Source organism: Mustelus asterias, unplaced genomic scaffold (assembly GCF_964213995.1).
Source record: "Mustelus asterias unplaced genomic scaffold, sMusAst1.hap1.1 HAP1_SCAFFOLD_528, whole genome shotgun sequence".
Classification (NCBI taxonomy): domain Eukaryota; kingdom Metazoa; phylum Chordata; class Chondrichthyes; order Carcharhiniformes; family Triakidae; genus Mustelus; species Mustelus asterias.
This window is the reverse complement of record NW_027590479.1, coordinates 185,268-257,356: the sequence shown is the minus strand read 5'-3', so window position 1 is coordinate 257,356 and position 72,089 is coordinate 185,268. Positions and strand designations below refer to the sequence as shown.

The 72,089-nt window shown below is 46.8% G+C and overlaps 2 protein-coding genes across 2 annotated transcripts; one reads left to right on the top strand and one right to left on the bottom strand.

Moving 5' to 3' along the window:
- The first annotated feature begins 14,951 nt into the window (after positions 1-14,951).
- On the top strand, positions 14,952-58,070 carry LOC144486948 (uncharacterized). Its single transcript, XM_078204961.1, has 8 exons — positions 14,952-14,962; positions 15,004-15,277; positions 22,900-23,099; positions 44,764-45,450; positions 46,800-46,827; positions 50,899-51,711; positions 57,060-57,798; positions 57,883-58,070. Exons 1-8 carry the CDS (start codon positions 14,952-14,954, stop codon positions 58,068-58,070), a joined length of 2,940 nt encoding a protein of 979 aa, XP_078061087.1.
- On the bottom strand, positions 29,274-30,584 carry LOC144486942 (uncharacterized). Its single transcript, XM_078204955.1, has one exon. The coding sequence runs from the start codon at positions 30,507-30,509 to the stop codon at positions 29,274-29,276; it is 1,236 nt and encodes a 411-aa protein (XP_078061081.1). The 5' UTR covers positions 30,510-30,584.
- Positions 58,071-72,089: the final 14,019 nt, after the last annotated feature.

The window sequence follows — 72,089 nt, the reverse complement described above, 5'->3', positions numbered from 1 at the left end:
GTGCTGCACAGATCCATCTTATGGGTGAAACAGCGCCCATACACCATGCAGCCTGGCACACTGGAGTCATGGGACAATCCATTGAAATATGAGCTGGTTGGTCAGTGTGGGAGTTGGTTGCAGGACAGGGAGGAGGGAAAGTGTTCAGGATGAGGATTTACTGCTGCACAGGAACAAGTGAGGAAACGATGTTCCACAGAACATAGTTTCAAATTCCAGCATCCGCAGTAATTTGCTTTGATTCCAAATAAACTTATTGGACTTTAACCTGGTGTTCTGAGACTTCTTACTGTGCAAACTCCACAGAGACAGTCACCCACCGCTGGAATCGAACCCAGACTCAGTGAGGCAGCAGTGCTAACCACTGTGCCACAGTGAAGGGAGTTTGCCGCAAATTTCGGGTGATAACAATGGGCTGGATGTTGCTCAGAATGTGGAGCACTGCAGCAAAGTACAGAGAGACAGAGACAGAGCAGCAAACTGGACTGAGAAATGGAGTCTGCAGACTGGAACTGGCAGCATGAGGAGAGGTTATTTAGTCTAACACTCACAGCAATCTACAACCCACCCCCATTACCGAGACAGTGAGACAGAGATTACAAACACTCACCAACACAGCTCCAATGAAACGTCCCAGGAAAAAGGGGGAATCTGTGGCAGTTCCTGTCTTGATATAGCCCCAGGGATGTCACTCAAACCCCCAACCCGGCCCAGTTCACAGCTCAGCCTCTCAGCTTGCAGCTTCCTGCACCTTGAGCCAACCCTGTCCAGGTGTGGGAGGGATGTGGAACCACAGAATGGGGGGAGGGGTGACCTCCTGCTGTGTCCCAAATAGTTTCTCCTTCCCCTCCCCCTTGGCGCTCGAAGGTCTCAATGTGGATGTGTTGATGGACATTGCAGAGCCTAACTGAGCTGCGCCTGTCCCTTATCCTGGGTCAACCCCTCCCCTTGGGTTCAGTGTGTTCAGTTCGCTGCTTCTTTCCCTGCTGAACCTTCAGTTAATCAAAAACAGAAAGTGCTGGAAAACCTCAGCAGGTCTGATCGCATCTGTGATCATCCAGACTGGAAGCATTAACTCCATTCTCTCTCCACAGATGCTGTCAGACCTGCTTTGATTTTCCAGCATTTTCTGTTTAAGATTCCAGCATCCGCAGTGTTTTGCTTTTATCTTCATTTAAACAAGCATTCTTTGATGGCCTTTACCCTCCGTGCTCCTTTCCAGAGCTTCCCACCTTCTGCTATTGTCCCTGACTCCCACATTAACTGTCATTCCTTCCCTTTATCCTGCTCACATCCCGCTCGAAACTCAGGCTCAGAGTTTTCCCGCCATCTCCCCCTCCCCCAGCTCCCACATCCCAACACCCGGAATCTCTAACCCAGCGGTTCCAGTTTGTCTGGTTTGAGTTCAGATTTGCCGCAGCACCGACAGGATTTCACTTCAAACCAGCCGGAACTGACTGCTCACAAATCCCTAAATGTTTCTCCAGCAGCCCGGGCTTGTTAGTGTTGTTTAAAGTCAGCGCCCAAATGCAGTTACTCTCCTCAGTTTAAAAAACTTCTCCGTTTAATCCAAAGTATTATTCGCACCAGACATAAACACAAAATTGTGAACGTTACCCCCCGCCCCCCCTCCCCCCGCCCCCCCAACGAGACCCGAGCTGGGGTGTCCTGAGTAAGAGACATCTGTTTCGGGTGTGACAATTCTTACACATTCTCTGGTTGACATAAAACGGAAAACGCTGGAAATTGCCCCCATTACCGAGACAGTGAGACAGAGATTACAAACACTCTTTTTTTTATTTCAAAAATATACTTTATTCACAAAAAAAACTCTCCAATAAAACATTGCAAAATGACAGATCCAAAAGTCATAAACAGTGCAAAAAAGAATCATTTTTACAGTACAATACAGTGCTTATTGACAAAACATTACATTCATTACATTTCATTACTTAAAACTATGTACATACATCAGAGTTTACTGTGTGCCGTTATTTATCAGGTTGGCACACAGTTACGCAGGCCGAGGGTATTCTGCAGTTACCCGGCCCTCGGTCTGCCTCGGTTGAGACGCTTTACACGGTGGCCTTTCCCCATTGTGCCTTGGCGGCGGCTGCCCCAAGCTTGAGCGCGTCCCTGAGCACAGAGTCCTGGACCTTGGAATGTGCCAGTCTGCAACACTCGGTCGAGGACAATTCTTTCAGCTGGAAGATCAGCAGGTTTCGGGCGGACCAAAGCACGTCCTTCACCGAGTTGATGACCCTCCAGCAGCAGTTGATATTTGTCTCGGTGTGCGTTCCCGGAAACGGCCCGTAGAGCACAGAGTCCTGCGTCACCGAGCTGCCCGGGACGAACCGCGACAAATACCACTGCATCTCACTCCAGACCTTCTTCGCAAAGGCACATTCCACAAGGAGGTGTGCGACCGTCTCATCAGCCCCGCAGCCGCTTCGAGGACAGCGTGCGGTGAGGTTGAGACCCCGGGCGTGCATAAAGGATCTGACGGGGAGTGCCCTTCTCACCACCAGCCAGGCCAGGTCTTGGTGCTTGTTTGTGAGTTCTGGTGATGAGGCATTCTGCCAAATGACATTGACAGTCCGCTCAGGGAACCATCCGACAGGATCTGCCGTCTCCTTTTCTCTCAGGGCCTCAAGGACATTACGTGCTGACCACTGCTTGATAGCCATGTGGTCAAAGGTGTGTTTCCGGAAGAATTTCTCCACGAAGGACAGGTGCTGCGGTACGGTCCAACTACTTGGAGCGTTCCGCGGCAATGTGGCCAGACCCATCTCCGCAACACTTGGGACAGGTAGAACCTCAAAAAATAGTAGCACTTGCTGTTACTGTACCGAGGATCTACACACAGCTTGATGCAGCCGCACACAAAGGTGGCCATCAGGATGAGGGCGGCGTTGGGAACGTTTTTCCCTTCATTCTCTGGAGATTTGTGCATCGCCTCCCTCCGGACACGATCCATCTTTGATCTCCAGATGAACTTAAAGATGGCCCGGGTCACTGCTGTTGCGCAGGACTTGGGGAGAGGCCACACCTGCGCCACGTACAACAACACGGACAGAACCTCGCATTGGATCACAAGGTTCTTCCCAGTGATGGAGAGGGAGCGTTGCTCCCACAATCCCAATTTTTGTCTGGCTTTGGCGATGCGCTCCTCCCAGTTTTTGGCGCATGCCCCTGCCGCTCCGAACCATATCCCCAGCACCTTGAGGTAGTCTGCCCTAATGGTGAAGGGGATAAAGGATGTGTCAGGCCAGTTCCCAAAGAACATGGCCTCACTCTTACCCTGGTTGACTTTGGCTCCCGAGGCCAGCTCGAACTGCTCACAGACTCGGAGGAGCCTACAAACAGACGAGGGGTCCGAGCAGAAAACAGCCACGTCATCCATGTAGAGGGAGGCTTTAACTTGCGTCCCTCCGCTGCCTGGGATTGTAACCCCTTTGATGCCTGGGTCGCTTCTGAGGGCCTCGGCAAAGGGTTCAATGCAACACACAAAAAGGACGGAGGAGAGAGGGCAGCCCTGCCTGACTCCAGACCTGATTTGAAACATATCTGATTCCCACCCATTGATTGAAACTGCGCTACTGATGTCTGTGTAGAGCAGTTGGATCCAATTGCAGATTCCCTCCCCAAAGCCCATTTTGGAGAGCACATCCATCATGTAGCTGTGCGATATTCTGTGAAACGCCTTCTCCTGGTCTAGACTGATGAGGCAGGTGTCCACCTGCCTGTCCTGCACGTAGGCGATCGTATCCCTGAGTAGCGCGAGGCTATCAGAGATCTTCCTGCCGGGTACAGCACAGGTTTGATCAGGATGGATCACTGACCCCAGAGCAGACTTGACCCGGTTGGCGATGACCTTGGCCAGAATCTTGTAATCCACATTCAATAGTGAAATAGGTCTCCAATTTCTAATTTCTTCCCTTTCCCCCTTCTGCTTGTAGATGAGGGTAATGATGCCTTTCCTCATGGATTCTGACATGCTGCCTTCCAGAAGCATACTCTCGTATACTTCCAGGAGGTCCGGGCCCGTCAAGTCCCACAACGCCGAGTAAAACTCAGCCGGTAAGCCGTCGCTACCGGGAGTTTTACCCTTCTGAAGGGACTCGACGGCCTTTGTCAGCTCATCCAGAGCTACCGGTCTGTCCAGGCTCTCCCGCTCGCCGTCGTCCATGACTTGCGTGATGGACGACAGGAAAGACTGGGAGGCCGTGCTGTCTGTTGGCTTCAGGTCATACAGTCCGGCATAGAAGGATTTGCAGATCCTCAGAATGTCAGACTGCGATGACCCTACAGAGCCATCTTCTTCCTTCAGGCTTGTGATCACAGAGGATTCTCTGTGCACCTTCTGGAAGAAGAAGCGCGAGCACGTTTCGTCCTGCTCCACGGAGCGGACCCTGGACCGGAAGATAACCTTGGAGGCCTCCGAGGCAAAGAGCGAGGCTTGCTGGCTCTTCACCTCCCGGAGGTCCTCCTTGACATCAACCCCCACCGACTGCAGTTGGAGTAGCTCCTGCATGCTTTTCTGGAGTCGGGACATTTCCCCCCGTCTCTCCCTGGCCTTCTGAACCCCTTTTCGGATGAAGAACCTCTTGATGTTGCCCTTGATGGTTTCCCACCAGAGCGATGGAGACTCAAAGAAGGGTTTCACGGTTCTCCAACCGTGGTAAACCCTCTTGAGTTCCTCGAGGTTCTCTGGGGTCAACAGTTCGACATTAAGCTTCCAGGACCCCCTGCCCACTTTCTGGTTTTCCTCCAGCTGACAGTCTGCCAGCAGGAGGCAGTGGTCAGAGAAGAACACCGGCTTGACGTCGGTGGACCTGACCGTGAGCGTGCGGGATGCAAACATGAAGTCGATCCTGGAGCGGACAGACCCGTCTGGCCGCGACCACGTGTATCTACGCTGCCCTCCGTCTGCTGGATTGCTGAAGACGTCGAGCAGCTTGGCATCTTTGACTGTTTCCAGCAGGGCTCTGGACGTAGCGTCCAGTTTACTTTCGGTCCTGTTGGATCGGCCGGCCTTGTCAATGATGCAGTTAAAGTCCCCACCCAGTATGATTGGCCTGGAGGTGGTGAGTAGCAGTGGCAGCTGTTCGAAGAGTGCCAGCCGCTCGGTCTTGACGGCAGGGGCATACACATTTATCAGCCTGAGAGGGCAGTTTTTGTACGTGACATCTGCTACGAGGAGGCGTCCTCCCACCACCTCCTTAACTTCGGAGACGGTGAAGTTGCCCCCCCGCAGCAGAATGCCTAGGCCGGATGAATGGCAGTCGTTCCCACCTGACCAGATGGACGGTCCGTGGGACCACACACTCGACCAGCGCCTGTAGTTGCTGAGGTGTGGTATTCCACACTCCTGCAGGAACAGCAGGTCGGCCTTGACCTTGGCCAGGTAGGACAAGCTGGCCGCACATCTCAGGCTGTCTTTAACACTGCGAACATTTAAAGATGCAAACTTTAAAGACATTTTAATGTTTAAGAGGTTTGTCAGTTCTTACGTGTCCTTCAGTCAGCCTCCTCCAGGTGCTGCATTCCTGTGGCGCTGACGAAATTCTGCAGGGCTGCAGGGCTGAGGTAGCAGTCCGACCCTGCGTCAGGGCCCCGACCACGACTGGGTGACATGGTCGGTGTCGTGTAGCCCTCGGTTGGTGCTGGGCTTGCGGGCCGGTCTCCGCCTTGGGCGTTGTCGGTGTCCTCGTTCCTGCTGTCCGGGGCTTCGGGGGCCTCGGCCGCACTGCTGCATCCGTCGGCTGGATGGTCCCCGGCTGCTTTGTGGTCGTTGGTCCGAGTCCATTGTGGTTCCCGTGCCGCTTTCCTAATGCGCCGTTTGAGGCTTTGTCGGTTGCCCGCTTTCTTTTCCTCGTCTGAGGAGACGTCGCCACTGGAGACCCTAGCTGCGCAGGATTTCCTTTTCTGGGTTCTTTTCTTTTTCTTTACCACCTGCCAGGGGCCCTCGGGATCTCCGATCTCGTGCTCCGTGTCCTCTGCGCCCTCTGCTGGTGGTGGTGTGGATGTGTCATCATCCTGCTGCACTCGGGGGTCCACCTTTGCTTCAGAAGCTTTCTCCGTGCCAGCTTCTTTTGGGGTGGGCTTCTTGTTCCCTGAGGCGGCAGGAGCACTCGCCTTCCTCGCTCCGCCTCCGGTGATCTGGGCGTACGTGACCTTCCGCTTGGGGCAGACTCTGTATACATGGCCAGTCTCCCCACACAGGTTGCAACTTTTGCTTTCTTTGCACTCGTCGGTCGAGTGCCCCTCCTTCAGGCAGTTTCTGCATACCGTGACGGTGCAGCTCGCGGCAAAATGGCCGGTTTTGCCACAGTTGCGGCACAGTCGTGGCTGGCCCCTGTAGTACAGGAAGCCTCGATTCCCTCCGATGGTAAAATTGGAGGGCGGGTGCAGAAGGCCTCCCTTGGGGTCAGTCTTCAGGGTGACTCTCACTTGCCTATTACAGGTCCATATTCCGCACTGGTCCATGACGTCCACGCTCTCTCCCTTCACCTCCACGTACCTGGAGAGGAACGTCAGCACATCAGCCGCAGGGACGAAGTGGTTATACATATGAAATGTGATAACCCGGTTCCGCTGGGACGGCATGGTGAACAGGGGCTCCGCCGTCAGGATAGAGAGGGGCCCCTCTTTGCCTTTCTCCTTCACCGCTGTCAGGAGCTTGAGGCATCCTGACAGGCTCCTGAAGCTGACATCCACGTGCGGCGGCTTGCTGTACTCAGCCACACCGTAGACGTCTGCTGCTTGGAATCCGCAGCACTCGAACAATACCTTCTTCACGAGGTAGTCGCGGCCCACAGGCGAGCCTCCTCCCGAAGCCTTCACCCGGATGGTGTTGGGCTGCCTTTGGCCTGTAGCTTTCAGAGCAGCTGCAGCCATAGCTCGATAACACTGAGTCTTGCTGTACCGGCGTTAGGTCCAAGCCAGAGGCTTGAAACCAGCATAAAGATCCACCAGTAGCAGCAGAGCTCAAGTGTTGTAGACGGTCGTCTGCCGGTCGTCTGACGCCTGCTTCTTCAATCCACAATCCCCATCGAAACTCGATAGCTCCTTGCGAAATCCGAGCCCTTGGCACTTGATCTTAGCCAAAAGGCCGAGAAGCATGTGCATTCAATTTTGATTTGATTTGTTGTCAAATGTATTGGGATCCACTGAAAAGTATTGTTTCTTGCACGCTATACAGACAAAGCATACCTTTCATGGAGTACATGGGGAGAAGGAAAGGATAGGGTGCAGGTACAGGTAGGGTGAAGAGAAAGATCAGCTTAATATATGATAGGACCATTCAATCATGACAGTAAGGAAGAAGTTGTTCTTGAGTCGTTTGGTACATGTTTTCAGACTTTTGCATAAATTTACTGAGAAGGTGGTGGTGAGCTGCCTTCCTTCAGTCCATGTGTTATAGGTACACCCATAGTGCTGTTAGGGAGGGAATTACAGGATTTTGATCCAGTGACAATGAAGGAACGGTGATGTATTTCCAAGTTAGGAAGGTGTGTGGCTAGGAGGGGAATTTCCAGCAGGTGGTGTTCCCATGTGTCTGCTGTCCTTGTCCTTCTAGATGATGGTGGTTGTGTGTGTGGGAAGAGATTGACTCAGTCTTTTATCAGCTTTGTTTGTGGGAATACATTTGTTGACAACGGATCCACTGCTTTTCGGTATTTTCCTAATCCACCACAATCCAGTTGCGTCCTCATAACTTCACGGTTACTTCTGTTAGGATTTAAGACTCCTGTTTCAGATTGAGTAACATTGTTTTCAAACTTAGTGTAAAATTCTATTATAAATTTATTATATATTTCGCTCTCAGCCAACCTCACTAAAAACAGATCACCTCTGATCAGCATCACATTTCTGTCTGCGCATCGAGGTACCCTGAGGTTGTGAAAGGCACTATATCAATGAAAATTCTTCCAACTGTAGCCCAGTTGCTGTGGTTATCAGCAACAGCATCAAGACTCCCCTGTTTTATAATGAACAAGGTTCACCCCCGAATCTGATTAACAGCAGTAATAACTGCAGAATCAGAACAGTGCAGTTGCTTGTGAACCCGCTGGTGTCTCACAAGGTTGGATGATTGAGTGAATCCCTTCCCACACACTGAGCAGCTGAATGGCCTCTCCCCGGTGTGAACTTGCTGGTGTCGCAGCAGGATTGATGATTCAGCAAATCCCTTCCCACACACACAGCAGGGGAATGGTCTCTCCCCGGTGTGAACTCGCTTGTGTCTCAGCAGGGCCGATGACTCAGTGAATCTCTTTCCACACACCCAGCAGGTGAACGGTCTCTCCCCAGTGTGAACTCGCTGGTGTGTCAGCAGGTGGGATGACTGAGTGAATCCCTTTCCGCATTGGGAGCAGGTGAAGGGTTTCTCCCCGGTGTGAACCTGCTGGTGTCGCAACATGTTTGAAAATCGAGTGAATCGCTTTTCACACAAGGGGCAGGTGAATGGACTCTCCCCAGTGTGACTGCATCGATGAATTTCCTGATCAGAGGGATAACAGAATCCCTTCCTGGTATCCCCACATTGTCCACATGGACTCTCCCCAGTGTGACCAAATCGATTCGTTTCCTGATCAGACGGATAATGGAATCTGTTCCCAGTATTCCCACATTGTCCACATGGACTCTCCCTGTTTCGGTTACACTTGTGCCTTCCCATATCAGTCGATTGGTTGAATCCAGATCCACATGTGGAACACGTGTACAGTTTGTCTTCGCTGTGACTGCTGCTCTCACCTTCCATGATGCCAATGATATTCAGTCCTGATGAATCGAGCGACTCGGTGAGATTGATGTGATGCCTGGTCTGAGCTTCCTGTTCATTTCACTATTTATATTAGTAATTACTGTAAAGAAAAAAGGACCATTTCAGGGTGGACCGTTTTATAACTTTACATTATTTTTATTCCCCTGAATCCCACTCTCCCTCCTCTTTGTTGAAATGAGCCTCTCTCACAATACTTTTGTCCTGCTCAAATGACAACAGCACAGAGGGACAGTGTCCCTTTAAATATGCAGATCACCTGCCAGCACCACACATGCTCAGTTGGCTCAGGCCAATGGGACCAGCACAGTGCCTCCACAGTGGGCTGCTGGGTAAGGAGCTACAGCAGATGAGCTGGGGTGGGGTGGGGTGGGGTCAGGTGATGTTACGGGGATTGAAATATCTGGTATTAGTGATGGTGTGGATATGTGGTCAGAAACTCATCTTGGGGTCAAATCTGACATGGAGATTGTGAAGAGTGTGATTCAGCTTCAGACAGCTCCCAGGGAGAGGGATGGACTTGGCAGTTCGGGAACAGAATTTGTAACGGTGACTGAAGACAATGACTTTGGTCTTCCCAATTTTTAATTGGAGGAAATTTCTGTTGATCCAGTACTGAATGTGGGATAAGCAGTTTGATAATTTAGTAACAGTGGAGGAATGGAGAGGGATGGGTAGAGCTGGGTGTTGTCAGTGTAGATGGGAAAACTAACACGGTGCTTTTGGATGATGTCATTCAGTGGCAGCATGTGGATGAGAAATAGGAGGGGCCAAGGATAGATCCTTGGGGCTCACCGAGTTCAGGGGGTTTGGAGAGGAAAGGGAGATTGGAGATGGGGCAATAGTTGGCAAAGACTGGGATTGAGTGTTTTTTTCAGGGTGGGTGATTTCAGAGGATTCAAAAGTGAGGGGGACAGTACCAGGGAAAAGAGAGAACCATTAACAATATCACCAAATGTGGGGAAGTTGGATGATCAGCAATTTAGTGAGAATAGGGTCGATGGAGCACGGGGTGGGTCTCATGGACAAGATAAACATGGAGCGGGCACGAGGGGAGATAGGAGAGAAACTGGAGAAAGATGTCTGTTCTGGGCTTGGTCAAGAGGGAACTTGAGACATGGTTTGTCCCAGTAGGCGCGTGGAAGGGAGGGATACAGCAGCGGCAGCTGATCGAATTATCTCAATCTTAGTAACAAAGAAGCTTCATGAACTCCTCACACTTGTTGGAGGTGAGAATGGAGGAGATGGGCGAGAAAGAGACCTTCAGAAGGAACTAACTAATGTTTGAGGTGTTAAAGATTCAACATAATGTGCGAACACAATGTTGACTTATTTAACTTTTATCCAGAGTATTAGCCCATGTAACTGGGTTGAAGTTTACCAACTAAGCTTTGACAAAGGGTCATCTGGACTTGAAACGTCAGCTCTTTTCTCTCTTTAAAGATGCTGCCAGACCTGCTGAGATTTTCCAGCATTTTCTCTTTTGGTTTGAAGTTTACCAACATGAACAGAAACAGACCCCAATGAACATGGATCAGTCCTGATCTTATTAACAGTAAAATCTAATCACCTTAGTTACCTATGAACTCGCTGGTGTGTCAGCAGAGGGGATGACTGAGTGAATCCCTTCCCACACTGGGAGCAGGTGAATGGTCGCTCCCCAGTGTGAACTCGCTGATGTACAGTGAGGTTCAGATGATGTCTTGAACCCAGTGTCACAGTGAGAGCACCTGAACGGTTTCTCATCGGTGTGAACACGTTGATGGCGCATCAGTTCCCCAGAACTTTTAAAACACTTCTCACAGTCTGGGCATTTAAAAGGTCTCTCCTCAGTGTGAACTTGTTGATGGTGGAGCAGTTGCCGGGAACTTTTGTAGCACTTCCTGCAGTCTGGACATTGAAATGGTCTCTTCTCATTGTGAACACTCTGGTGATTCAGCAGAGTGGATAACTGAGTGAATCCCTTCCCACACTCAGAACAGGTGAAAGGTCTCTCCCCAGTGTGAATTCGCTGGTGTGTCCGCAGGTTAGATGACCGACTGAACCCATTCCCACACACTGAGCAGGTGAATGGCCTCTCCCCGGTGTGACTATGCTGGTACTCAGTGGGTTGAGATGATTGTTTGAACCCAGTCTCACAATGACAGCATCTGAATGGCCTCTCGTCACTGTGAGCACGTTGATGGAGTATCAGGTCCCGGGAACTTTTATAGCACTTCCCACAGTCTGGACATTTGAATGGTCTCTCGTCAGTGTGAACTCGCTGGTGCGCCATCAAGTCAGAGGACCGAGCGAATCCTTTCCCACACTCCGAGCAAGTGAATGGTCTCTTCCCAGTGTGAACTCGCTGGTGTCTCAGCAGGTTGTTTGACTGAGCGAATCCCTTCCCACAGTTGGAGCAAGTGAAAGGTCTCTCTCCAGTGTGAACTCGCTGGTGTTGCAGCAGGCTGGATGAGCGAGAGAATCCCTTCCCACACTTGGAGCAAGTGAATGACCTCTCCCCGGTGTGTCTGGGCCAATGTTCACATGGAGATCTGAATCCCTCCCCACATTCCCATCGTTTCTCCCCACTGTGAATGACGCTTTATCCTTCTATTTTCACGATTCACAAATATTCAGGTTACGATAAATTAGGTGACTTCATTTGAATCTGATGGGATGTTTGGTTTGAGTTTTCTGACTGCAAATCCTCCCCTTCTGATACCCCGTGGAATTGATCTCAGACAGTAAAATGGGAGTGAGAGAGAACTCACAAAAACAGGTTGTGAAATTGAGGTGAATGAATTTGGTGTTATATGGGGCTGACAGGAGGGAAAGGTGACCATGAAAGCTGTTGGATCTTTTGTGAAAAGTGATCAGGTTCAATCAGCTCCTTCAGGGAAGGGAGCCTGCCACTCGGTCTGAGTCTACACATAGATCTGCACGAACACAAGCAATAGGAGCAGGAGTAGACCATTTGGCCTGTTGAGCCGGCTCCAGCCATTCAACATGATCATGGCTGGTGTTGGTCTTCAATTCCACTTTCCCGCCAGCTCCCCATATCTTTCACCTCCACCTCCACCCCCCCCTCCCCTCTCCCCACCCCGCCCCGCCCAAGAAACCAAAAATCTCTCCATCCCATCCTTAAACTTAACCAACGATGGAACATCTACCACCCTGGGCTAGAGAATTCAATGTGACAAGAGAGACAGAAAGAGTAAGAATGAGAGAAGTGGGTGGGAGAGACATGGGCAATGGAGAGGCATTTTATAGACCTAGAACAGAGCCACAATTTGATAGAATCTCCGAAACCCTCAACCTCCACCACCTGGATGGACCAGGGCAGCAGGAGTATGTGGACACCATCACCTGCAAGCTCCCCTCTGAGCCACGCACCATCCAAATTCGTCTGACATTCTGAGAAGAGTGGACCCATTGCACTCAGTTCCTCACCAGCAGCTCTATCCCTGTCCCTGCCAAATGAATGAGGCTGAACCAGACTTTTTGTTTTAAAGGTTATGTGCTCACTCGCATCAAATCTTGTTCGGCCATCACCGTAGAGCTTACCAGTCTACAAACACTTCCTTTTAAGAAGCACCAAATTTTTAAATTTCTCATTCCTGTTTACCTACATAGTTGCAATCATCCAAATTTATGTAATATTTCTCAGCCACACAGGCTCTTAAGCATTTCCGATTTTAATCACTCTCCCAGTAATGACCTTTTTCATTTGTCCAAGTCACAAGCTCTGGAATTTCCTCCTTAAGCCGCTCTGATTCTCTACCTCACTCTCCTTCGTTAAGACTACTCAAAACTGATGGCACAGTGGTTAGCACTGCTGTCTCATAGCGCCAGGGACTCAGGTTCAATTCCAGCCTCTGTGCAGAGTTTGCACATTTCCCCGATGTCTGCATGAGTTTCCTCCGGGTGCTCCAGTTTCCTCCCTCACTCCAAAGATGTGCAGGTTAGGTTGATTGGCTATGCTGCATTGCCCCTTCATGTCAGCAAGGTAAATACGTGGGGTTACGGGGATAGGGTCAGGGTGGGATTGTTGTTGATGCAGTCTCGATGGGCCCAATGGTTTGCACGACAGGGATTCTGTGATCTCGTCATTTGGCTCAGTGTCAATTGTTATTTTGTAACATTTCTCCGAATTGCCTTAAAACTTTTATTTTGTTGAAGACACAACATAAATAGAAATGATTGTCACTGCCCTGGCCATTTATCATTGTTCTGCCTCAATAATAAGAAACTGGAAGTGGAAGCGTGAAGCAGGTTGATTTCTCGTGGAAAAAATAATCAAAATTATTGCCCCCAACAAAGATGGCGGTTGCGCATGCGCTCTACCTGGTACCCGAATAAAACTGGCGGCTGCGCATGCGCTCTATCTACTGCGAGTGCCCGGATAAGGATGGCGGCCGCTAACCCAGCTCTGTGAGAAAAGCACTCCAGGGCGGGGGAACGGTCCCCGGGAACCGGTGGGTTATTCTTTCTCATTTGCAATCTATATGACATGCTTACGAAGCGTATCCAGTCACTGACCTGATCCATCGCTCCCGCCATTCTCTCCTGGACGGATTGCAGATCGGAAAAAAAATCTTCCCCATTGCCCTTAATCACACTGCGCATGCCTCACTCAGCCTCGCCTCTCATTCATTCCGATTGGTCCTCCAGCCCCGTCCCCTCCTCCTATTGGTCGGAGCTGCTGTCAATCAGTCCCCAAGCATTGTGAGGTGTCGGGTGAGAGGTCAGTGCCGGGGGGCCGGGGGATTACAATGAACATTCTCCACTCTCACTATCCACCGCTTCCGTTTTCTCCCCACAAACCACCTCCAATAAAGAGAGCAGGGGGGACACACTGACCGAGTGACAATGTCACTGCATTAGTAATCCAGAGAGACAGCACAATGTTCTGGGGACAGGGCTTCAAATCCATTCAATTAATACAATCTGCAATTTAAAGTTAGATTCAGTGATGGTAATCATAGGATCCCTGCAGTACAGAAGACTATTCGGCCCATTGAATCTGCACCGACCTCAATCCCACCCAGGCCCTATTCCCGTAACCCCACACATTTACCCTGCTAATCCCCCCCTGACACTAGGGTCAATTTAGCATAGCCAATCAACCTAACCTGCATACCTTTGGACTGTGAGGAAACTGGAGTACCCGGAGGAAACCCACGCAAACATGGGGAGAAAATGCACTCCACACAGACAGTGATCCAAGCCGGGAATTGAACCCGGGTCCCTGATGCTGTGAGGCAAACCCATTGTAAACCCCTGGTGACTGAGGCTCCTCTGAGAAAATCTCCACACACACAGTTCTGGACGCAAGGTTAGAGTCATAGAGGTTTACAGCATGGAAACAGGCCCTTCGGCCCAACTTGTCCATGCCGCCCTTTTTGTTTAAACCCCTAAACTACTCCCAATCGCTTGCATTTGGTCCATATCCCTCTATACCCATCTTACCCATGTAACTGTTAACGTTAACGTCTGTTATTCTGTCTGGCCAGTCAGAGTGATTCAGATTCATGTTTGTCACAAGTAATGAATGAAATTATGCTCAATTTGTTATTTTTGTTAAAATTGTTTTTTTTTGTTAAATTTGTTAAAAGGATCTCGAAAGTATTATCCAAAACTTAATTTGGATTTCCAGGGAGGAGGGAGAGTGTGTGGGATGGGGATATACAGATTTGAATTGTCTGTTGAGAATTTATATCCTGGACTGACATTGGTTACATTTGTAAACTCCATTGACAACATATTAGAAGCTGAGGATTTGTGGAGAAGATATTCAATTTAGGATCAATTCAGGACCAAATTAATTTGGGGGAATGAAAGTGGAAAATATTCCACCAAATGAGAACTGTCTGTTCAGAATTTCTATCTTGTACTGACAGTGATGACTTTTCAAACTCCTTTATCAGGTTATTAGAAGCAGAGGATTTGGAGGTGGGAAACGCAAACCAAACATCGCATCAATATCTGATACTCAATGAATCGGAGTGTGAGTATTATTGCCCTTTGAATATGGAGGGAAGATTGTTTTAACAGTTGCATAGTGTATAAAACATTGCAATTGAAGCAGAGAGAATCCGTAGACGTGTACTGTGTACGAGGCTTGAGCTGATCATCCAACCTGGAGAGAAATAAGGACACCAGCATCACGGAGAAACTGTAAATGTGGAGATTGCGGAAAGGGATTCAAATACCCATCCTTGCTGGAAATTCAGTCACACTGGAGAGAAGCTGTTCACTTGTTCCGTATGTGGGAAGGGATTCACTCAGTCATCTGAGCTTCTGATACATCAGAGAGTTCATACTGGAGAAAAGCCATTCACCTGTTCTGTTTGTGGGAGGGGATTCATTCAGTTATCCCAGCTGCTGACACACCAGCGAGTTCACACTGGGGAGAGGCCATTCACCTGCTCTGTGTGTGAGAAGAGATTCACTAATTCATCAAACATTCTGACACACCAGCGAGTTCACACTGGCGAGAGACCATTCGTTTGTTCCATGTGTGAGAAAGGATTCAAAACTTCATCAAACCTTCTGACACACCAGCGAGTTGACACCCGGGAGAAACCATTCGCCTGTTCAGTGTGTGCAAGGGGATTCAGTCAGCTAGCCCACCTGATGACACACCAGCAAGTTCACAAGTGACTGAAGGGTTTGGATTCCACTGATGTTGCTGGTGTTCATCATACCCAGGACTGAACCACGTTCATTCTGACAATTCAGGTTTGTTTCTCTGATGTTACCAACCATAATACTGGCTGGAGTTTAAGATTCTAGTTAATTAGCTGATTATGTTCTTGGACCTGCAGTCTCCCTTTAAGAATATGTGACTGTGATCATTCCCCTGAATTCAGAGACTGAACCTGTGGCAATGTCACTGCATTAGTAATCCAGAGAGACAGCACAATGTTCTGGGGACAGGGCTTCAAATCCATTCAATTCAAACAATCTGCAATTTAAAGTTAGTCTCAGTGGTGTTGACCAAGGCTCATCTGAAAATATCTCCACACACCCAGCCCTGAACACAAGATTCAGATCCATGTTTTTCACAAGGCATGAATGAAATTATGTTCTGTTTGTTATTTTTGTTAAAATTGGTTATTCTTTTGTTAAATTTGTTAAAAATTTGGGAGCTTTTGGAACACTGCTCCTTCATCAGGTGAACACGCTCACCTAATGAAGGAGCAGTGCTCTGAAAGCTCGTGATACCAAATAAACCTGTTGGACTTTAACCTGGTGTTGTGAGACTTTGTATTTCTCCCTTATATACTCTACGAATGGTATGTTTTGTCTGTATAGGTTGCCAGAAACATTACTTTTCACATGTCACAATAAATCAAATCAATGTGTCGTCATCCTGGGCGAGAAACCAGGAGGAGGGAATGTTGTGACTTTCTCTGAATTGTTACAGCACAGAAAGAGGCCATTTGGCCCATTGTGTCTGTGCTGGCTCTCAGAATGAGCAATTCACTGAGTGGTATTCCCCTGCCTTTTCCGTCTAACCCGGTTCATTTATCCCCTTCAGATAACCAAATTCAGAGTTTGTATCCTGGACTGACAGTGATGGATTTTGGAAACTCCTTTTCTAAGGGGTTAAAGGGGGAGGATTAATACACAGCAAACTCAAACCAAGAGAAACGTTTGTTCTGAATGTTATCCTGTTCTTACATTGACAGCTTTTCTAAACACTTTTTTCCGCAGGGAGTTACAATCGGGAAACACTCGTCAATATCTGACATTCACTCGATTCATCAGGAGCTGAATATCATCAACCTCTGAATGTGGAAGGAGAAACGTTTGCCTGTTCTGTTTGTGGGAAAAGAATTTCAAACATCAGTGTGACTAGAAAAGCACCGAGACACACACACACCTGAGTGAGAGTGTTCCAGTGAACCGACTGTGGAAAGAGCTTGAACCAGTTACAAAGCCTAAAAAATCATCACACCATTCACAGCGAGGAGAAACTGTACACGTGTTCTGTGTGTGGACGAGGCTTCAACTGATCACCCAACCTGGAGAGACACAAGGACACTGGCACCATGGAGAAACCATGGAAATGTGGGGACTGTGGGAAGGGATTCAGTTGTCCTTCCCATCTGGAGGCTCATCGACGCAGTCACACCGGGGAACGGCCATTCACCTGCTCTGTGTGTGGGAAAGGATTCACTCGGTTATCCTGTCTTCAGACACACCATCTTGTTCATTCTGATAACAAACTTTTCACTTGCTCTGACTGTGAGAAGAGCTTTAAAAGGAAACCGGATTTGCTGACTCACCAGCGCATTCACACCGGGCAGAGACCGTTCACCTGCTCTCAGTGTGGGAAGGGATTCACTCAGTCATCCAACCTGCAGACACACCAGCAAGTTCACACTGGGGAGAGGCCGTTCACCTGCTCCGAGTGTGGGAAGGGGTTCATTCACTCATCAATTCTGCTAAAACACCAGCGAGTTCACACGCGGGAAAGACTGTTCACCTGCTCTGTGTGTAGGAAGGGATTCATTCAGTCATCCCACCTACTGAGACACAAACGAGTTCACACAGGGGAGAGGCCATTCACCTGCTCCCAGTGTGGGAAGAGATTCACTAATTCATCCCACTTACTGAGACACCAGCGGGTTCACAAGTGACAGCAGGGATTGGATTCTGCTGCTATTGCTGCTGTTAATCACATCCTGGACTGAACCATGTTCATTCTAACTTGTGGAGTTTGTTTCTGATGATAATCCCAAGAACTGGGATGGAGTTTAATACTCTGAATACATGTAAAATAAATCAGCTCAGTGTCAAATACCCTTTTGTTAAGTATTTGTTTTCTCCAGGATAAGAGGGGGCGAATTGAAATCCTGTTCTCGACTGTTCCATTTCTGGTCTTTTCTCATTTAAAAAAAGATTTATATTTCTGTCGAGCCTTTCATGACATCAGGTTGTCCCAAAGCTTTTTTCAGCCAATTAATTTCTTTTGAAGTTCAGACGATGTTGAAAATGCAGCAGCTCATGTGCACAGCAAGATCCCATGAACAATACTCCAGATAATGTAGAAACCCTACAGTGCAGAATGAGGCCATTTGGCCCATCGAGTGTGCACCGACAACAATCCGCCCCCCAGGCCCTATTGTCACAATCCCACATATTTACCCCGCTATTCCCTCTAACCTACACATCCCGGGACACTATGGGCAACTTAGCATAGCCAATGCACATAACCCGCACATCTTTGGACTGTGAGAGGAAACCGGAGCACCCGGAGGAAACCCACGCAGACACGGGGTGAATGTGCAAACTCCACACAGACAGTGACCCAAACCAGGAATTGGACCCAGGTCGCTGGAGCTGTGAGGCAGCAGTGCTAACCACTGTGCGCTCGTGTATTTGAGTGATGTTGATTGAGGAATAAAGATTGACCAAGACTCTGGGGGGAAATCCCCAGCTCTTTGAAATAGCATCAATGGATCTCTTGCACCTGTCTGTTCAGTCTCACCTCAAACACGGGACCTCTGACAGTGCGGGGCTCCCTCAGTACTGCAATGGAGTGTCAGTTCGGAATTTCTGTTCAATTGTCTGGATCTGCATTTGAACCTGCAACCTCCTGACTCAGATATGAGAAAGCAACCACTGAGCCAAGACCTCATTACTTGGATTATTTCAGTTCTTAGCCCTCTGGTTACTCTCATGAACCCACTTCCCATCCCTTCCAAAGAGTCTCTCTTAGCCTTGGTATCCCTCCGAGGTATCAGTAACACAGGCATGTACTTCCCTTCGGAGTGTTTGATGGGACAGTATGAACACAAATCCACAGGGACAGTGGGAGTCCCATTCAATGCTTAGCACTGCTGCCTCACAGCGCCAGGGACCTCGGTTCGATTCCCGGCTTAGGTCACTGTCTGTGTGGGATTTGCACGTTATTCCCGTGTCTGCATAGGTTTCCTCTGGTGCTCTGGTTTCCTCCCACAGTCAGAAAGACATGCTGGTTAGGTGCAATAAACATGCTAAATTCTCCCTCATGTTTACCTGAACAGGCGCCGGGATATGGTGACTAGGGGATTTTCACAGTAACTTTATTAGAGTGGCAATGTGAGCCTACTTGTGACACCAATAAATAAACTTTCAATTAATTGTTGCCTGCTCAATATTTCATTCCTGGCTCTGAGACTTTTGTTGATGATTTGAATTTGATGTCCTTTAGTTCCTGACTCACCGACTGGGGGAAATAGTTTTTCTTCATTTACCTGATGAAATTTTAAACCTCTTCCTCAGATATTCAATCAGATTTTGTTCCAATTAAAAGAGCCTCAGTTTCTCTAATCTTTCCTGATAACTAAAGCCTCTGTTCCCTGTGACCACCTCAGTGAATCTCTTCTGCATCCTCATGATTTTGAATACTTCTATCAAACCTCCTCTTAGCCTTCTTTTCTCCAAGTGCAAGAGTCGCAGCTTCTCCAATCTATCTTCATATCTGAAGTTTCTCACCCCTGGAATCATTCTTCTCAACCCCATTTTCCAGCATTTGTTGTTTTTTATTCCCATTTGGAAAGAATTGCTACAAGAACAGAGGACGCCGGAAAAACTCAGCAGGTCGACCAGCATCTATTCGGAGAGAAAACAGAGCTAACATTTCAGGTCCTTTTGACTTTTCGTCACAATTGAAGAATTGCTGCCTGATTTCACTCCAGACTGTCTGAGCTCAAATCTTTCACACAATGCACCCTTGTTCTTGATTCCCTCACCAGAGGAAATAGTTTCTCTCTGTCTACCTAATCGATACATCAGTTCACTTTAATCGAGATCGGCACAAATTTCCCTTTTACATTCCAGAACCAGCAGCTTTTCAGAAATGGTTTATAACAAAAAATTCACAATTTCCTGTCTATCCCATAAATTACAGCTGTTTCCTTTTCTTTAACACAGGAGGTGGATTGATTATTGTTGAATCTGTACATATAAAGCCAGGTGAAATAATGTACCAACTGATGCAAGTACAGCTTCTTCCCTGCTGCCATCAGACCTTTGAATGGACCTACCATATATTAAGCTGTTGCTTCTCCACACCCTCGCTATAACTGTAACATTACATTCTGCACCCTCTCCTTTCCTTCTCCCCCATGTACTCTATGAATGGTATGCTTTGTTTGTATAGCATGCAAGAAATAATGTTTGTCACTGTATCCCAATATATATAAATAATTTCTCAAATCAGAGAATTGTAGCAATGATTAACCAGGGAGAATTGAGGTCACAGAGGATAAGACAAACTTTGAAAGATTGAATATCATACGAGGAGAGAGATATGGGAAAGAATCATTGATGACATGAAAATACAAGCTGGACTGCAGTGAATGAACCTGAGTGAAGTGGTTCTGATCATATTGAGGGTTTGTTGGAATGTTCACTGTCTCTGTTCAAACACGATGTGGAGATGCCGGCGTTGGACTGGGGGTAAACACAGTAAGAAGTCTCACAACACCAGGTTAAAGTCCAACAGGTTAATTTGGTAGCACAAGCCACCAGCTATCGGAGCGCTGCCCCTTCATCAGGTAAGTGGGAGTTCTGTTCACAAACAGGGCATATAAAGACACAAACTCAATTTACAAAATAATGATTGGAATGCGAGTCTTTACAGGTAATCAAGTCTTAAAGGTACAGACAATGTGAGTGGAGAGAGGGTTAAGCACAGGTTAAAGAGGTGTGTATTGTCTCCAGACAGGACAGTTAGTGGGATTTTGCAAGTCCAGACAAGTCGTGGGGGTTACAGATAGTGTGACATGAACCCAAGATCCCGGTTGAAGCCGTCCTCATGTGTGCGGAACTTGGCAATCAGTCTCTGCTCAGCGACTCTGCGTTGTTGTGTCGTGAAGGCCGCCTTGGAGAACGATTACCAAGCGTTGGAGAACGCTTGGTAAGTTTTGCTCCCTGGTTAATCCAGCCCATTGTTATCACCCAAAAATTGCAGCAAACTCCCTTCACTGTGGCACAGTGGTTCGCACTGCTGCCTCACTGCGCCAGGGTTCGATTCCAGCCGTGGGTGTGTGACTGTGTGGAGTTTGCACAGTATGAACTCTCACAATATCAGGTTAAAGTCAAATAAGTTTATTTGAAATCAATGCAAATTACTGCGGATGCTGGAATCTGAAACCAAAAGAGAAAATACTGGAAAATCTCAGCAGGTCTGGCAGCACCTGTAAGGAGAGAAAAGAGCTGACATTTTGAGTCCAGATGAACCTTTTTCAAAGCTACTCCTTCATCAGTGCTCCGAAAGCTCGTGGTTCCAAATAAACCTGTTGGTCTTTAACCTTGTATTTTGAGGCTTCTTACTGTGCTTACCCCAGTTCAGTGCTGGCATCTCCACCTCATGTGTGGAGTTTGCACATTCTCCCTCTGTCTGTGTGCATTTCCTCCAGGTGCTCCGGTTTCCTCTCACTGCCCAAAGATGTGCAGGTTAGGTGGATTGACCGTGCTAAATTTGTCCCTTGGTTTCCCAAGATATGTCTGGTCTAATTTGATTTATTGTCGCATGTTCTGGGATACAGTGAAAATTGTTACTTCTTGCGTGTTATAGAGAAAACAACATAAATTGATAATGTACATGGGGAAAGGAAATGAGTCGGGTCTCTTTTCCTTTCCCCCGTGTACTTTATCAAGTTATGTTTTTTTCTGTATATATTGTTGCAGTTACAGGCAGGGTGAAGAAAAAGGTCAGCAGGGGGATTAGCAGAATGGGGTTACAGGGATAGGAGTACGCCTGAGAAAGAGGCTCTGTCACAGGGTCAGTACACACTGGGTCAAATAGCCTCCTCCTGCACTGTAAGGATTCTATGATTAGTGAATAACATAAGAATTAGGAGCAGGAATAGGCCATCTGGCCCCTCAAGCCATGATTGATCATGGCTGATCTTTTTGTGGACTCAGCTCCATTTACCCGCCCGCTCACCATAACCCTTAATTCCTTTACTGTTCAAAAATCTATCTATCCTTGCCTTAAAAACATTCAGTGAGGTAGCCTCAACTGCTTCACAGGGCAGGGAATTCCACAGATTCACAACCCTTTGTCAACTCAGTCCTAAATCTGCTTCCCCTTATTTTGAGGCTATGCCCCCAAGTTCTAGTTTCACCCACCAGTGGAAACAACCTCCCTGCTTCTTTCTTTATTGGACAAAGCTAATTTATTTGATTTTTATTCAGAATGTTAAACCGTATAACTGGCTGGAGTTCATTAACATCAGCAAAAAACAAACACAATGAACACTTTACAATCATGGATAGGATTAACAGCAGATTCCAATCACTGTGGTTACTTGTGAATTCTCCCCTCATTCTTCTGAAATCCAATGAGTATAGCCCCAGTCTACTCAGTCTCTCCTCATAAGCCAACCTTCTCAACTCCGGAATCAACCTAGTGAATCTCCTCTGCACCCCCTCCAGTGTCAGTATATCCTTTCTCAAGTAAGGATATCCTTTCTCAAGTAAGGTGAACAACTTTTGAATAGATGGGTTTCTGGGGCACAGAGCATTGTGGGAATTGTGACCGCCATTAGTCTGTGCCTGACTCTGAATATTTCATTGTAGACTGAGGGCAAGTCAGCAACCTGAGCCCTTAATTCTGTTTGTCACTCCACAGAGGCTGAATATCTCCAGTATTATTCTCTTTGTCCCAGATGCAGTGTCTACAGAGTTTTGTTTCTGTTTTATTGCTTTATAAGTTTGAGTTTAGAAACACAGTTCAGAGCCGGTTTGAATCAGGCTACGTGTTGGACGCAGAAATCAGTCCCTGGCCTCCTGTGTGAGCTTTTGTTTTATTGTTGCTTCAGTTTGAACTCTATTTATAACCTGTCTCTGGGTTCTCTTTCAATCCCCTTTTTTCTGTTTTAAATCAGTTTCACAGGGACGAGAAGGAGACGATTTGCAGTCCAGGACTGACAGTAAATATCATACCAGGATCTGCCAAAGTTGCCCAATTTGTCATAACTGAGTATCAGTGGACTTTGAACATGGAAGGAAAAAGCACTATTCACAGTGGAGAGAAAGTGTACATGGGTTCTGGGTGTGGACAAGGCTTCAGCCGATCATCTGGTCTGGCAAAACATAAGTGTGGTCATTCCATGAAAAAACTGCAGAAATGTGTGGAATGTGGGAAGAAATTCAATTCCCCATCCCAGCTGGAAATGCATCGGCGCAGTCACACTGGGGAGAGACCGTTCACCTGCTCTGAGTGTGGGAAGGGATTCACTCAGTCATCCCACCTACTTACTCATCAGCGGGTTCACACTGGGGAGAGGCCATTCATCTGCTCTGAGTGCGGGAAGGAATTCACTCAGTCATCCAGCCTGGTGTCACACCAATGTGTTCACACTGACGAGAGACCTTTTAAATGCTCAGATTGTGGGAAATGCTTTAAAAGTTCTAATGAACTGATGTCCCATCAACGTGTTCACACTGATGAGAGACCGTTCAGATGCTCTCACTGTGGGATTGGGTTCAGGCGATCAGAAGACCTAATTCTACACCAGCGCACCCACACTGGGGAAAGGCCATTCATCTGCTCTGAATGTGGGAAGGGATTCATTCATTCACCCAACCTGCTTAGACACCAAAGAATTCACAAGTAACCACAGTGATTGGAATCTGCTGTTAATCCTATCCATGATTGTAAGGTGTTCATTGTGTTTGTTTTTTGTTGATGTTAATGAACTCCAGCCAGTTATACGGTTTAACATTCTGAATAAAAATCAAATAAATTAGCTTTGTGTTTAATACTGTGTTAGATCTTTTCAATATCATCAACACAACTGAATTTCTTTTGAAGTGTTCTCTCTTTTTCCCTCCTCCATCTTCACCTCCCCACAAGTGCTCATGGTGGAGAAACTCATGATCTTCTTTGTTGCTAAGTTTGAGGCAATCCAATCAGCTGCCTCTGCTGCTTCCCTCCCTTCCCCTAACCCACTGGACCAAACCTCCTCGAACGCTCCCCTTTGAACTCTGAACTCATCTTTCTGCAGTTTCACTCCCGCCTCCCCCCGTGTCCTTTTAGAGCTCATCTTGTCCATGAGACCCACTACCTGATCCCTCAATCCTATTCCACTGATCTATTGTAAGAAGGCTCACAACGCCATGTTAAAGTCCAACAGGTTTATTTGGAATCCTGAGCTTTTGGAGCACTGCTCCTTCATCAGGTGAATGGAGAGGTAGGTTCACAAACATGGCATATATTGACAGAGACACAATTGCAAGATAATGGTTGGAATGCGAGTGACCTGATGGAGTAGCGCTCCGAAAGCTTGTGATTCCAAATAAACCTGTTGGACTTTAACCTGGCGTTGTGACTTTTTACTGTGCCCAACCCAGTCCAATGCTGGCATCTCCACATCATTGAACTACTGACATAACTTCTTCATATCAGCTGATATTGTTAATATCTCCCTTTCTCCTTCAAATCCAATGTCACCATCCACTTCTCAAACTAATCCGTGACACATACCCTTTTAAACTACCATCCCATCTCCCTTTCCTCTCTAAAGTCCTTGAATGTTTTACCTTCCACATATGGTAATTTGTTTTACCCTTCTGACCTTGTATAGGAAAGTTTATTTTTATTCAGAATCTGTGGAATCTTGTGCCTTTATTCACTTGTTACGTATCTTGAATTTCCAACTTTATCTATTTTATACAAACTCACTCAGATCTAAAAGCAGTTTATTGGGGGAACAGAACAGAAGGTGGGTCTCCTGGACAAGAAGAGCTGTAAGAAGTTTAACAACACCAGGTTAAAGTCCAACAGGTTTATTTGGTAGCAAAAGCCACACAAGCTTTCGGAGCTGCAAGCCCCTTCTTCAGGTGAGTGGGAATTCTGTTCACAAACAGAGCTTATAAAGACACAAACTCAATTTACATGAATAATGGTTGGAATGCGAATACTTACAACTAATCAAGTCTTTAAGAAACAAAACAACGTTTTGATTTAAAGACTTGATTAGTTGTAAGTATTCGCATTCCAACCATTATTCATGTAAATTGAGTCTGTGTCTTTATAAGCTCTGTTTGTGAACAGAATTCCCACTCACCTGAAGAAGGGGCTTGGAGCTCCGAAAGCATGTGTGCCTTTTGCTACCAAATAAACCTGTTGGACTTTAACCTGGTGTTGTTAAACTTCTTACTGTGTTTACCCCAGTCCAACGCCGGCATCTCCACATCAAGAAGAGCTGCTCAGAGGAAATGGAGAGTGTTACAATCCCAGCTAATGTTCCTACTGGACACGACAGTCCCAAAATGAAACCTTGGCTCAATTGATCGTAACTTTTGCCGTTTTGCTTTAGAAATGTGGATGAACAGAGTCACTGGACGGACAATTAGCTTTTAACAAAAATAACTTTTAAACATGAAAAGATTGACAGTAACACAAGGTTCCTTCATTCCACACATCTCCCGCTGCAGTGAACAATGAGAAGTCTCACAACACCAGGTTAAAGTCGAACAGGTTTATTTGGTAGCAAAAGCCACTAGCTTTCGGAGTGCTGCCCCTTCGTCAGGTGAGTGGGAGTTCTGATCACAAACGGCATATAAAGACACAAACTCAATTTACAAAATAATGGTTGGAATGTGAGTCTTTACAGGTAATCAAGTCTTAAAGGTACAGACAATGTGAGTGGAGAGAGCGTTAAGCACAGGTTAAAGAGGTGTGTATTGTCTCCAGACAGGACAGTTAGTGAGATTTTGCAAGCCCAGGCAAGTCGTGGGGGTTTCAGGTAGTGTGACATGAACCCATGTAAGCGTTCTTCAAGGCGGCCTTCACGACACACGACAACGCAGAGTCGCTGAGCAGAGACTGATAGCCAAGTTCCGCACACATGAGGACGGCCTCAACTGGGATCTTGGGTTCATGTCACACTATCTGTAATCCCCACGACTTGCCTGGGCTTGCAAAATCTCACGAACTATCCTGGCTGGAGACAATACACATCTCTTTAACCAGTGCTTAACCCTCTCTCCACTCACATTGTCTGTACCTTTAAGACTTGATTACCTGTAAAGACTCGCATTCCAACCATTAATTTGTAAATTGAGTTTGTGTCTTTATATGCCCTGTTTATGAATAGAACTCCCACTCACCTGACGAAGTGCTCCGAAAGCTAGTGGCTTTTGCTCCCAGATAAACCTGTTGGACCTTAACCTGGTGTTGTGAGACTTCTTACTGTGTTTACCCCAGTCCAACGCCAGCATCTCCACATCGTGAACACACAATCACAGCGAGAGAGCTCCGTCTAGTGGCGTCTAAATGGCATCTGCCTGGGAAATCACAGAATCCAATAAGAAGTCTCACAACACCAGGTTAAAGTCCAATAGGTTTATTTGGTAGCACAAGCCACAAGCTTTCGGTAGCTTTTTTGTGCTACCAAATAAACCTGTTGGACTTTAACCTGGTGTTGTGAGACTTCTTACTGTGTTTACCCCAGTCCAACGCCGGCATCTCCACATAATCACTGAATCCTCAGGCGACTGAAGGATCTTATTCAAACATAGAAACGTTGGAGGATTGTGCTGCTGTATTTTTCTTGTTCCTATTATTTTTATGCTAATACAGACAAACCTATTCAGAGAATTGAAACCAACCTCAGAACAGCAAGAGGCGAACTCGCAGACAAACACATGAGGACGGCCTCAACCGGGATATTGGGTTCATGTCACGCTATTTGTAATCCCCACAACCTGCCTGGACCTGCAGAGTCTCACTGGCTGTCCTGTCTGGAGACAATACACATCTCTTTAGCCTGTCTTGATGCTCTCTCCACTCACATGTTTGTATCTTAAAGACTTGATTAGTTGTAAGTATTTGCATTCCAACCATTGTTCATGTAAACTGAGTCTGTGTCTTTATAAGCTCTGTTTGTGAACAGAATTCCCACTCACCTGAAGAAGGGGCTTGGGGCTCCGAAAGCTTGTGTGGCTTTTGCTACCAAATAAACCTGTTGGACTTTAACCTGGTGTTGTTAAACTTCTTACCGTATAAATATATCCCCATAGCTCCCGGTGGGAGTGGAATTGATGATTTGTCTGCTGTCTGTAAACTGCCTGAACAAGTATTAAATTGTAAAGATTATAAAGTTTGAATTGTAATATCTAATGGTGTAAAGTATCTGGGAGCAGAGTGGATGTGATAAAGGCTGGAATACACACTGGGGCCATGAGGGAGAAACTGCTGTGCAGAGAGAATGGTTCTGGTTGTAGGGAGGGATGGATGGGGGTGAATGTGAGAAGCTGAAGTTTATATTTGAAGAGGTTCCCAGAATCTCTGAGCAGCTGAACTGCAGAAGCCTTTGGGCAGAGACTGTGCTGCTGCCCCTCCAGTCCAGCAGGGCCCGCGGTAACCATCTCGGCTGCTGCTCCCCATGGTCTCTTGGCCGCTGTTCTTTGGTGGGACATCTGGGGCCCGTAGAGAGATGGGACCGACCACCATATTGCCATGACATTTGCACGAGCCCCAGCAGGAACAGGCGACATGTTGGCACAGTGGCTAGCACTGCTGCCTCACAGTGTCAGGGACATGGGTTTGATTCCCGGCTTGGGTCACTGTGTTGAATTTGCACTTTCTCCCCGTGTCTGCGTGGGTTTCCTCCGGGGCGCTCCGGTTTTCTCCCACAGTCCAAAGATGTGCAGGTTAGATGGATTGGCCATGATGAATTGACCCTTAGTGTCAGGGGGACTAGCGAGGGTAAATGTAAGGTGTTATGGGGATAGGGCGGGTGGGATTGTGGTCGGTGCAGACTCCATGAGCCGAACGGCCTTCTTCTGCACTGTCGGGTTCTGTGATTGCCCCCAATAAAGATGGTGGCCGGCAAGCCCGGCCCGATACCGAGAGAACAACCAAATCTATCGGTCTCCAAATGCGGGACCGTTAGATTTTTACTTGAACTTTGCGACTTGAATCTGGTGTTAATGAAACCTGCCCACGTACAGGCTCAGTTCCCCATCCACACTCGGTGTTTTATTTCACCTGTTGTGAAAGGACAAGACCTCCTCACGCTTCCATCCACAATGCATATGCTCCCAGAACAGCCGGACAGTGCGCCTGCACGTTCCCGCAGGAAATGCTGGGTAATTGTATGTCCCTTTGTGAACACAGATTGGAGCCACAGGGACAAGACCAGCAATTCACACACTGGTCATCTCTGCCATGTCCCTGGTTATGGGTGGCACAGTGGTTGGCACTGCTGCCTCACAGCACCAGTAACCCGGGTTCAGTTCCAGCTTCGGACTACTGTCCGTACAGAGTATGAATGTTCTCCCCATGTCTGTGTGGGTTTCCTCCAGGTGCTCTGGTTTCCTCCAACAGTCTAAAGATTTGCAAGTTAGGTGGATTGGCCATGGGAACTTGCCTCATTAGTGTCAGGAGGTAAATACATGAGGTTATGGGGATCGGGTGTCGGTGTAGGCCGGATGAACCAAATGGCCTCCTTCTGTAGTGATTCTATGAGTCAAATTTAGTGCTCTGAACGTTGCTATAATTAAAAAGCAATATATTTTGCCAACAGAAACCACTACCTTCGATTAATACTTTGGTACATTGTGAAACAACCCAACGTAACATGTAAAACACCTGGCTCAGTATGAGCCATGCCTTTGAAAACCTGTTGTTATATAACCTGAATAGTAATTGTTTGTGTATTGTTTCACACACATTTAATCCATTTCATTGTATTATGTCAGGGTGACAAACCTTTGTGGATGTAACTGGTGGTGCCAAACCTTAGGGAGGACATGAAGGCTTAGGGAAGACATGGAGAGGGAATTGATGAAATTTAGTGGAATGATTTAGGGTTGATGGATCACAGGTCTATAGATAGACTGGAGAAGCTGCTGTTGTTCTCCTTGTAACAAAGATGCCGAAGAGGAGGTTTGATCAATGGGTTGGAGAGGGCCTGACTGCGAAGATGAGCCCTCAAGGTACTTGGGGAGAGAAACTGGAGAAAGATGTGAGTTCAGGGCTCAGACGAGGAGGAAGTTTACAGGACTTGTGGCTCAATGGCTAGTGGAAAGGAGGGAATCTCGAACCATAGAAACATAGAATTCATAGGGTGCCATTCAGCCCGTCAAATATGTACCAACTCTTCAAAAGAGCATCCCACCCAGGCACTCACTTGTACCCAATCCCCATAACTCCGTGCAGTTTCCAATTGTCAATCCACCAACCTGCAAATCTTTGGGAGCAATTTCGCATGACTAATCCACATAACCTTATCGGATTGTCTCAATCTTACTGACAAATAAGCTCCATGAGCTCCTCACACTTGTTGGAGGTGAGGATGGAGGAGACAGCGGAGATGGTCCTTCAAAGGAACTAACTTGTGTTTGCGATATTAAAAAGATTCAACACACAGAGTTTGACACAAAGCTGATTTATTTTATCTCTATCCAGCATATTAACACCTCTAACTGGCCTGTAGCATATTACCACCAGCAGAAAACAGATCCCAAGGAACATGGTGTCTGGATGTGACTAACAGCAAAATCCAACTCCTGGAGTCACTTGTGAACTTGGTAGTGTCTCAGTAGGTTGGATGACTGAGTGAATTCCTTCCCACACATGATGCAAGTGGAGGGTCTCTCCCCAGTGTGAACTCGCTGGTTTGAAATGAGGTGGGATGTTCCCAGAAATTTTATGGCACTTCCTGTAGTCTGTGCATTTATTTTTTTCCTCACTGTGAACTCGCTGGTGTGTCAGCAGACTGGATGACTGAGTGAACCCCTTCCCACATTCAGTGCAGATGAATGGCCTCTCCCCAGTGTGAATCCTCTGGTGTTTAGAGAGTTGAGATGATTGCTTGAACCCAGTCCCGCAGTAAGAGCACCTGAACGGTCTCTCATCAGTGTGAACACGTTGATGGAGCATCAGTTCCCCAGAACTTTTATAGCATTTCCCACAGTCTGTACATTTAAAAGGTCTCTCTTCAGTGTGAACTAGCTGGTGTCTTAGCAAGGTTGATGACTGCGTGAATCCCTTACCACATTTAATGCAAATGAACGGTCTCTCCCCAGTGTGAATCCGCTGGTGTTCAGTGAGGCCTGATGATTTCCTGAACCCAGTCCCACAGTGAGAGCACCTGAATGGTCTCTCATCAGTGTGAACACGTTGATGGTGCATCAGTTCCCCAGAACTTTTATAGCATTTCCCACAGTCTGGACATTTAAAAGGTCTCTCATCAGTGTGAACACGTTGATGGGACATCAGTTCCCCAGAACCTTTATAGCACTTCCCACAGTCCAGGCACTTAAAAGGTTTCTCCTCAGTATGGACACGTTGGTGACGCATTAGTTCCCCAGAACTTTTATAGCACTTTACACAATCTGAGCATTTAAAAGGTCTCCCGTCAGTGTGAACACGTTGATGGGACATCAGATCGCCAAAACCTTTACAGCACTTCCCACAGTTTGAGCATTTAAAAGGTCTCTCGTCAGTGTGAACTCGCTGGTGTCTCAGCAGGTGGGATGACTGGGTGAATCCTTTCCTACACACAGAGCATGTGAATGGTCTCTCTCCGGTGTGACTGCGTCGATGAGTTTCCAGGTCAGATGGGTGATTGAATCCCTTCTCACAGTCTCCACATTTCCACGGTTTCTCCCTGTCGTGACTGCATTTATGTTTTAACAGGCCGGATGATTGGCTGAAGCCTTGTCCACACACAGAACATGTGTACAGTTTCTCCCCACTGTGAACAGTGCTTTTTCTTTCCATATTCAAAATTCTATGCTATTCAGGTTGAGATGAAGTGGGAGAGGACATCAGATCCTAATGTGATCTTTGGTTTAAGTTTCTTGACCACAATCCTCCCCTTCTAATTTTAAATTTTGAGCAATATCTACAAGGGAATGGCAGGGCTGGTACGATGGCACAGTGGTGAGCACTGCTGCCTCACAGGGCCAGGGACGCAGGTTCAATTCCAGCCTCACGTCACTGTATGTGTGGAGTTTGCACATTCTCCCCGTGTCTGCGTGGGTTTCCTGTGGGTTCTCCGATTTCCTCCCACAGTCCGAAGATGTGCGGGTTAGCTGGATTGGCCATGCTAAATTGACCCTAGTGACAGGGGATTAGCAGGGTAAATATGTGGGGGTATGGGGATAGGGTCTGGGGTGAGATTGTGGTCGGTGCAGGCTCAATGGGCTGAATGGCCTCCTTCTGCACTGTAGGATTCTATGATTCTGGGAAGAAAGTTTACACAGTGAGTGGTTATGACATAGAGCTCAATGTTCACACTCAAAGATGATAATATCAAGCGACAATGTATGATTTTTATGTGATACTTGTTTCAAATCTTCTGCAAATCTTCTTCGAAGCTCCTGTGAAAGTTTTGCAAAAGTCAACAGTATTAGTCAAGGATAGAAATGAAGAGACAAACATTTCTCTTGTTTTAGTTTGCCGAATCCATCACTGTCAGTCTAGGATAGAAAATCGTCACGTTTTCTCCTCCTGTTACTGGGTTCAGGATGGTTGCTCGTCGGAAAATGGGGATGAGGAGCATATCAGCCATGATTGAATGGCGGAGCGGACTCGATGGGCCGAATGGCCTAATTCTGCTCCTATATCTTATGAACTCATGCTCCCTCCAGCACGGTGGCAGTTGTCATTGTCAGCAGCCCCACAATTCGAGGATGACGTTGACTCAGGGTTGTGAGTTTCTGCCAACTGAGTCGCATATCTTTGGACACATGGCACAAGCAGTCCCATGCGGTAGTGGGATCTGGAAAACAGGATTTATTTCCCTTTCTTTCCTTCTCTGCCACCGCTCTGCCTCATCAATAAGACATTGGGACTCAGAGGGTTGATGCAGTTTGATGGACAAGTTGTCTCCATTCTGAACAATGGGGAACAAGCTCCTCCCACTCATTGACAACATTGTCCCCTACAAACATGGCGGCCGTGCCTCCCTGTGACTGCACATTGCCCCCAATAAAGTGGACGGCCGTTAACACAAGCCGATCACGAGGAGCTGTTCTCGCTCTCGATGTGAATGGAAACAGATTGGGTTTGTTTTGGGGTTTGGCGGTGACACAATTTGTTTAAGAAGCCTCTCCACCTCCGGCCCGATCTCTCGCTCCCTCCATTCCGCCATCATCCGTCTTACCAATTCTGCAGCTGAAAGTTAATCCGCTCTCCATCGCCATTACCCTCAGTGCGCATGCTTCAGTCACAGCCCGGCCCCGCCCCACTTTCACTCCGATTGTTTGGAGGACCAACCGCTCCCGCTCGGTCCTCCAGCCCCGCCCTCTCTTCCTATTGGTCCGGAGCTGCCGTCAATCAGCCCCCGGGCATTGGGATGTGGAGCATGCGCAGTGTCATTGCTGTCCTTGGCGCTTGTTTGTCCCGGAGAAGCGGAGTCAGCGTTAGGCGGTGGCTGGGAGGATTTGGAAACACTTTGTGGATCCGCAAACCCTTCAGAATCATTGTCAGCTCCCTGGTTTGCAGCTGCGGGGCTTCTCCCTCCCGGGAACAGGCCCAGGTTAACGGCCCCATCCTGGCTCAGCCACTGGAGGATGGTTCACATCAGAGGATGGGGGAGGGGGACAATAAATAAGAGGTTACACTTTGGCCTCAAATCAATGAGGACTCTGATCTCTGGGAAGGAAGGAAACCCTGGGAGGTGGGCGGGGAGGATTCACAAACACCCGCTGGAGACCCAACACCCCCAATAAGACCCATTGGTTTTATTGTCAGTCTGCAGACAGGAGCTGGAGAACTGAACCCAGACAGAGGAGAGGGAGGGAGAAAACTGGGAGTGGAGGATAGAAATGGTGCAGATGGGTTTGGATTTCAGCCCAGGGAGGAGGGAGAGTGTGTGGGACAGGGATTTACAGATTTGGGGGAACGAGAGAGGAAGAAATGTTCCAGAGAAACTAGAATTGTCCGTTCAGAATTTCTATCTGGATTGACAGTGATGACTTTTGTAAATTTCTTTTACAGGTGAGGTGAGGAAACATCACATCAAAATCAGACAGAGTCTCGCTTCATTAGGACCTGAATATCCTCAGACTTTGAACGTGGAAGGAGAAATGTTCGTTTGTTCTGCCTGGAGGAGAAGATTTCAAACATCAGTGTGACTGGAAAAGCCAAGACATACACACACGCACCCAAGTGAGAGTGTTCCAGTGAACTAACTGTAGAAAGAGCTTTAACCAGTTCCGCAGCCTGAAAAAACATCACAGCATTCACAGCGAGGAGAAACTATACGCGTGTTCTGTGTGTGGACGAGGCATCAACTGATCATCCAACCTGGAGAGACACAAGGACACTGGCACCATGGAAATGTGGGGACTGTGGGAAAGGATTCAGTTACCCTTCTCTGCTGGAAAACCATCGGCGCAGTCACACTGGTGAGAGACCGTTCACCTGTTCTGTCTGTGGGGAGGGATTCATTCAGTCATCTGGCCTTTGGTCTCACCAGAGAATTCACACTGAGGAAAAGCCATTCACCTGCACCTCCTGTGGGAAGAGGTTCAGGCATTCTTCAGCACTCACTGTGCACCAACGCACTCACACCGGGGAGAGACCATTCATCTGCTCCGTGTGTGGGAAGGGAATCACTCAGTCATTCCACCTGCTGTCACACCAGCGAGTTCATACTGGGGAGAGGCCGTTCACCTGCTCCGACTGTGGAAAGGGATTCCATAGAACCATAGAAACCCTACAGTGCAGAAAGAGGCCATTTGGCCCATCGAGTCTGCACCGACCACAATTCCACCCAGGCCCTACCCCCATATCCCTATATATTTACCCACTAATCCTTCTAACCTACGCATCTCAGGACACTAAGGGGCAATTTTAGCATAGCCAATCAACCTAACCTGCACATCTTTGGAGTGTGGGAGGAAACCGGAGCACCTGGAGGAAACCCACGCAGACACGAGGAGAATGTGCAAATTCCACACAGACAGTGTCCCAAGCTGGGAATCGAACCCAGGTCCCTGGAGCTGTGAAGCAGCAGTGCTAACCACTACCGCTACCGTGCCACCGTGATTCACTCGGTCATCCCACTTACTGTCTTACCAGCAAGTTCACATTGAGGAGAAGCCATTCAGCTGCACTGACTGTGGACGGAGTTTCAGACAGGCATCCTCCCTCATTGCACACCAGCGAATTCACACTGGGGAGAGACCATTTACTTGCTTTGTGTGTGGAAAGGGATTCACAGCTTTCACCACGCTGCTGAGACACCAGAAAATTCACACTAAAGAGAAGCCGTTCAGCTGCACTGACTGTGGAAAGAATTTCAGGCAGTCATCCAACCTCACTGCTCACCGACGCACTCACACTGCAGAAAGGCCATTCACGTGCTCCGTGTGTGGGAAGGGATTCAATCGGTCATCCAACCTCTCTGCTCACCAGCGAGTTCACACAGGGGAGAGGCCATTCGCTTGCTCCGTGTGTGGGAAGGGATTCGCAAAGTCTTTCAACCTGCTGGCTCACCAATGCACTCACACTAAGAAGCCATGCAACTGCTCTGTGTGTGGGAAGGGATTCACTCAGTCGCAATGATTATTGAGACTTCAAGTTCACAAGTGACTGCAGGGGTTGGATTTTGCTGTTTTTGCTGCTGTTCAGTATTGACAGTCTGACAATATTTTATTTCTGCTGATGTTAACAAATCCCATAACTGGCTGGAATTTAATATTCTGGAGATGTCACTGATTTTCAGGGCTGCAATGTCACTTTTTAAAAGCACCATCTTAATTCCCCCTTAATTGAAGAACTTTCAACAGGAACCTGTTTGGAATAAAATTATGAACTTTTGCTTCAATTCTAAATTGATTCTTGGTTCAAAATCTACAATTCAGTATCTGAAAGATCCATCGGGAGGGTTCAAAGTATTTCTTTTCAATGCTTTTGTTGGGATTTTCTCGAGAGCTACTCTTTGATTTTAAGGGCTATTTTTTGGTTTCCAGGGGATCCTTTTCCATTCTCAGTAACTCCTTTATTTAGTGATGTAGTCACGTAGTAACATTACCTTCTGTGTGTGTGTTGAATATCTTTTGAGTTTGCTTCTTTAGGTAAGCTAGCACAAATACCAAAGACTGTGTGTATATTAAATCTTTTCAATTGTAATCTATAAATAAGATTTTTTTGTTAATTTATTTTAAAAATAAATGAGATTTTGGAAATCGACTATAGGACTATTTGACACAAGGTAACTGAATCGGGGCAGACTGTTTATTGGATCAGACCCTGGAGCAGGAAAAAAACTCACCCGATTCTGATCTTCATTGTGTGTGGATTTACATTAATAACCCATCAATAACCTCACTACACCAGCTGAGATCAGCTCTGACCGGGGATTCTGTATGTTGTCTGTGAGCGGTAAACTGCAAATAAAAGCAGTTTACAATATGAACCTGGATGAATGTATCTCAATTTCTATGTGATGACCCAAGTGATTGGTAGGTAAGTTCAGAATACCTGATTACTCAAATTCCTGAGCTGTACACCCCACCTACTGAGATATATAAAAATAATGTTCAGCAGAATGGGGAAAGCTCTGTGTTGTCAATGGTTGGATCATTCCTTTTGAGGTTCACATTGCTATGAAACTAGTTAGGAAGACACAACTCCTCCACACATCACAGACGGGCTGCTGAGTCAGTGACCTTCCTTTCTCAAAATAGGTGGCAAAGCTGTTCCTCCAATTTGAGACTCCGTCTCTGCAGATGTAGCAACATCAGGAGAGACAGAATCTGTGATTGGAGGCGATGGTCCTCACAGTTTCTGTCTCTCCCATGTACAGGGTGATTTTTCTTCCAGTAGTTCCTCCAATGACAGAATTTCCACGGCCGTTTTGAGGGTGAATTCACCCTCCACAGCCATGTATTTTGAATCCTGGTTCTGAAATATTCTCACTCTGGGCTTCAGGCTTCCAGGCGTAATACACAGATTTAGATCTTACCACCGAACACCAATTCATATCCTCATCCGAGTCCCAGATTTAAATGTGGTTGTCCAAACCAGAAAACATATATAATTTGACTCTTTTTAAACCTGATTCACCATACCTGCCACATTAACTACAAGAGATTGTGTTTGGGACCAGTTGTTCCATTGAAGTCTGGGTTGTTCTCAATGATGACAGTTTTAACCTCCATAACCTGTCCTAACCCTTCTGCCCTCCAGGGGCTCTGTTTTTCTGATGGTGACATTCCCTGTTTACCCAGTCAGCCCTTGAATTGTTTGTGAATCCAGTCACATGTCGGTTAGACTGGATCAGGGCGGCAGATTTCCTTCCTTAAAGGGCATTAGAAAACCAGATGTGTTTTTACAATAATTGATTCATGTTGCATCAATATTTTTATTGAAACGAGGTGGGATTCAAACCCAGGTCCCAAAATCATTCTAATAAAAACAGAAAATACTGGATAAACTCAGCAGGTCTGTTTCAGTCAGAATTCCAGCATCTGCAGGATTTTGCTTTATGCCAAAATCATTACCCTGGGTTATCCTCCAGCTCTAATTCCAGTTCCAGAATCCCACAACTCTCTGTATTTCCAAGGAAGGCGGGGGGGGGGGGGGGAGTGTTTTTCTCATAAATGTTGGCCAGAGGAGGAAGTTTGAGTCTGTGTGTGAAGCCAAAAAGAAAAGCTGAGCTGTTTCAAATCAAACTGCAGGACTTGGAGGAAAATATTGGAATCTATCATTCAGGAAGTGACAACAATACAATTAGAAAATTAGAACATGATTGGACAAAGTCAACATTGGTTTATGAAAGAATTTGACAAATCTAGTAGAATTTGTTGAGGATGTAACTAACAGGTTAGATAAAGGGGAACCAGAGAATATTGCATTGATTGAATTTCTAAAAACCATTTGATAAGGTGCCATACACAAGGTTGTTGCACAGGATAAGGGCTCATGTCACTGGGGGTGAAATATTAGCATTGGTAAAAGAGTTGTTAAAGGACAAAGAGAAGGGATTGATGTATAATTTTCAGGTTGACAGGCTCTTATTATGGGGTGGAGATGCCGGTGTTGGACTGGGGTAAATGCAGTAAGAAGTCTAACAACACCAGGTTACTGATTGTATTAATAGCACTGCAATAATACGGACAGAATATAGTTCCCCCATCCAGAGAACAGGGAGAATGTTGTTTTCTGTGGCCAGGTTGGACTTTAACCTGGTGTTGTAAGACTTCTTACTACTCTTATTATGGGGACAGCACAAGAAGCAGGACAGGAGTTTATTAACAATCCATATTCCTGACTTATTTCAAGAGACCAAGTCCAATGTGTTGAAGTTTCCCGATGGGAGACTGTCTCAGGGCAAACAACATCAAGGTGGTCAATACAAATGACACACGGACCCCGTAAAATATATCCTCACAAACTTATGCACTGCGGACCACCTCTCTGCGGAAAACACTGTGGCGACCGGCATGTGTGGGGGCAGCACTGAAATTTGGTTCAGTTTCAAGGACCATCATCACCAAACTCTCAACATCCGAGGTATCGAGAGGAAGATCAGAAGTGGAGCGGTGGCAGAGCAAGACCAGGGGTGGAGCGGAGCCGCAGAGCTCCCCCCATCCCCCTTGAGCATTAACAACAACATCATGAACTGCCAGTTCTGTGGATGTCCATGTCGATCCCACATCGGACTCTCCCGTCAGGAGATGATCCACAGAAAACAACATTCTCCCTGTTTTCTGGATGGGGTAACTATACTTTGTATTATTGCAGTGCTATTAATACAATCAGTAAAAGACAATCTTTTGTTGGGAGTTTGATTAGCTGGTGTCTGAAATCACAAGATTCAATATTTAGAGTCAACAAGATGAACAAAGAAACACATCAGGGCCCAAACTCCAGCTGGACATTCACAGCAGAAAGTCTTATCTCACTCATCGAGTGGACAGAACAGAGAAAGATCCCAACTGTAAGAAACCCTCCAATCATTTATGAATATCTTTGAAATGCTGACCGGTTGCAACTCCCAGTTTCCATTATACTGAACCAATGGAAGGTGAGAGAGTGGTTATCCTGGAACTACTAAAAACACTAGCTGGATCACAGCTAGGGTACTCAGCACCATTCTAGTTAGGGGTAGCCAGAGAGTGTGGCTCAGAAGGTCCTAGTTCCTTAACAGAGATGTCAAGAACTAAGGGGCAGAGAGGTAAAGACATTGGCAGAAGGATTAGAAAAATGTGGAGATGTTTTCACCCAGAGGGTGGTGGGGAATCAAACTCACTCTCTGAAAGAGTGGTGGAGACAGAAATGTTCATATGCAAGAGGTATTCAGGTATGGACTTGACATGCTGTGTCCTATAGGGCCATCAACCTATACCTGGAAAGTGCGACTAAACTGGACAGCTCATTTTCACCTGGCACAGGCATGATGGGCTGAATGGCATCCTGTGCTGTAAATTTCTCAGATTCTGTGATGATAAGTGACCCTCATGATTTTACCCAAGCCAGATCTCAGCCCAGTCATTTACTCCAAGTATTGATGTGATGGTTCAGTCACATTGTGCAAACGAGCTGCTGTGATACAGTAATAACTAGGGGATTTTCACAGTAACTTCACTGCATTATTAATGTTGGCCTACTTGTGACCAATAAACTCTCACTTAACTTGTATTTATAGGAACAGAAGTAGGTAAATTTCAGCCCTTAGAGCCTGCTCTGCGATTCAATCAGATCATGGCTGATCTCTCCCTGGTCTCAAATCGATCCCCCCACTTGTTCCCCATATCTCCCATCCCTTTTTGTGTCAGAAATATATCTATCTCCTTCTTGAAACCATTCAACGATTCAGACTCCACCACGCTGTGGGGCAGCGAGTTCCACAAATTTACCACTCTTGGAAAACTTCCCCCTTACATCTCTTTTAAACTTTCCCCCTCTCACTTTCAACTGGGGATCTTTCATCGTGTGAGGTGAATGATAATCAGTACACTACAGACACACGTCACGGTCAGCATCTCAAAGGGACTGCAGAGTATTTCAAACTGTGTCGTCATGCTGTAGTTCGTGACCTTGATTTGCAGAGATAGAATTTGGACAGGATATTTTGGAATGTTGGAGAGACATTGATCTAACAATAGAATCGTGAAATAACATAGCTCATGAGGACACACATCATGTCTGTGCTAGCTTATTTTCAAACAGTTATACAATTAGTCCTAATATCATTCCCTTTCATAAAAACGTGCATTATTTCTCCTTTCAAACAATTGTTCAATTCTCTTTCTGAAAAATCTGAGTTAACAAACAACAACATCGGAAGAGTTGCAGAAGCCTCTGCAGTATTCATGGACACTTTTAAAATTGACAAAGTTTCCTTGAATCAATAGAGTCAGGTGGGAATTCTCATACACTTTTGGAAATAAAACTATTTGCAGTAATGCAGTTGATTTCGTACCTTTTCAAGGATCATAGAATCCTACAGTGCAGAAGAAGGCCATTCAGCCCATCGGGTCTGGACCGACCACAATCCCACCCACGCCCTATCTCCATAACCCCATGCATTAACCCTAGCTAGTCCCCCTGACAATTTTTAGCATGGCCAATCCACTTAACCCGCATATCTTTGGAGTGTGGGAGGAAACCAGAGCACCGGGAGGAAACCCACGCCAACATGAGAAGAATGTGCAAACTCCACACAGACAGTGACCCAAGCTGGGAATAGAACCCAGGTCCCAGGCGCTGTGAAACAGCAGTGCTAACCACTGTGCTGCCCCTCAATGTTGGTCTTGGAAATAGAGCAGTGCTGACCCAGTCAGTTCTGGAATGTAAGTGGTCAGTTATCCTATTTACAGCAGCACAGCCACACCAGAAAGAGACCATTCAGATATGTTATGTGTGTAAATGGATTTATTCAGTTTCCCATCTGTTAACATATTTAAAAGTTCAAAGGATTTGATCAAACATGAGTCCATTCTTATTGTCAAGTCCGTGTGTGTGTGTGGAGAAGGGGTGGATGGTAAATCAATCAGTTCGTTACACCAGCTGACACTCCAAGGAGTTCATCTTCAGGTGTAGACGTTTATTCCGCTATTAATTAAACTCAGGACAGAGCTGTGGTGCCTGTTGACATTAGCTGCTGTATTAGTTATTTTCATTTTATACCTTGGTGCTTTGGCTTCAGTTGTAATTGAATCACAAAACATATTTTTTTTAATGCAAGAACATACTTCAATGGTGGGTATCTTACCCAGCATTCACAGTGAATCAGAATATGATCTATCCTTACAGCAAACCTTGCGCATGCGTACTGTAGATCCAAAGTGCATGCGCAGTGGATGTTGCTGCCGCAGTCGCAGGAAGGCGGTTATATCGGCTCCGGGTTTCCAGGGAAACGGCTTATTCTGGAGGGTAATGCAGGCGGCGGGGTGGATGCGGAGGCTTCATAAGCACCCAGTGGATACAGAAAAACCCGAATAATAACTGTTCAGTGCCGCGTTCCTACCATTCGGGGCCGCGACCGCAGATGCCTGATTTGGAGGCCCCGAGTTGACGGAGGCCATCTTTCTCGGGGCGATGGGCAATAGTGCGCATGCGCGGCGCTCCCTGCCAGCAGGAGGAGAGAAAGTTGTGAATTTCTCTCCTGGACTGACAGGGATGGACTTTGGAAACTCCTTTTACAGGGAGTCAGAAGGGGAGGATTTACACACAGAAAACTCAACCCAAGAGAAATGTTTCTCACTTAATTTCTATTCTTGACTGACAGTGATGATCTTTTTTACAGGAAATTTGATGACAAAATTTGAAGGGAAACTCAAACCAAACATCAGATCAAAACCTGACAGAGTCACTCAATTCATCAGAACCTGATTGTAAGTGTGTCTGTAGAAAAAGATTCAAACATCTGTGTGACTGGAAATAGGGAACAATAATGTCATGGAAGGATTTGCAAAAAAAGGATGCAATTTTTTCAATTGAATTGTTTTAAAGTTCATTTATTAGTGTCACATTAGCTGAGCTCACATTAACACTGCAATGAAGTTGCTGTGAAATTCCCCTAGTTGCCACACTCCGGCGCTTGTTCGGGTCAATGCACCTAACCAGTAAGCCTTTCTGACTGGGAGGAAACCCATGCAGACCTGGGGAGAATGTGCAGACTCCACACAGACAGTCACCCAAGCCATGAATTGAACCCAGGTCTCTGGCACTGTGAGGCAGCAGTGCTAACCACCGCAGCCCCATGGTGAGGACATGGTGATGGGTGAGTGTGTGGGACTTGATGCAGAGGACAGAGGTTTATATACACCAAAGTTTTTCATGGATTAAATGAGGGACACTGACAGTCAAGTCTAAAGAAAATAAAGGAATGAATGAAAGTTCCAGAAACCTCAGCTGAGACAGGGATTTAGAGAAACTCAAGTTGGTAATGAATAGATGAGGCTGTCCAGTCAAGTCAGGAGGGAATGCATGAAATTTTCAGAAACAATACTAAGACAGGGCCAGGGTGAGCCATGTTAGGGGGATATGTTATCCACAGGAGGGGTGGAAGGTAACTTATTCCACATTTATTTCTCATCTCACATCTGTCTGTGACCAGAACGATGTTTTTGATTTGATTCGTCCTTTATAAGCAGTGACATACTACCCAATACTTCAAGGCTTACTCCTGCTCGTAATTCATATATCCGTATACATGTTCACTAATGTCCTTTAGGGAAGGAAATGGGTAAGAGGGCTATAGAGGGATATGGGCCAAATGCGGGCAATTGGTACTAGCTTAGGGGGTTTTAAAAAAGGGGTGGCATGGACAAGTTGGGCCGAAGGGCCTGTTTCCATGCTGTAAACCTCTATGACTCTAAGTGAGAATTAACTTTAGTTTACTCACAGACACTCCAAATGTGGAAACTCAATGTTGCGCCATTTGATTTGATTTATTATTGTCACACAAAGTTTATTTATTAGTTACAAGTAGGCTTACATTCAGACTGCGATGAAGGTCCTGTGAAAATCCCCTCGTCGCCACACTCTAGCACCTGTTCAGAGGGAGAATTGAGGGAGAATTTTAGCATGGCCAATTAACCTAACCTGCACATCTTTGGAGTGTGGGAGGAAACCGGAGCACCCGGAAGAAACCCACGCAGACACAGGGAGAACATGCAAACTCCACACAGACAGTGAGCCAAGCCGGGAATCGAATCTGGGTCCCTGGTGCTGTGAGGCAGCAGTGCTAACCACTGTGCCACCATGTAATAGTATGAAGTGAAAAGTATTGTTTCTTGCACGCCATACAGATAAAGCATACCGTAGATAGAGAACGAAAGGAGAGTGTGCAGAATGTTGTGTTACAGTCAGAGCTAGGGTGTAGAGAAAGATAAACTTAAAGGAGGTCCATTCAAAAGTTTGATGGCAGCAGGGGCGAAGCTGTTCTTGAGTCGATTGGTACGGGACCTCAGACTTTTGTATCTTTTTCCCGAGGGAAGAAGTTGGAAGAGAGAATGTCTGGGATGTGTGGGGTTCATTGATTATACTGGCTGCTTTTCCGAGGTCGCGGTAAGTGTAGACAGAGTCAAGGGGTGGGAGGCTGGTTTGCGTGATGGACTCGGCTTCAGTCATGACCCATTGTAGTTTCTTGTGTTCTTGGATAGAGCAGGAGCCACGCCAAGCTGTGATACAACCAGAAAGAATGCTTTCTATGGTGTATCTATAAAAGTTGGTGAAAATCATCACGGACATGCCAAATTTCCTTAGCCTCCTGAGAAAGCAGAGGCATTGGTGGGCTTTCTTAGTTGTAGCATTGGCATGGAGGGACCAGGACAGGTTGTTGGTATCTGGTCACCTAGAAACTCAGCTCTCGACCATTTCCACTTCATCTCTGTTGATGTAGACAGGGGCATGTCCCCAACTACGCTTCCTGAAGGCGATGACTATCTCCTTCATTTTGTTGACATTGAGGGAGAGATTATTGTCACCGCACCAGTTCACCAGATTCTCTGTCTCATTCCTGTTCTCTGTCTCATCATTGTTTGAGATCCGACCCACTGCGGTGGTGTCATCAGCAATCATGAAAATCAAGTTGGGGGGGAATTTGGCCACTCAGCCATAGGTGTATAAGGAGTATAGTAAGGGGCTGAGGACACAGCCTTGTTGGGCACCAGTGTTGAGGATGATCGTGGAGGAGGTGTTGTTGCCTATTCTTACTGATCTGAGTGTTAGGAAGTCTTGGACCCAGTCGTAGAGAGGAGCTAAGGCCAGGCCACGGAATTTGGAGATGTGTTTCGTAGGAATAATGGTGTTGAAGGCTGAGCTGTAGTCAATAAATAGGAGTCTGAAATGGGTGCTTTGTTATCTTGGTGGTTCCAGGGTTGAGTGCAGGGTCAGGGAGATGGTGTCTGCTGTGGACCTGTTGCGGCGGTAGTGAACTGTAGTGGATCCAGGCAGTCTGGGAGACCGGACTGATTTGTGCCATGACTAACCTTTCGAAGCACTTCGTAATGATGGATGCATTAATACATAGAAGATGGACAGAGAAAGGAACGATTTACAGTGCAGAGATCACAGAGAACAATTGTGTTTCACATGATCCAGAATCAAAATGTCGCTTCTGGGAGAATGAGGTGTGAGTTTCTTTGTGTCTCCCAGATTGCTCCATTTGTTCAGGGGTCAGAAACACTCTCAGATTCAGCTATTTCTCCCATTTTAATAATTTTAGAAATAGCTATGAGGATATCAATACATGTTTTCAAAGAAGTATGCAGTGTGAGGTCCCAGCCCCCTCACCGATGGAAACCCATTCTTGGAGATGGAACAGGTGTGTGGTTGGAAGGGCATCGGGGGTGGGGGGTGAGACCCAGAGTAATGTTCTGGGAACTGAGGTTCAAATCCTGCCATGGCAGGTGGTGGAATTTACATTGAATACAAGTTTGAATTTGAAAGGCTAATGATGAGCAAAAAAATCATTATTGATTATCATTAAAGCCCATTGGGTTCACTGGTGCTGTTTAGGGAAAAACAAATCTGCCATCTTCACCTGGTCTGGCCTACATGTATCTCCAGATCTGCAACGTGGTTGAATCTTAAATTCCCTCTGATATGGCACAGCAAGCCACTCAGTTGTACCCAACTAGTACAAAGTTACTAAAAAGGTATGGAAATGGGCAGACCAGGCATGGGCCTTGACACGGGAAACGGCCTTGTCGACCCTGCAAAGTCAGATTTAGAAAATAAATATTTGAAGCTGGTTGTAAACAGCCTGCTTCAGCACCAGAGTGGGATGGTGTCAGTGTCCACGGGGTGGAGTTTGTCGCACGGACTGAAGACAATCGTTTCATGTTTCTCACTCTTTAAATGGAGGAAACTTCTCCGAATCCAGGACAGGATCTCAGTCCAGTCGCGATGCTGTGTGACTTTGAGGTGATGATGTTCACATTCACCTGTGAACCTGGTCTTTCTAAATGGTGGAGGTTGAGGGTTTGGGAGTTTCTATCTGGTTGTAGATGTATCCACTCCTTCACCTCTTCTCCTCCCACATCTCTTAATCCCGCCCATCCGCTGCCTCTTCACATTGAAGCTCTGGTCTTGTATAGGTTCAGACTGGCTCAAAGGTTCCCTTCCCTGAAGGACATTAGTGAACCAGTTGGGTTTTTATGACAATCCATCAGTTTTCTTGGTCTCTTTTTCCCAGTGCCGGCCCCACAAATTACCAGATTCATTCAGCTCCATTTCACAACCTGCCTTGGTGATTTTGTGGGTTTTCTCTCACTCTCTTTTCTTTTTTAAATCAATTTCACAGCATATTCAAAGGTGAGGATTTGCAGTCAGAAAACTGAAACCAAACATCACATCAGGATCAGACAGAGTCGCCCAATTTATCGTAATATGCGTATCATTGGATTTTGAACATGGAAGGAAAAAGCACCGCTCACAGTGGGGAGAAACTGTACACGTGTTCCGTGTGTGGACGAGGATTCAGCCGTTTATCTGGCCTGTCAAAACATAAATGCAGTCACGGTGGGGAGAAATTGTGGAAATGTGAGTGTTGTGGCAAGGGATTCAGTTCCCCATCAGAGCTGGAAATTCATCGACGGTGTCACACTGGGGAGAGACCGTTCACCTGCTCCGAGTGTGGGAAAGGATTCACTCAGTTGTCCCACCTGGTGAGACACCAGCGAATTCACACTGGGGAGAGACCTTTCACCTGCTCTGTGTGCAAGGTGGGATTCACTCAGTCAGCCCACCTGGTGTCACACCAGCGAGTTCACACGGGAGAGAGACCATTCACCTGCTCCGAGTGCAAAATGGGATTCACTCAGTCAACCCACCTGGTGACACACCAGCGAGTTCACACTGGGGAGAGACCATTCACCTGCTCCGAGTGTGGGAAGAAATTCAGCCGGTCGTTTCACCTTCTGATTCACCAGCGAATTCACTCTGGAGAGAGACCATTCACCTGCTCTGAGTGTGAGAAGGCATTCATTACATCAACAGAACTGTTGACACACCAGCGGATTCACACTGAGGATAACCCGTTCATCTGCTCCAAATGTGGGAAGGAATTCGCTAACTCTTCGAACCTGATCTGCCATCAACGGATTCACACTGACGAGAGACCTTTTAAATGCCCAGACTGTGGAAAGTGCTTTAAAAGTTTTGGGAACTTGATGACCCATCAACGGGTTCACACTCGAGTCCGTTCAGATGCTTTCACTGTGGGACTGAGTTCAGACAATCATCTCCTCTCACTGTAAACCAGCGAGTTCACACTGGGGAGAAACCATTCATCTGCTTCAAGTGTGGGAAAGGATTCAATCAGTCATCCAACGTGCTGACACACCAGCCAGATTGGAGTTTGCTGTTAATCACATCCAGAACTGAACTATATTTATTGGGGTCTGATGTTAACAATATCCAGTGCAGATTTAGATATTAGTATTCTGGGTTAAAAATAAAAAAACATCAACTTTGTTTTAATTTTTGAATGACTGCATCTTCATTTGGGAGGCTGGGATTATCCCCGTTTCGAGGGAACTAAGGAATAGACCATAAGCCGTAGGAGCAGCATTCGGCCATTCAGCCTTCATTATAACAATGATCCCATTGTGATTCCTGCTGGTTGGGAAATGTGCGATATTGATGCCAGTCTGTCTTTCTTTAATTATCTTCAATCCCAGTCCTCTGGTTACTGACCCGCATCAGTGGAACAGTTTCTCCCGATCTGCTCTATCAAACCACCCGTCCCCACCCCGATCATCTTGAACAGATCCATGAAATCTCCATTTCAGCTTCTTTGTTCTAAAGGGAACACATTTGGGGGAGGCGATGTCTAATGGTATTATCGATAGACTATTAATCCAGAAACCCAGCTAATGTTCTGGGGACCTGGATTCGAATCCACATGTTGAAAAAGATGAACAGTGTCTGTGGTACCTGCTGGATGTGGTGCAGCACATTTCCCAGGACATTGGAGCAGTAATGAATGAGGCCAGGATGACAGATTCGAAACAACATTATATTCTTTATGCTTGAAACCTGTCTTAGAATTCTCTTCATTAACTGGACCATCAATGTGAGGGGAATTAGCATCTTCTGTAATTCCAGAACCCAGAGACACTGATTACCCAGGGATGTTGTTCTGTAATTTACACTATCCCCCAGCAGGGCTCTTCACCCAGGCTGACACGAGGCAGCTCAGTGTTAGTGATTTGTCATTGCTGCTGTCCCAGATGTTGTTCAATATAGATTCAAGTTTAGAGAAAGGAGTGGAAATGGGTAATCAGAACTGCTCACTGTCCCTGACGGGTAATGGTTACTTGAATTTCTCAAACATCGTAGTTTGTAAAGCCACTGTTATTTCATCTCCAGTATTAGTCAGAATGGGCTATATTCTCCACATGATAGGGCTGGAATTATCTGTGTGGGTGTGTGTCTATGAATGAAGATGCCTGTCTGGGTGTGGGTGTGTGTCTATGAATGAAGATGTCTGTTTGGTTGTGGGTATGTCTCTATGTTTGCCCATGTCTGTGTAAGAGACAGGGAGAGAGAGTGTGTTTGGATCTCTGTGTTTGGATATCTTTATGTGCTGCTTCTTCTTAGGTGCTTCCTCTCAAAGGTTCCTCTCCGGGTGATTTGAATAGAATCATTCAGAGATTCTTCATCCTGGGTGAATCCACAGGCTGACCATATGCTGTGTAAAACCTGACATCCACACCACCAGACCCCACTTTTCCTGGAACAACATCAAGTGTTTGCTGCTTTCCTGATCCTTCCTTTTCCCTCCCTTTTCAATTATATCACTTCTCATTATTCTGAATTTCAGAGAGGACAGACTCATCCCACTGAATGTCCTCCAAGGACAACCACCTCATCTCAGGAATCAATCCAGTGAAATTTAGTTGCACAAAGACAGTGAGCAGATAGAACAAAGACCAAAAGAGGGAAATAGAGACACAGACAGAGACTGTTAGAGTGAAAGAGACTGAGTGAGAGTTACAGTCATAGTCATACAGTGCAGAAAACACCCTTCGACCCATAGAGTCTGCACCAACAATAGCTACCACTAAACCCCATGCTAATCCCATTTTCCAGCACTTGTCCCATATCCTTATCTGAATGCTATAATATTTCAAGTGCTCATCCAAATACTTTTTAAAGGTTGTTAAGTTTCCAGCCTCCACTACCTTCCCAGGCAGTTTATTCCAGATTCCCACCACCCTCTGATTTTTTTTTTCTCAACTTCCCTCTGAATCTCTTGCCAGGCACCCTAAAACTATGTCCCCTCATGATTGACCCCCTCAACCAAGGGTTCTACTCACCCGATCCATATCCTTCATAATCTTATACACCACAATCATGTCCCCCTCAGCCTTCTCTGCTCTGAAGTAAACACTCCAAACCTATCCAGTCTCCTTATAGCTCAAATGTTCCATCCCAGGCAACATCCTGGTGAATCTCCTCTGTACCCCCTCCAGTGCAATCACATCCTTCCTGGAGTGAGGTGACTCGAACTGCACACAGTACTCCAGCTGTGACCTAACCAACATTCTGTACAGCTCCAACATTATCTCTTTGTTCTTATACTGTATGCCACGACTGATAAAAGCAAGTGTCTCATATGCCTTCTTATCTATTCTATTCAGCTGCTCTGTTACCTTAAGTGAATAAGTACCCCAAGATCCCCATCTGCTCCTCTGATTTTACCTCGTGTCCTTCCATTCATTAATTATTTCTTTGTCTTGTTACTTCTTCCAAAGTGCATCACTTCGCACTTATCAAGATTAAATACCATATTTTTTTTATTCATTTGTGGGACATGGGCGTCGCTAGTTGGCCATCCCGAGTTGCCCTTAAGAAGGTGGTGGTGAGCTACCTTCTTGAATCACTGCAGCTCGTGTGCTGTGGGTTTACCTACAATGTGGTTAGGGAGGGAATTCCAGGATTTTGTCCCAGCGACTGTGACGGAATGGTGATATATTTTGAAGTCGACCACTGTTCTGCCCATGTGACCAACCCAACTATATTGTGCTGCAACCTACGACAGAGTGGGGAAGACTCTAAAAGGACCCTGGGTCTCTGGAATGCTCATCCAGTAACAATTCCACCACGCACATTGGTAGATGTATCAATTGGTTGAATAATTTTATATATTAACCCTGTAGTTCTGATCGTAATTGGATGACAAAGCACAATTTTGTGTTGAACATTATCTCCTTCCTATGGCGGTGCTCTTACCCAGCATTCGCAGCGAGAGAGAATGTGCCGTATTGTCACAATAGCAGCCGCCTGCGCAGGCGCAGTACCTGATTCCGCGTGGAGCATGCGCTGTGCGGATTCGGACTGGCCCATGCGCAGTGTGGGTGCTGGAGCTGCAGGGAGGCGGGGAAGTGGGTGCAGAGGCTTCAGAAACAGTTAGTGGAGGAGGCCTCAAAACCCAGAATAAGGAACCCCCGGGCCCAAGTTTGCACCGACCCGGGGGGTAATTGCAGCAGCTCTAAAATCGGGGAGGTGGTGGTAATATCAGTGACACAGCCTCATGTTCTGGGGATGGGTTCAAGTCCCATCATGGGGCTGGGGGGGGTTTAAATAGAATTCACAAAACGCTGGAAAATCTGGAATATAATTTCACTTGAGTAACCATTACAGCTGTGAACAATTTTAAAAACCCATCCTGTTTATTCATGGGAATCTGCTGTCTCTCCATAGACTTGTCAACATGCGATTCAGTCTCTAACTGCCCTCCTCAGGGGCAGGAAATAAATGCTGGTCTTGGCAATAAAACCACATCACATGAAATAGTGAAGGAGAAACACTGATAGACGTAGGTTAATGGATGTCATCTTTCTCGGGAGCAGGACACAGGCACGGTTATCACTGTCCCTGTGAGAAAATGTGAATTTCTATCCTGGACTGACATTGATAGATTTTGGAGTCTCCTTTTCCAGAGGGTGAGAAGGGGAGGATTTACACACAGTAAACTCAAACCAAGTTTGCTTCAATTTTTAACTTTGGACTTTTTCTTACAGGATATTAGAAGCGCAGGAGTGGAAGGGAGAAAACTCAAACCAAACATCGCATCAGGATCCGACGCTATCGCCTAAATTAGTGTAATCTGAATATCATTGGGTTTTGAACATGGAAGGGGAAAGCACGGTTAACAGTGGAGAGAAACTGTACACGTGTTCTGTGTGTGGACGAACATTCAGCCGATCATCTGGCCTGTTGAAACATAAATGCAGTCACAACAGGGAGAAACAATGGAAATGTGGAGACTGTGGGAAGAGATTCAGATTCCCATCTGAACTGAAAACTCATCGACACAATCACACTGGAGAGAGACGACACAAAACTGGCAGGACTTGCAGATAGTGAGGAACATTGTCAGAGGCTACAGAAGGATATAGATAGGCTGGAAATTTGGGCAAGGAAATGGCAGATGGAGTTCAATCCTGATAAATGAGAAGTGATGCATTTTGGTGGGAATAATGTAGGGAGGAGCTACACGATAAATGGAAGAACCATAAAGGGTGTAGAGTCGCAGAGGGACCTGGGTGTGCAAGTCCACAGATCTTTGAAGGTGACGTCACAGGTGGAGAAGGTGGTGAAGAAGGCATATGGCATGCTTGCCTTTATAGGAGGGGGCATAGAGTATAAGAGTTGGGGTCTGATGTTGCAGATGTATAGAACGTTGGTTCGGCCGCATTTGGAATACTGCGTCCAGTTCTGGTCGCCACACTACCAGAAGGACGTGGAGGCTTTGGAGAGAGTACAGAGGAGGTTTACCAGGATGTTGCCTGGTATGGAGGGGCTTGGTTATGAGGAGAGATTGGGGAAACTGGGGTTGTTCTCCTTGGAAAGACGGAGGATGAGGGGAGACTTAATAGAGGTGTATAAAATTATGAAAGGCATAGATAGGGTGAACGGTGGGAAGCTTTTCCCCGGGTCGGTGGTGACGTTCACGAGGGGTCATAGGTTCAAGGTGAAGGGGGGGAGGTTTAACACAGATATCAGAAGGACATATTTCACACAGAGGGTCGTGGGGGCCTGGAATGTGTTGCCGGGCAAGGTGGTGAAGGCGGACACACTGGGAACATTTAAGACTTATCTAGACAGCTATATGAACGGAGTGGGAATGGAGGGATACAAAAGAGTGGTCTAGTTTGGACCAGGGAGCGGCGCGGGCTAATTGTTCCTTGTTTCTCGTTTCAAGGCTTCATTCTATGATCATCTTGCTGGTGCCAGTACAGAGCGAGACTGCGGATAGTTGGGAACCTGTCTCGGGGGCAGGGAATTCATATGGTGTTTGTGGAAGTGGAAATGACTAGGGTTGGGAAGCATTTTCCGATCAGGGCCATTGTGATCTCCTGGACTCGTTTCGATCGCTTCAGGGGGTCGGAGAGGAATTTCCCAGATTCTTTTTCCCCATATTGGCCCTGGGGTTTTCACTCTGGGTTTTCGCCTCTCCCTGGAGATCACATGGTCTGGAATGGGGGGGTGGGGGTGAGTTAATAGGTTGTGATGAACAAAGCATCGTAGCTGTGAGGGACAGCTCGGTGGACAGGATATTGGTATGTAGATAGGCTGGAAAATTGGGCGGGGATCCTGGATTCAGGATTCAATCCTGGACCGGGGAGCGGCGCGGGCTTGGAGGGCCGAAGGGCCTGTTCCTGTGCTGTATTGTTCTTTGTTCTTGAGACCATTCACCTGCTCTGAGTGTGGGAAGGGATTCACTACCTCATCCATCTTGCTGACACACCGGCGAGTTCACACTGGGGAGAGACCGTTCACCTGCTCCAAGTGTGGGATGGGATTCATTTGTTCATCGCATCTGCTGAAACACTGGTGGGTTCACACTGGGGAGAGGCCATTCAACTGTCATGAGTGTGGGAAGGGATTCGCTACCTCATCAATCCTGCTGACACACCAGAGAGTTCACACTAGAGAGAGACCATTCAGATGCTCTGATTGTGGGAAGGGATTCCCTACCTCTTCTATCCTGCTGAAACACCAGCGAGTTCACACTGGAGAGAGCCCGTTCACCTGCTCTGAGTGTGGAAAGGGATTCACTGATTCATCCGACCTGCTGAAACACCAGAGAATTCATAATGGGGAGAGGCCATTTATCTGCTCCGAATGTGGAAAGGGATTTACCCAGTCATTCAACCTCCTAAAACACCAGCGAGGTCACACCGGAGAGAAGCCGTTCACCTGCTCTGAGTGTGGGAAGGGCTTCAGTCAGTCATTCATCTTGTTGAAACACCAGCGAGTTCACACTGGGGAGAGGCCATTCACTTGCTCCAGTTGTGGGAAGGGATTTATTGATTCATCCACCCTGCAGAGACACCAGCGAGTTCACACCGGGGAGAGACCATTCACCTGCTCTGATTGTGGTAAGAGATTCAGTCAATCATCCAACCTGGTAAAGCACCAGCGAATTCACACTGGGGACAGGCCATTCACCTGCTCCGTGTGTGGGAAGGGATTCACTCAGTCACCTCACTTGCTGAAACACCAGCGTGTTCACGAGTGACTGCAAGGACTGGATTTTGCTCTTAATCACATCAAGGTCCTGACTATTTTCATTGGTGTCTGTTTCTGCTGATAAATCCTAGCCCAGCTGGAAGGTTTATATTTTGGGTGGAACTCAAATACACAAGCTTTATGTTCAACACAGTGTGATGAATGCTTTTAATACCTCAAACATGTTAGTTCCATTTGAAGGGCTTCCCCCTCTCCCGTCTCCTCCATCCTCACCTCCAACAAGTGTGAGGAGCTCATGGAGCTTCTTTGTCACCAAGATTGAGACAATCTGATCAGCTGTCTCTGCTCCTTCCCTCTCTTCCATTCGCCCACCGGGCCAAACTGTCTTTAAATTTCCTTCTGGCCTGACTCTTGAACTCATAAATACAAACAGGAAGTGCTGTAAAAACACGCGGGTCTGACAGCACCTCTGGCGAGAGAAACAGATTTAATGTTTTGGGAGGCACGGTAGCACAGTGGTTAGCACTGCTGCTTCACAGCGCCAGGGACCCAGATTTGATTGCCGGCTTGGGTCACTGTCTGTGTGGAGTTTGCACATTCTCCCCGTGTCTGCGTGGGTTTCCTCCAGGTGCTCCGGTTTCCTCCCACATTCTGAAAGACGTGCTGGTTAGACGCATTGACCCGAACAGCTTGTCTGGACTTGCAGAATCTCACTGGCTGTCCTGTCTGGAGACAATACACATCTCTTTAACGTGTGCTTAATGCTCCCTCCATTCACATTGTTTGTACCTTTAAGACTTGAATATCTGTAAAGACTGCATTCCAATCATTATTCTGTAAATTGAGTTTGTGTCTCTGTATACCCTATTAGTGAGCATTTCTCCACTCCACCTGACGAAGGGGCAGCGCTCCAAAAGCTAGTGGCATTTGCGACCAAATAAACCTGTTGGACTTTAACCTGGTGTTGTTAAACTTCTTACTGTCTTTACCCCAGTCAACGCCGGCATCTCCACATCATGGATTCAGTTCTCCAGCTCCTGTCTGCAGACTGACAATAAAACCAATGGGTCTTATTGGGGGTGTTGGGGCCTCCAGCGGGTGTTTGTGAATCCTCCCTGCCCACCTCCCAGGGTTTCCTTCCTTCCCAGAGATCAGAGTCCTCATTGATTTGAGGCCAAAGTGTAACCTCTTATTTATTGTCCCCCTCCCCCATCCTCTGATGTGAACCATCCTCCAGTGGCTGAGCCAGGATGGGGCCGTTAACCTGGGCCTGTTCCCGGGAGGGAGGGAGGGAGAAGCCCCGCAGCTGCAAACCAGGGAGCTGACAATGATTCTGAAGGGTTTGCGGATCCACAAAGTGTTTCCAAATCCTCCCAGCCACCGCCTAACGCTGACTCCGCTTCTCCGGGACAAACAACCGCCAAGGACAGCAATGACACTGCGCATGCTCCACATCACAATGCCCGGCACTGATTGACGGCAGCTCCGGACCAATAGGAAGAGGGGGCGGGGCTGGAGGACTGAGCGGGAGCGGCTGGTCCTCCGACCAATCAGAGTGAATGAGGGGCGGGACCTGAAGCATGCGCAGTGCGGGTAATGGCGACGGACAGACGGATGGTTTTAACTTGGAAGCGAGATCAATACGAGGTAGAGGGCGGCGCGCGGGGAATGATAAATGTGGCGGGTGGGTGGAGAGGCTTTGTAAACATGTTGTTCAAACCCAAACCCAAACCCCGGAAATGAACTTCCCGGTCCCCCCCCTTTGTACCAAATGGAGCGGCAGCTTGTAGTGTTAGACCCGGGCTGACTGCCGCCATTGAGGCTGCATGTGGGAGGCCGGCAGGGATTGTGATCGGAGAGTGAAGCCCTGACGTCACAATGGAATGGGTGACAGTGTGACGTCACAATGGAATGGGTGAGAGTGTGACGTCACAATGGAATGGGTGAGGGTTCCAGATGAGCTGAGACTGGGCTGGAGTCGGGTGATGACACTGACATGTGGCCCGGTGGCACAGTGGTTAGTGCAGCTGCCTAACAGCGCCAGGGACCCGGGTTCAATTCCAGCCTCGGGTCACTGTCTGTGCAGAGTTTCTACATTCTCCCCGTGTCTGTGTGGGTTTCCTCCGGGTGTTCCGGTTTCCTTCCACAGTCCAAAGATGTGCCGGTTAGACGGATTGGCCGTGATAAATTGCCACTTGGTATCGGGGAATTAACAGGTAAATATGTGGATAGGGCCTGGATGGGATTGTTGTCAGTGCAGGCTCGATGGGCTGAATGGCCTCCTTCTACACTGTATTTTATTATTCATTATTGTTAATTAATTACTATTAATGCTTCTATGAATGACGGTGGTCTCTGATGATGATGTGGACATGTGGCTGGAAGCTCATCTTGAGATGAACTATTTCACCCTGGTTGTGAACAGCCTGGTTCAGCCTCAGACAGTTGCCAGGAGGAGAGATAAAGTTGTTGGCGAGGGAGTGGAGTTTGTAGTGGGGACTGAACACAATGGGTTCAGTCTTCCCAGAATTTATATGAAATAAATTTCTGATCTTTCAGTACTGGATGTCAGACAAGTCAGGATGGTGTGTGGGTTGGAGAGGAACTTGGAGCTGATGGTGTTCACAGGGTTTGGAAATTCTGTCAAAGTTCCTGTTGAGTTGTAGATGTATAAAATCTCTCCTCACCTCCGGCCTCTCCTACTTCTCTCTGTTTCCACTCAGAGTGTGGAGATGCCGGCGTTGGACTGGGGTAAGCACAGTAGGAAGTCTCACAACACCACGTTAAAGTCCAGCTACCAAATAAACCACAGCAGGAGGTTTATTTGGTAGCACAAGCCACAAGCTTTTGGAGCGCAGCCCCTTCATCAGGTGAGTGGGAGTCGTGATCCCAAACAGGGCATATAAAGACACAAACTCAATTTACAAGATAATGGTTGGAATGTGAGTCTTTACAGGTAATCAAGTCTTAAAGGTACAGACAATGTGAGTGGAGAGAGGATTAAGCACAGATTAAAGAGGTGTGTATTGTCTGCATGTGGAGATGCAGGCGTTGGACTGGGGTAAACACAGTAAGGAGTCTAACAACACCAGGTTAAAGTCCAACAGGTTTATTTGGTAGCAAATGCCACTAGCTTTCGGAGCGCTGCTCCTTCATCAGATGAAGGACAGTTAGTGAGATTTTGCAAGCCCAGGCAAGTTGTGGGGGGTTATAGATAGTGTGACATGAACCCAAGATCCCGGTTGAGGCCGTCCTCATGTGTGATTGACAGATCCATGCTCACTGCTTCCTGCCCTGGATGCAGAGTGCTGAAAATACTGCGGGTGCTGGAATCTGAAACAGAAACAGAAAATGCTGGAAATCTCAGCATCTGTGGAGAGAGAATAGAGTTAATACTTCCCGTCTGGATGATCACAGATGCTGCCAGACCTGCTGAGGTTTTCCAGCACTTCCTGTTTTTGATTAACTGAAGGTTCAGCAGGGAACGAAGCAGCGAACTGAACACACTGAACCCAGGAGGAAGGGGTGACGCAGGATAAGGGACAAGCGCAGCTCAGTGAGGCTCTGCAAAGTCCAGCAACCCATCCACATTGAGAGCTGAGAGCGCCAAGGGGGAGGGGAAGGAGAAACTATTTGGGGCACAGCAGGAGGTCACCCCTCCCCCCACTCTGGTTCCACATCCCTCCCACACCTGGGCAAGGTTGGCTCAAGGTGCAGGAAGCTGCAAGCTGAGAGGCTGAGCTGTGAACTGGGCCGGGTTGGGGGTTGAGTGACAGTCCTGGGGCTATTTCAGGACAGGAACAGCCACAGATTCCCCCTTTTTCCTGGGACGTTTCACTGGAGCTGTGTTGGTGAGTGTTTGTGATCTGTGTCTCACTGTCTCGGTAATGGGGGTGGGTTGTAGATTGCTGTGAGTGTTAGACTAAATAACCTCTCCTCATGCTGCCAGTTCCAGTCTGCAGACTCCATTTCTCAGTCCAGTTTGCTGCTCTGTCTCTGTCTCTCTGTACTTTGCTGCAGTGCTCCACATTCTGAGCAACATCCAGCCCATTGTTATCACCCGAAATTTGCGGCAAACTCCCTTCACTGTGGCACAGTGGTTCGCACTGCTGCCTCACAGCGCCAGGGTTCGACTCCAGCCGTGGGTGTGTGACTGTCAGTGTGGAGTTTGCACAGTAAGAAGTCTCACAATATCAGGTTAAAGTCCACTAAGTTATTTGGAATCAATGCAAATTACTGCGGATTCTGGAATCTGAAACCAAAAGAGAAAATGCTGGAAAACCTCAGCAGGTCTGGCAGCATCTGTAAGGAGAGAAAAGAACTGACATTTTGAGTCCAGATGACCGTTTGTCAAAGCTGCTCCTTCATCAGCTCTCCAAAAGCTCGTAGTTCCAAATAACCTGGTGTTGTGAGACTTCTTACTGTGCCCACCCCAGTCCAACATCTCCACCTCAGGTGTGGAGTTTGCACAATCTCCCCCAGTCTGTGTGCATTTCCTCTGGGTGCTCTGGTTTCCTCTCACTGATGTGGAGATGCCGGCGTTGGACTGGGGTAAACACAGTAAGAAGTTTAACAACACCAGGTTAAAGTCCAACAGGTTTATTTGGTAGCCACACAGAAGAAAAAGGTCAGGATGGGGATTCGCAGGGTCAGTGCGTGGGGTTACTGGGATAGGAGGTGAGCCTGGGAAAGATGCTCTCAGAGTCAGTACAGACTCAATGGGTAAAATGGCCTCTTCCTGCACTGTCAGGATTCTATGATTAGTGAATTACGGTGAGCAACTTTTGAATAGAGGGGTTTCTGGGGCGCAGAGCATTGTGGGAAATGTGACTGCCATTAGTCAGTGCCTGACTCCAGATGTTTCATTATAGACTGAGGGCAAGTCAGCAACCTGAGTCCTCAATAATGTTTGTAACTCTCACAGGCTGCCCAGTCTGCTGAATATCTTGATGATCCTCAGTTCCTGGCCTCCTGCGTGTTTTATTTTTATTGTTGCTTCGGTCTGGACTCTATTCATCACCTGTCTCTATGGGTTTTCTCTCAATCCCCTTTTTTGTGTTTTGAATCAGCTTCAAAGGGACTAGAAGGGGACGATTTGCAGTCAGGAAACTGAAAGTAAACATCATATCAGGAACTGCCAGAGTCGTCTAATTTATCATAACTGAATATCAGTGGATTTTGAACATGGAAGGAAAAAGCACTATTCACAGTGGGGAGAATCCGTACACGGGTTCTGTGTGTGGACGAGGCTTCAGCCGATCCTCTGGCCTGTCAAAACGTAAGTGCAGTCACTCCATGGAAAAACTGTGGAAATGTGTGGACTGTGGGAAGGAATTTAATTCCCCATCCCAGCTGGAAACTCATCGGCGCAGTCACACTGGGGAGAGGCCGTTCACCTGCCCTGAGTGTGGGAAGGGATTCACTCAGTCATCCCACCTACTTACTCATCAGCGAGTTCACACTGATGAGAGACCTTTCCAATGCTCAGACTGTGGGAAGTGCTTCAAAAGTTCTTGGGAACTGATGTCCCATCAACGTGTTCACACTGATGAGAGACCATTCAGGTGCTCCCACTGTGGGATTGGGTTCCAGCATTCACATAACCTCACTGTACACCAGCGAGTTCACACTGGGGAGAGACCATTCACCTGCTCCGCGTGTGGAAAGGGATTCACTCGGTCATCCCAACTATTGACACACCAGCGAGTTCACACTGGGGAGAGACCTTTTAAATGCTCTGACTGTGAGAAGTGCTATAAAAGTTCTGATGAACTGATGTCCCATCAACGTGTTCACACTGATGAGAGACCATTCAGGTGCTCTCACTGCGGGGCTGGGTTCAAGCGATCATATGACCTCATTCCACACCAGCGCATCCACACTGGGGAAAGGCCATTCACCTGCTCCGAGTGTGGAAAGGGATTCACTCGGTCATCCCGCCTGCTGCAACACCAGCGAGTTCACACTGGGGAGAGGCCATTCACCTGCTCCTACTGTGGGAAGGGATTCACTCGGTCATCCCACCTATTGACACACCAGCGAGTTCACACCGGGGAGAGACCTTTTAAATGCTCTGACTGTGAGAAGTGCTATAAAAGTTCTGGTGAACTGACTTCCCATCAACGTGTTCACACTGATGAGAGACCGTTCAGGTGCTCTCACTGTGGGACTGGGTTCAGGCGATCATATGATCTCATTCTACACCAGCGCACCCACACTGGGGAAAAGCCATTCACCTGCTCTGAATGTGGGAAGGGATTCATTCAGTCCTCCACCCTGCTGAGACACAAGCGAGCTCACACTGGGGAGAGGCCATTCAGCTGCTCTGAGAGTGGGAAGAGATTCACTCGGTCATCCTACCTGCTTAGACACCAAAGAATTCACGAGTAACCACAGTGATTGGAATCTGCTGCTAATCCTATCCAGGACTGTAATATGTTCATTGCGTTTGTTTTTGTTGATGTTAATGAACTCCAGCCAGTTATACGGTTTAATATTCTGAATAAAAGTCAAATAAATTATCTTTGTGTTCAGTACTGTGAATCTTTTTAATATCATCAGCACAACTGAATTCCTTTTGAGTTGCTCTCCCTTTGTCCCTCATCCAGCTTCACTTCCCCGCAAGTGCTCATTGGGAATAAAACTCACAATCTTCTTTGTCACTAAGTTTGAGACAATCCAATCAGCTGCCTCTCCTGCTTCCCTCCTTCCCCTAACCCACTGGAACAAACCTCCTCTAACGCTCCCCTTTGTCTGAGCTCTGAACTCTCATCTTTCTGCAGTTTCTCTCCTGCCTCCCCTCATGTCCTCTTAGAGCTCATCTTGCCCATGAGACCCATCTCTTGATCCCTCAATCCTATTCCCACTGTCCTACTGACAGCACAACTTCTCCATATCAGCTGATATTGCCAATATCTTCCTCTCCTTCAAATCCGATATCATCACCCACTTCTCAATAAAATATCTTTGACACATGCCCTTGTAAACTACCATCCCATCTCCCTTTCCTCTCTAAAGTCCTTGAATGTTTTACCTTCCACATATTGTAACTTGTTTTCCCTTTATCATTGTGTATAGTAAAGTTTATTTTGTTTGTGCAGAATCTGTGGAATCTTTTGCCTTTATTCACTTGTTAAGTGTCTTGAATCTCCACCGCTGTCAATTTTATACAAACTCACCCAAATCTAAAAACTATTTTGTGGGAATTGGGGGAATAGAACAGAAGATGGGTTTCTGCTGCTAAGTTACAATCTCAGCTGATGTTACTTCTGGACTTCTGGACAGGAAGGTCCCAGAATACAATCCTGGCTCAATTGACCATAACTTTTACCTTTTTGTTTTAGAAATGTTTAATGATAGATTCCAGCATTTTCCCAACTACGGATGTTAAGCTAACCGGGCTGTAGTTACCCGCCTTTTGTCTACCTCCTTTTTTAAACAGTGGCGTCACATTAGCTGTTTTCCAATCAGCTGGCACATCCCCAGAGTCCAGTGAATTTTGATAAATTACAACCAACGCATCTGCTATTACTTCTGCCATTTCTATCAGGACCCTGGGATGCATTCCATCCGGGCCCGGGGACTTGTCTACCTTTAGTCCCATTAGCCAACCAAGCACTACCTCTTTAGTAATAGTAATCGTTTTAAGGACCTCACCCCCTATAGTCCCACAACCGTCAATTTTCGGTAAGCTATTTGTGTCCTCTACCGTGAAGACCGACACAAAAAACTTGTTTAAGGCCTTGGCCATTTCCTCGTTTCCCATTATTAAATCCTCCTTCTCGTCTTCTAAGGGTCCAACATTTACTTTAGCTACTCTTTTCCTTTTTATACATTTGTAAAAACTTTTGCTATCAGTTTTTATATTTTGTGCTAGTTTAGTTTCATAATCTATCTTTCCTTTCTTTCTCGCTTTCTTAGTCGTTCTTTGTTGTTTTTTAAAGCTTTCCCAACCTTCTAATCCCCCACTAGTTTTGGCCACTCTGTACGCATCGGTTTTTAATTTAATACTCTCCTTTATTTCCTTAGTTATCCACGGCTGGTTATCCCTTTTCTTACATTCCTTCTTTAACATAGAAACATAGAAAACTGCAGCACAAAACAGGCCCTTCGGCCCCACAAGTTGTGCCGAACATATCCCGACCTTTTAGGCCTACCTATAACCCTCCATCCTATTAAGTCCCATGTACTCATCCAGGAGTCTCTTAAAAGACCCTACTGACTTTGCCTCCACCACCACTGACGGCAGCCAATTCCATTCGCCCACCACCCTCCATGTGATAAACTTCCCCCGAACATCTCCCCTGCACCTACACCCCAGCACCTTAAACCTGTGTCCTCTCGTAGCAGCCATTTCCACCCTGGGAAAAAGCCTCTGAGAGTCCACCCGATCTATGCCCCTCAACATCTTATATACCTCTATTAGGTCTCCCCTCATCCTACGTCTCTCCAAGGAGAAAAGACCGAGCTCCCTCAGCCTATCCTCATAAGGCATGCCACTCAATCCAGGCAACATCCCTGTAAATCGCCTCTGCACCCTTTCAATCTTTTCCACATCCTTCCTGTAATGAGGCGACCAGAACTGAGCACAGTACTCCAAGTGGGGTCTGACGAGGGTCTTATATGGCTGCATCATTATCCCCGGACTCCGAAACTCAATCCCTCGATTGATAAAGGTCAGCACACCATACGCCTTCTTAACCACCTCCTCTACTTGTGGGGCCGATTTTAGAGCCCTATGGACCCGGACCCCAAGGTCCTTCTGATCCTCTACAGTACTAAGAGTCTTTCCCTTTATATTGTACTCCTTCATCCCATTTGACCTGCCAAAATGGACCACTACGCATTTATCTGGGTTGAAGTCCATCTGCCACTTCTCCGCCCAGACTTGCATCCTATCTATGTCCCTCTGTAACTTCTGACATCCCTCCAGACTATCCACAACCCCACCAACCTTCGTGTCGTCGGCAAACTTACCAACCCATCCCTCCAATTCCTCATCCAGGTCATTTATGAAAATGACAAACAGCAAGGGTCCGAGAACAGATCCCTGGGGCACACCACTGGTGACCAACCTCCATTTAGAAAAAGACCCATCTATACCTTCATCTTGCCTCCTTTGGGCAAGCCAGTTCTGGATCCACAGGGCAGCAGCCCCTTGGATCCCATGCCCTCTCACTTTTTCGAGAAGCCTTGCATGGGGGACCTTATCAAACGCCTTGCTAAAATCCATATAAACCACATCTACCGCTTTCCCTTCGTCAATGTGTTTAGTCACATTTTCGAAGAACTCCACCAGGCTCGTAAGGCACGATCTGCCTGTGACAAAGCCATGCTGAGTATTCTTGAGCATACTAAACCTCTCTAAATGCTCATAAATCTTGTCCCTCAGGATCTTCTCCATCAGCTTACCAACCACTGAGGTTAGACTCACCGGTTGGTAATTTCCTGGGCTATCCCTATTCCCCTTCTTGAAAATAGGAACCACATCCGCAATCCTCCAATCCTCCGGCACCTCTCCCGTCTCCATCGACGACGCAAAGATCATTGCCAGAGGCTCTGCAATCTCTTCCCTCACCTCCCACAGTAACCTGGGGTACATCTCATGCGGACCCGGCGACTGATCTATCTTGATGCCATTCAAAGATTCCAGCACAACCTCTTTATTAAAGTCCACATACTCAATCTTTTCAGTCCACCGCAAGCCCACAGTACATCCATCCATGTCCTTCTCCTCTGTGAAAACCGAGGCAAAATACTCATTAAGCACCTCTGCCATTTCTACTGGTTCCGTACTGATTTTCCCGCCTTCACCTTTTATAGGCCCTATTCCTTCACGTCTCATCCTTTTACTCTTCACATATTTATAGAACGCCTTAGGGTTTTCCTTAATTCTACTTGCCAAGGCTTTCTCGTGACCCCTACTGGCTCTCCAAACTTCCTTCTTTAGTCCCTTCCTACAAGCCGTATACTCTTCTAAATCCCTATCTTCGCCAAGCTCTCTGAGCCTTTTGTACGCTTCCTTTCTTCTCGACTTGGTCCCGCACAGCTTTCGTGCACCATGGTTCCTTTAACCTACCAACTCCTCCCTGTCTGCTCGGAACATTGTCCTGTAGAACCCTAGACAGACATTCCTTGAAAAACTGCCACCTCTCTTCAGTAGATTTCCCCGAGAATCCCTCCTTCCAATTTACTCCTCTAATTTGCTGCCTTATGTCTTCATATTTCCCCTTTATCACAGGAATATATTTTTGCTGACTACTGAGAAAAATCTCCTTAAATATCCGCCACTGTTGCTCAGCTGTCCGACCAACTAGTCTGCGCTCCCAGTCTACATTAGCCAATTCTGCCCTCATCCTATTGTACTCCCCTCTGTTCAAGCAGAGGACACTGGTTTGGGACCCTATTTTCTCTCCCTCCATTTGTATTAGAAATTCAACCATATTGTGATCACTCATTCCAAGAGGATTCCTCACAAGAAGATCATTAATTTTACCTGTCTCATTACACAGGACCAGATCCAAGGTAGCTTGCTCCCTCGTAGGTTCTGTAACATACTGTCCGAGGAAACTATCCCGACAGCATTCTAAGAACTCTTCCTCAAGTCCACCGTGTCCGACTTGAGTCAACCAATCAATATGCAGGTTAAAATCCCCCATGATTATTGCTGTTCCGTTTTTGCACGCATCCATTATTTGCTTTTTTGTAGCCCGACCCACCTCAAAGTTATTATTTGGGGGCCTATAGACCACACCCACCGGTGACTTACTCCCCTTACTATTCCTTATCTCCACCCACAACGATTCCACATTCTGCTCCTGAGAGCCTATATCGTCTCTCACTACCGCCCTGATGTTATCTTTAATTAACAGAGCTATCCCACCTCCTTTTCCTTCCTGTCTATCCTTCTGAAATGTCTGATACCCCTGGATATTCAGTTCCCAGTCCTGGTCACCCTGCAACCACGTTTCTGTAATGGCCACTAGATCATACCCATTTGTACTGATTTGTGCCATCAACACATTCACTTTGTTTCAAATGCTACGTGCATTCAGATAAAGTGTCTTTATGCTGGCCTTTATATGGACCTGATTTGTTAGTGCATTCTTTTGATTGCACGCTCTGTCCCTACCTGTCGCAAACTGGTTATCCTTCCCCAGACCATCTCCTTGCAGTGCGTTAACCACCTCCCTTCTTGTGTTTGTCACCTTTTTCACTCTGCCTGAGCCCTTGACTCCTTTAACTCGGTGAATGTCCTCATCATTAACCCTCACTCGTACCCTCTCCTTTACCTTTGATTTTGTAATTCCCCATACCCCTGAACCCTCCCTCCCTCACACCCCCCCCCTCCCCACCTCACTATTCAGTTTAAAGCCCTATTTACAGCCCTGGTTATACGATTCGCCAGGACTCTGGTCCCAGCATGATTCAGACGAAGACCATCCCATCTGAACAGGTCCCATCTTCCCCAATACTGGTGCCAATGTCCCATGAATTCAAACCCATTCCTCCCACACCAATCTTTGAGCCACACATTTACCTCCTTAATCTTATTGACCCTACGCCAATTTGCTTGTGGCTCAGGTAGTAATCCAGAGATTACCACCTTGTTGGTTCTGCTTTTTAATTTGGCTCCTAGCTTTTCATACTCCCTCTGCAGAACCTTTGTTCCTGTTCTGCCTATGTCGTTGGCACCTACGTGGACCACTACAACTGGATTCTTACTCTCCCAATCCAAGTTCCTCTGCAGCTCAGATGAGATATCCTGGACCCGAGCACCAGGCAGGCAACACAACCTTTGGTATTCTCAATCTTGGTCACAAAGAACAGTGTCAATGCCCCGAACTACACTATCCCCAATTACCACTACATTTCTTTTTTCTTCCTCCACCTGAACGGCTCCTTGTACCACGGTGCCGTGGGCAGTTTGCTCATCCTCCTTGCAGCCCCCGTTCCCGTCCACACTGGGAGCAAGAATCTCAAACTTGTTGCACAGATTCAGGGACTGAGGCTCTTGCAACTCTACCTTCTGGATCCCACTTCCTGCCTTGCTCGCAGCCACACCCTCTTGTCCCTGACCCCCGGCTGAATTAGTTAGTCTAAGGGGTGTGACTGCCTCTTGAAACACAGCGTCCAGGTAACTCTTCCCCTCCCTGATATGTCGCAGTGTCTGAAGCTCAGACTCCAGCTCATCAACCCTGAGCCGGAGTACCTCAAGCAACCAACACTTACTGCAGACATGCTCACTGGGAACCACAGTGGGGTCCACCAGCTCCCACATAATGCAGAAACAACACATTATTTCCCAAGAGGAAGTAAAGTTTTGCCCCCTCTCCTCGGGAATGAGAAATTCCTCCTGAATACACTCAACAAATTTCGCTCCATCCAACCGTCTAATACGATGGCTGTCCCAGTCAACCTCTAATGCCCAAAGCGAAAATCATGCCCCTAGACCAACGAGCCTACGCAACCGGCGCTTTCACCGAAATATAACTGGTTTGCTTGTATCCAAAGCAGCTCAGAAATCCTTGGCAAAAGCCTGAAATTGTTGAACAAACGCAGCACGTTAGTATTTTGCTAACTCGACTGTTTGGAACTGGGCGCTGTCGTGTATAAAATACAGATGTTACCCGCTACACTACACAAAGAATGTCGAGTGCCAAACTGAATGAACGTGAATATTTTCTTATGAGTCCACCTCCTCCAAAGACAACCTTTTTCCAGATATGGGTCACTGAGATTCTGTCACTCAGCCACTGTCCTCAGCAGTAAAGACAGAAGGAGAAGCGGTGACTTTCCAATATTAAATTATACAATTATATAAATCGCGGCATATATTAAATTTATAATGTTAAATTTTACTCTCTGAAAAGAGGAAAATTCTAAACATATCAACTGAGTCGCCTTTGTACCTTCTTGTTTGTAAGCAAAATAAACCAAATTAGTCTGTTGATCCCTGGCACTATTCTGATTTATAACCATAAGCCTTTAAGACGATAAGATATAGGAGTAGCATTAGACCATTCGACCCATCAAGTCTGCTCCGCCATTCAATTGTGGCTGCTAAGTTTCTCATCCCCATTCTCCCGCCTTTTCCCGGAAACTTTGATCCCCTTACAAATCAAAAACATATCTACTCAATGACCTGACCTCCACATCCTTCTGTGGCAATGAATTCCATCGATTCACCACCCACTGGCTGAAGAAATTCCTCCTCATCTCTACTTTAAAGGATCGTCCCTTTACTCTGAGGCTGTGCCCTTGGATCCTCGTCTCTCTGACTTACACGGATATATCTCCCCCAGCACCGCACTTTTCCCAAAGTCTTGGTATGCTCTGGACTTCGGTGTACCCGGGATTTGAACAGAGAATTCCAGGAATGATGCCCGCAGGTTTAGCATCATTCTACGATGTAAGTAGGAAACGTAACAAGGACTTTCTACAGAGCACCAATTCGGATTCCTGGGCAGCATTTGTGCCTTGGTATGTGTTGGAGTAAACCCTGAATCGATTCAACAGCCAAATGCGAACTTGCATTAAACAACATTTGTCAGCAGAGGGCGCCAATCTCGAGCCCGGTTTTGGAGTGGGGAGGGATCCTGGGGGGGGGGGGGGGGGGGGAGGGGCGGTGCTACAATCTCACGTGACATTATCACTGGAGCCTGTATGGATGGTAGGCTGCTGAGGTCACAATAGACTCCACTTCCCCTCCCCACAATCACACCCACACAGACAAACTGACCCACACTCACTCACACACTGCAATCAACGGAGCAGAGTCTGGGTTCCCGCTCTCTTTCTCACTCTCTGACTCCTCCATTCTCATTCACTGAAATAAATCCACTCGGACATGTTTCTGATCATTCTGGCGGCGCTCTTGCACAGTAAGTACCGGATAACGTTCATCAAACCACGGAAACATATTTATACACAAAGATGCCAATTTAATTAACCATCAAAAATATCCATGTGAGGTGTAGATGGGAGGTTCCACAAACTATAAATTTACATGAACTCTTGATATTTAATTCCTCTACCTTTACAGGTGGACTGTGCGCAGATCCAGTAACTCAGTCACCGGTGACAATAACAGCATCAGAAGGGGATTCGGTGCAGTTGGATTGTAACTATACAGACAAGGATATGAGCTACATGCAATGGTATCAGCAGAAACCGGCACAGCCACCGAGATGGGTTATTACCAATGCATTAGTAGTGGAGGAAAATGAAGTTTCAGGACGATATCTGGCGGCTACTGACAAGTCCACACAGAGCGGCTCCCTCAATATAAGCGCCCTCAGTTCGGAGGACGGAGCGGTCTATTACTGTGCAGTGAGGCACAGCGTTAGATTACAGCTGAAACCCCGTACAAAAACCTCAGCGCGTATTTACAACTCCATGAAGATGTTTTGATCACGTGTTCACGAAGGCGGCGATTCTATTTACCAGACAATTTGACCTTGTTCAAATCATCATAGAAGCACTTTGGTAAATCTCGAGACTAAACCCCATGCCGCGACTTATATAGTAAGCAGATACCAGGAGTATCGAGCTATCAGCTGAAGGATGCGCTCAGAAGTGGGGGTAATATAGCAGAAAATTACCGGCTGTTCATCCAGAATTGTTAACTCAGATGAGCCCACGGACACCGACTCCTCGGCATTCGTCCGATAACTCAATGCAGAATGGATCAAAGTCTGCTGAAGTTCATAACAAATGAAATGCACAATAACCTCCACACAGACTCACTTAGCAACACGACTATTATTATAAATCCGGGACTCACAGAGACTCACCTCGCAGCACGAAGATAGTCTATTCCCACAGCTGACATTGGTGTATTGTGTGGTGGTGAACTGCCTTCTTATGGTCCCTGATGTGCAGGTACACACACTGTGCTGTTAGTGAGGGAGTTCCAGTGATTTGGCACAGTGACCGTGAAGGAACAACGATATATTTCCATGTAGGGATGTAGAATAACTTGGAAGGGAACCTCGAGGTTGTGGTGTTCCCATGTGCCCCGCTGCCCTTCTTCTCCTAGATGGCAGTGTTCGTGTGTTTGGATTGTGCTGCCTAAAAAAACCTTGGTGAGTTGCTGCAGTGTATCCTGCAGATGGTGCACACGGCTGTCACTGTTCGTCTGTGGTGGCAGGAATGAATGTTCATGCAATGGGTAGCAATCAAGCGGGCTGATTTGTCCTGCATTCTGTCGAGCCTCTTGAGTGTGGTTGCAGCTACACTCATCCAAGCAAGTAGAGGGTATTCCATCTCACTCCTGACTTGTACCTTGTAGATGGTGGACAGGCTTTGGGGAGTCAGGAGGTGAGTTACTCGCCGCAGGATTCCTAACCTTTGATCAGCTCTGGTAGCCACTGTATTTATATTCCTGGGTCCAGTTTTCTGTCAACTCCCAGGATGTTGATGGGGTGGGGGTTTAATGTCTATTAAGTCCCATCTTATGTGTACCCATATACAGATGGGTACACATAAGATGGTTGCCTGGCACGCAAACAGTCACCCGGGAAAGAGACATTAAAGTCAAATCGGTTCTATAGTGTCGTCCCTCTATTCTGGGGTTGTGTGCCGTGTAAACCCTTTCAGTATTCCTGATGGCAGGTGATGGGAACGGAACAGATGCCTGGTCAACAATACTGCAGAGGTCAATGGCAATCCGCTGGAATAATTTGAAATAAACAGTCACAGAATGATAAGGACATTCATGGTCACCAATGCCCTCTTAGGGCATGGTAACTGGAAGAGCAGGAGGTGGATGGCACAAGAGGCCTAGAGAGTGGACTCTATAAATCATTGCATTCCAATGCCTCTGGGCAGACTGGGCAACAATGTTTGCACAACGTTTCTCATCAATAAACAAATCTGCTTAAAAATAACGGCGTCCAGTTCCTTATTTGTTAACCAACAAAACCACAATCCTACACTAGAAGTTGATGCATGTACTTTACATTGTGATTATATTAATCCGCCAAGCCTGCTTCGACAGCACCTTGCGAACCCGGAATCTCTTCCATCTAGAAGGATAAGAGGAACAGCTGCATGAGAACACCCCTTCAAGCCGCACACCATCCTCATTTTGAACCATATCATAGAATCATAGAAACGCTACAGTGCAGAAAGAGGCCAGTTGGCCCATCGAGTCTGCACCGACCACAATCGCACCAAAGCCCAACCCCATTTCCCTGCTAATTTTACCCGCTAATCCCTCTAACCTACGCATCTCAGGACACTAAGGGGCAATTTTTAGCATGGCCAATCAACCTAACCCGCATATCTTTGGACTGTGGGAGGAAACCGGAGCACCCGGAGGAAACCCACGCAGACACGAGGAGAATGTGCAAACTCCACACAGACAGTGACCCGAGCTGGGAATCGAACCCAGGTCCCTGGAGCTGTGAAGCAGCAGTGCTAACCACTGTGCTCTACGTAACGCCGCTCCCTTGCGTCAAAATCCTGGAATTGGTTTTCGGTTTAAGATTACGGGCAGAGGACAACAAATCAGAAAAGTATGAAAGGAGAATTGAAGGAAAGTGAGACATTACGAGTGCGAAATACAAAGTCAAAAGCTGTGAGAAAGACAGAAAGGAAGAGATTCAGAAATGACCCTGAATGCATTGTTCTCTCAAATTACTCATATTTCACTCACGTCTATTTATAGAGTTGCATTGTTTGAAAACACGTCTCTCAGTAAAAGCCCGCTGGAGACGGCCCATCGACAACCTTGCACTTGCGGACAGCGTCACTTAACCTGAGTCACCGCCAGAGGGCGCAGTCGTCACATATTTCTCCCAACTTGAAATGATGGCGACAAAACCTGTGGCACCATTCGCATATCGCTGCTATTGGCAGTAGCCACGCAGTCCCATTGTTCTGCTCTCACTTCATGTATCCTGTATTAGTAAATAGGCGACACGGTGGCACAATGGCTGGCACTCCTGCCTCATAGCAAAGGGGTTCAATTCCGGCCTTGGGTAACTGTCTGTGTGGGGTTTTCACCTTCTCCCCGTCTCTGCGTGCGTTTCCTCCCACAGTCCAAAAATGTGCAGGTTAGGTGGAATAGTCATGCTAAATTATCCCTTAGTGTTAGGGGAGTTAGGAGATTAACACGTGGGGTTACGGGGATAGGGCCTTGGTGTGACTGTTGTCGGTGCAAGCTTAATGGGCTGAATGGCCTCCTTCGGCACTGTAGGGATTCTATGAAGAGACTCCTGTCGAATTACTTGTTTGGCACTGGTTGTATCAGAAATGCGGGTGGAACTATGAGCGTTGTGGGGGCGTGAATCTGTATTTCCACTCCAGGAGAATATTTCCTGAACTGCAACGTTACTGATTCGGGAGAAGGACCTCTGCTCGTCAATATATCACTTTTTCACTTAGCGTTTCCTTCCCAATTAAAAGTAAAGAATATGCTGTTCTCCTGACTGCTGTAATTTAGGTATTACTATTAATCAAATGATGACCACTCTTTTTAAAGAAAAATATTTATTGGGTGTCGGTCACAAGTCCAAGATTTTGTCGATCACTAATTGTCCTCGAAACGGGCTGGGCTATTTGAGAGTTAGTTATGTGACTACAGTTGTTCTGTAGTCACACACAGAGCAGGCCAGGCTAGGAAGGCAGATTTCCTTCCACAAAGTGCATTAGTGAACCAGGCGGATTTGCAGTGATCGCGTTCGGAACGATCATTGCGAGTAGCTTTCAATATCAATTAATCACATTTAAATTTAACCAGCTGCTGGGGTAGAATTTTGACTACTTTTCTCGTCAATCGAATTTAAATGTAACCAGTTGATATGATGGGATTGAACTACTTTTCCCAAAGCATCATTCTGGGTTCGTGAATTACTTTCCCAGTGACCCCATGTTGACAATGATTAAGAAGAAAAAACGGAAGTTCTTGAAGTTGACACTTCCCAGTATATTATATGAGATGGGGCCACAACTACCAAGTGCATCTTGTTGTCCCTGAGTGGACCTTTGAAGAAAAGGCAATGTCATAATTAGCTGCACTATAACAATTTGATATCCTAACCCTGCTGATTTCAGGCATGGTCAAGTTTCAGTACAACATCCACAGTACACTTTTTACATTATCTCAGGAACAATAAACAGGCAACTGGAGCTCACTGATCGACTTCCCTGTTCCTTTAGTAAAACAACGAAGATTGCAAAGTATCTCACAGCCCATCCACTGATATCTGAACATTCGAACATAAAAATTCGGCTGCCTGCAAATCTGCTCTACCATTCAGTCAGATTACAGTTCATCTGATCTTCCGTTTAAATCCACTTTGCTGCCTTGATCTTCTTGAACCATGGCATAAATTTTAGTTAAAATATTGGTTTCACTCAGCTTTAAAATTATTCTGTGGCCCTCAGCCTCCACCGTTCTCTGGACTCTCACTGGAGTCTCAGGCACTAATGCTCGGATGCGAAAGCTAAGAGAAAGTGCACAGAACATTGATTGGAAATCCACCAAATCAATCAACACTCCTTGCTCCTCCGTTCCAATAACAAAATGAAGTTTTTTTTTCTTGACATCCCGTTTCCAAAGCGGAACAATTCGCCCAACAGGGACATCGAATGGAGGACAAGTTGGAGAGCTTCCATTCACTAACAGTCATCTGAGCAATTATCAATCTCACGGAGCCACTGGCGAGACACGGAACTGACGCGTGAGCATTCTGAGACTCGTCATCAGATTATTAAGGGTGGGGATTAGAATGGGTGTCTTCAAATATCCGATTCCTCCTTTACAGAGCGGACAGAGACAATGCGGGTACTCGGCATCTGGATTGTGTGGGGGGCATTTGTAACAGGTATATCTGGACATCACGTTTGTTTTCTCATTTCCAAAACTTGGGTTGAATCTTACTGTTGAGTACACGTCACTCTATTCTTTATCTATCTGAACATATTTTCCAGGTCTGACCCATGGAGATTCTGTCACTCAGCCGCTGTCCTCAGATGTTAAGACAGAAGGAGACGCGGTGACATTAAACTGCAACTATGATACTGCAGAAACCTACTATTATTTATACTGGTACCGACAGCATCCAGACTCCCAGCCCGAGTGCATACTGTGGAAGTACTCGGGGGGTAATGAATATAAAGCAGATTTTGCTAAAATCCGTTTCTCGGCTAACCTCCAAACCTCGAAGAAATCCATCAGTTTGACTATCTCGGATCTGCAGTTGTCTGACGCGGCCGTGTATTACTGCGCTTTCAGCCTCACAGTGATGGAAAGCAGTTTGACTCCTGTACAAAAACTGTCTCAGCAAGATAAGTCAGAGCTCCTCGCTGCTGTATAGAACCTCTGGCAGATGCAGCCACAATGAGCAGCGGCGCTGTCAGCCGCTCAAACACAAACCGACAGGAAACCATATTCACCTCGGATCAACTGTCACCCAGCTGTTTCCAGGAGAGGCCGAGAAAACAAACTGCAGAACCGTTTTAGGCCGACAAGTCCATCACATAATGAATGTGTCAATTAAATCGTCCCTTCTGCTGCTAATCAACTCTGTATTCCTCTAAAATCAGACCTGGGTGATAAAATCCCAAACATCCGTCAAACCTGGCCGTGAAGCGCCACACACACAGCAGACGGACAGTTCTCCATGTCTGTGTGACGTCCTCTGATCCCGAAGTCCCTATTTGTCCTTTCCTTCTTATTCCATGCCTGCTTACCATATTGAACACCCGTCGCTCCATCTCCCTTTTCAGTTACTGGGGGCCTTTGAGGGTGAGCTGTTCATAGCGTTTATTTGATCACTATTGCTACATTCCAGACAGCTTCCACACCCTGAACACATTTCATAAAGTTGCGACTTTGATTTCTCAAATAAATCCGAAGTTCAGAGCAGCCAGTTTCCACATCTCCCTGACTGTCTCCACCTAATACCAGGGTAGCATTAAACTTCTTACCATATCCGCATTGTTCATCTGTTTCTCGCTGCTCCTCGTTTCTGTAAATCAGATGAGTATTCGAATACTGTTCGGGAAAGATTGTGAAATTCAATTGAATGATCAAAGTCAATGAGTTCTGAAATCTGTTCATTTTTCATAAACTGTTTCTGACCCAACAACACACTCTGATCAAATAAAACCAGAGAACTGGTCTCGGGCCAAAGGCTCCAGAAATCTAAAAGGGGAGATGAACAAGAGTTGTTTAGTGTTACAGACAGGCGTGGAAACAGCTTCAAAACACTAATTGAACGAAATAGATCAAATAGATTTCCGAAGGCGAGTTTTATTATGAACGCGCCTTAAAATCAACGAATACAATTTCGCAAGTGTTCCTCACTTCTTATGTGGGGTTATATTTTGTTCTTTTCTGTGACTCTCACTGGGTTTAATTCTTGTCCCTATTGATCGGTGTGACAGCGCCATCTTCTG

Excerpts from the sequence above, each read along its gene's own strand:
- LOC144486942 (XM_078204955.1), bottom strand. The coding sequence starts at position 30,509 with ATGGAAAGAAAAAGCACTGTTCACAGTGGGGAGAAACTGTACACATGT.
- LOC144486948 (XM_078204961.1), top strand. Across the intron at positions 23,100-44,763 it reads TGCGGGAAGGAATTCACTCA|TTCCCCATCAGAGCTGGAAA; the intron begins GTCATCCAGCCT and ends CAAGGGATTCAG. Across the intron at positions 57,799-57,882 it reads TTCTGGTGAACTGACTTCCC|ACCAGCGCACCCACACTGGG; the intron begins ATCAACGTGTTC and ends ATCTCATTCTAC.